The sequence below is a fragment of the Nicotiana tabacum genome, chromosome 21 (genome assembly GCF_000715075.1).
Source record: "Nicotiana tabacum cultivar K326 chromosome 21, ASM71507v2, whole genome shotgun sequence".
Classification (NCBI taxonomy): Eukaryota; Viridiplantae; Streptophyta; class Magnoliopsida; order Solanales; family Solanaceae; genus Nicotiana; species Nicotiana tabacum.
Genome location: NC_134100.1, coordinates 99,136,654 through 99,208,742, shown reverse-complemented (window position 1 = coordinate 99,208,742; position 72,089 = coordinate 99,136,654). Strand labels below are relative to the sequence as shown.

The window sequence follows — 72,089 nt, the reverse complement described above, 5'->3', positions numbered from 1 at the left end:
CGTTCATTCTTCTGTGTCTTATTCTAGTGTTCCGCTGTTACTTGCTGTTTTTCCTTCCTTATTGCAGTTGTTATGTCGTTAGCCATATCACGGGGTCCTTGGATAGATGTCATGTTCTGTCATCCCTATACTTATACTTGTTCAGTTTATTAGACCAGTGGGTGTCTTGACTAGTCCTCGTCACTACTTCACCGAGGTTAGTCTTGATACTTACTGGGCACTACTGTGCTGTGCTCATGCTACTCTTCTGTACATTTTGTTTTGTGCAGATCCAGGTATTTATTCGTTAGCTATCTGTGTGGACTGTTGCTGTGCTGTGCTCATGCTACTCTTCTGTATATTTTATTTTGTGCAGATTCAGGTATATATTCGTTAGCTATCTGTGTGGACTGTTGCTGTGGAGACTCAAGGTAAACTTGCTGCTATGTTCTCAGGCTTCAGAGTCACCTTCAACTTTTCATTTTGCACTGTTTATTCTTATTTCTAGATAGTTGTATTTAGAAGTTTTCTAGCAAACACTCTATAGAGATTATGACTTGTACTACCGGTTTTAAAAATTTTAAGAGATTCTATTTAAATAATGTTGTTTAAATTATTATTAGGCTTACCTAGTCCCTAAAACTAGGTGCCATCACGATACCCAGACGGAGAAAAAAATTAGATCGTGACAGGTTTTTTTTGATGGGCCGGTCAAATTTTAAGAGATTCGGGTCTGGTCGCCCGACCCATGTAGATGGCATGGCTATATCACAAGAAAATTTGGGGATCAGGTAGAATTAGAGTTGTATAACCCTAATATACCATAAAATAAGTAACGGTCATGGCGAAGCGATGACTATTGTTCCTTAGGTCATTTTTGATGGGCCGACAAAATTTTAGGCGATTCGGGTCCGGTCGCTCGGGTGCATGTAGATGGCGTGGACTATAGCACAACAAAATCTGGGAATCAGACAAAATTCTAGTTTTATGGCCCTAAAACACCAAAAAACTAGGATCAGTCGTGGAGAAGCAATGATTATTGATCATTAGATAATTTGTTATGAGCCGTAAACATTTTAGGTGTTTCGGGTCCGATCTGTCAGATGCATCCATGTGGAAATTCCAGTTTTATGGCCCTAAAATAACAAAAAATAAGGAACGGTAATGTTGAAGCGATGACTATTGTTCCTTAGGTCGTTTCTTAAGGGTCAGAAATATTTTAGGCGATTTGGGTCCGGTCGTCCGGATGCATGCAAATGGCGTGGGTTATAGCACATGAAAATATGAGAATCAGGCAGAATTATAGGTTTATGACCCTAAAACGCCAAAAAATGAGCAACGATCAAGGCAAATCGATGACTATTGTTCCTTAGGTCGTTTTTATGGGCTCGCAAAATTTTAGGCAATTCGTCTAGTCTCCTGGATGCATGCCGATGGGGTGGGCTATATAGCAAACGAAAATATGAGAGTCAGGTTGAATTCCAGTTTTATGGCCCCAATACACCAAAACACGAGGAGCGATCATGGAGAGACGAAGACTATTGTTCCTTAGGTCGTTTTATTGGCCGACAAAATTTTAGGCGATTCGGGTCCGATTGTCCAGACCCATGTAGATGGCGTATAACACACGACAATCTTGGAATCAGACGAAATTTCTAGTTTTATAACCCTAAAGTGCCAAAAATATGAGAACCGATCATGGTGAGGCGATGACTATTTTTCCTTAGGTTGTTTTGATAGGCGAGCAAAATTTTAGTTAATCAGGGTACGATCACCAAAGCCATGCAGATGGATTGGGCTATAACACATGAAAATCTCGGAATTCATGTGTTGTGGCCCTAAAGCGGTGAATAACAAGGAATGGTCATGGCGAATCGATGACTATTGTTCCTTAGGTCATTTTTAACTGGCCGACAGAATTTTAGGAGGTTCGGGTCCGGTTGCCTGGATGCATGTATATGACGTGAGCTATAGAATACGAAAATGTGAGAATAGGTCGGAATTCCAGCTTTATGGCCCTAAAATACCAAAAAATTAGGAACGATCATGGCGATGCAATGAGTATTGTTCCATATGTCATTTTTATGGGTCAGCTAAATTTTAGGCGATTCAGGTCCGGTCACCCGGATGCATGCCAAAAATGAGGAACGGTCATGGCGAAGCGATGACTATTGTTCCTTGGGTCATTTTTAATGGGCCAGAATAATTTTAGGTGATTCGGGTTCGCCCTCCCAGTGCATGCCGATGGCGTGGGATATAGCACATAAAACAATTATGAATCGGGCAGAATTCCACTTTTATGACCATAAAACGTCAAAAATGAGGAGTTGTCGTGGTGAAGCGATGGCTATTATTCCTTAGGTCATTTTGGATGGGTTGGTAAAATTTTAGGCAATTCATGTTTGGTCACTGTGATGCATACAAATGACGTGGGTTATAGCACACGAAAATCTAAGAATCGAGTGGAATTTCAGTTTTATGGCCATAAAATACAAAATACCGAGGAATAGTCATGGCGAAGCGATGACTATTGTTCCTTAGGTCATTCATGGGCCGAAATAATTGTAGTCGATTCGGGTCCGGTCGCCCAGATGCATGCAAATGGTGTTGGTTATAGCATACGAAAATCTGTGAATCAGGCGAAATTCCAGTTTTATGACCCTAAAACGTCAAAAATGAGGAACGATCATGGAGAAGAGATGACTATTTTTTCTTTGGTTATTTTTTATTGTCTGACAAAATTTTAGGCGATTCGGGATTGATCGCCCGTATGCATGTACATTATTGCGTGGCCGTTTTATGGCCCTAAAATGATAAAAAATACCATCTGCATGCATTAGTTTTATGGCATTTTAGGGCCATAGAACTGGAAGATTATTACGAAAATTTGAGAACCGGGAAGAATTCCAGTTTTATGGCCCTAAAATGCCAAAAAATGAGGAACGGTCAAGGCAATGCGATTGATTATTGTTTATTAGATTATTTTTTATGAGCCCATAAAAGTTTAGGAGATTCGAAGTCGGTTGTCCAAATTCATGCAGATGGCCTGGGCTATAGCACATGAATATTTGAGAATCGTCCTGAATTCCTGTACTAATGAGTATTTATCATTAGGTCATTTACCTATAAAAGTTTAGGCCAATAGGAGTTCACCAAAAAATATTACAAAAACAGTATGTAGTAATATACACGAAAAAAAATGATATAGTCATAAATGTATGTTGCGTGACCGTGAAGCGCCAAAAAATAAGCTCAAAAGTCATGGTGAAAACGATGAGTGTTATTTACTAGTTAGTTTCCTATAGACCTACGAAGTTTCAGGCAATCAGAGCCCGTTAGAAAATTGGTATAAAATTAGCATCTACTAATACACATGAAATTTAACAAATTCGTATTGCATGACCTTGCAAATGCCATAAATTGAACCCGAAAGCCATGGCAAAGCAATGAGTATTGGTCACTATTTGTTTTCTATGGACTTAAAAATAATTACAAAATTAGCATGTACTAATACACACGAAAAAGTGGATACAATCATAAATTTGTATTGCATGGCATCGAAACATCAAATAATATACCCGAACGTCATGGCGAAGCGATGAGTATTGGTCACTAGGACGTTTTTTATGGACCTACGAAATTTCAAGTTAATCGGAGTACATATAAAATATTCTACAAAATCGGCATGTACGAATACATAGAAAAAAACAAATATAATCACAAATTCGTGTTTCATGATGCCAAAATGTCATAAAAAGAACCCAAAGTCATCAGAAGCAATGTGTATTGGTCACTATGCAGTTGCCTACGGATTTCAGGCCAATCGGAGTCCGTCAATTTTTTTACAAAATCAACATGTACTAATATATACAAAAAGTGGTTATAATCATAAAATTATGTTGCATGACCTCGAAACACCAAATAAATAAACCTGAAAGTCATGGTTAAGCGATAAGTATTGGTTACTATGTCGTTTCCTATAGACCTACGAAACTTCAAGCCAATCAGAGCCCGTAAAAAAATAAAAAATTAGCATGTACTAATACAGACGAAAAAATGGATATAATTATAAATTTGTATTGAATGATCCCGAAATACCATAAAATGAACCTGAATATCATGGCCAGTGGTGGATCCACCTGTGGGGTGGGGGTGGTATGGCACCCGCTACGTTGGTAAAATTATCATATATTTATATAGAAATTTTTTTAAACGAGGTTAAATATTTGATCCCGTCACCCCAGTTGCAAATTAGCCGGTAGACCTTTTTAAAAGCTTTTCTCCTGTGTGAAATTCAAGTTCGAATTTATCTTGAACCTTATATGACTTTCCCTATTCGTTGTGCTTTTTATTTTCTTTGTCCCAATCATTTTCCTTTTCGGCTACCTCCTAATTTTTTATTTATTGTTTATTTAAATTTTTTTTTTCCTATATTCTATTATTTTATCTGCGATCCTTAACAAGATCACTCAAAAAAGAGCCTCCAAAATTTAAAATTTCATAAAATAAGCATATCTCTTAATCTCAAATCTTTTAAATTTTTTTCTTTCAAAATCAAAAAATTTTGGTCTGGATAGGAATTTTGGATTGAGATCAAATTTAATTTTTATAATTTTTTTTATTATAACATAAAAATTTGTGATATTCTATAATTGTTAAATACAACTTAAATCTCTTTACTATTGAATTATGATGAATATTTTGCAAGCATTGCCTAGAAAAATATGAGATTTATTATTTTACTCTTTGGGATCTTGTAGTTTATCTAATTTATTTACTCATAGGGTATAATTTATCTATTGAAGATATTTTTATTATTCTTATTCTGATTGGTGAAATTCCCTTATTGAAGATGTTATTTTACTTGTGCAAATTTATTTTAGCATACAAAAATGTTGTAGTTCCCAATTGAAAATATTGATTTTACTTGTATTATTAATAATGAAGGTGTGATTCCTTCTTTAAAATGCTAATTACATTTGTTTCTTGATGTCTAAGATTTAATTTTCATTTAACAACAACAACAACATATCGAGTGAAATCTCACAAGTAGGGTATGCGATAAAGATATAATTTTTATATTTGCAAATAAAAAATGCCAATTAAATTGCCCGAATAAACTAAAAAAAATGAACTGAACAAGCGTTCCTCTAATACTATAATACATCACTTTACACAAATAATTACTATCTAACAAGTAATATTTAAATTCTGGTGGTACTGTATCTCCACATTGATTAAGCAAATACATATTGTGTTCCTCTAATGTATATTATATGCGTGCACCTATTTCCGTAGATTCTAAAAAGAAGTCCAAACTTTTTAACTTAAAATTTCGAGAAAATTATTCTACGGCATTCAGCATTTTATACGCCATTAGCGTCGAGCTTATCCAACAGAGAATACTATTTATATGAATGTGTGAACTCCTTAATGCTGTCTGAAGACAAACCTGGTCATGGCCATCAGGTTACATGTATACAATGGCCATAATTTCCTTTTGTAACATTTATTTTTTGGGAAATATTATTCAAGAGATTGTTTACCCGAAAAACGGATAAAGATGAATTTATACATAGTTCTAAGGATATGTGGTGTAACTTGGTACAAATTGGAAAAGTAAGTAGAGATATATCGAATATTGATTGTAAAAGGGAACTAAAACAAATCGCAATTGAGTGAGGATTAATATTTCTGTGAACAAGATGAACCAATATACAAAGCTCAAAAAGGATAATCTTTACTCTCTATCTGTAAATCTCAATAATTTCTGAATATGAGAGTGTATCAATGTATGCTTTTCTTTTTCTCCTTTTCTCTACAGATATGATACCTACTCTTAATATAGTGAAAAAAATCCTACTTTGGATATAATAAAAAAATACATAGTGGGATCCCATGATAGATTAGCTATTCCTTAATTCTCTCCCTTAGTGCGTCTATAACGACTCCTTGTCTCATAGCTCGATTTTGGTCGGACTTGGTATTGGCCGTTCTCCGGATTTCGAGCTCGATGTTCACTCGAGCTCGATATTATCTCGGGATCGGTATTGATCGGTCCTTGAATCTTGAGCTTGATAACACTACTTTATATCAGAGCTCGGTATTGACCCGAGCTCGATACTGATCGACCCCTGAATCTTGAGCTCGATAACCCGACTTTACTTCTTATCTTGATGTTACAATGCTGACCCTCGGTTCATCACGCTCCAATCTTGACAAATTACACGAAGGCCAAACTCGATTTTGACCGTACACAAATAGTCCCCTCGATTTTTGGAAAGAATGTAGCGAGAAACGATATGATTTTCCAACGTTATGACTAGATATACACTGACGTTTGCATCGAGCCCGACCATGCCGTACGTGATACATGTCCCGTTGGTTCAGTTACCAAGGTATTAAATGTGCGTCAGACGATGGTTGGCCACTACTGATATTGAACCGTCATCGCCAAATCTATAAATAGCTCATCTCTTTACCATTTTTTACTTTTAAATTTCTAGTCTCCAAATCTACTAAGTTCTTTTTTGCATCTTCTAAGTTATTCATCTGCAAATCTGCGATTTTTACTGCTTACTTCTTCTTAGAACACCAAATCTTATCATATCCCTCTATTTTTAACTTCAAATCCAAATAGAAAAAACGTCAAAAACTGTTTCTCTAAAAGAAAATGCTTCTTCATCGCGACCGGCCGGTGACAAAACATCGGTGGAGCCACGACCTGAGGAGTGTGTTCCCGGGGGGTGTGTTCTCACTTCTGATTTTAAGATCAATAAAGCCTCGTCGATTCCTGGTCGATGCGAGCCAGTATCGAGGTATATGTGCTCGATAACTGAGGGACACCTTAAGCAGGTAAGGAAAGATTGCAACTGAGAGAGCAAATAAGTGGTGATCCCGGCTCCCGAAGAAGATATCACCACCCATATGGAAGGGTTTTTAAGTGTTTACACTTACCCTTTCACGCTGGGCCCCTTCGACCCTGTTGGCGTTGATTTTTGCCGCCAGCACCAAATAACCCTAGGCCAAATCCATCCTTCCTTTTGGCGAATTGTTATTCTGCTCTGATTCTTCGTGAGCAAAATCGAAGGGATGCCTTTTACCCCCGACCACCTCATCAGGTTGTGCAGCCCCTGCCTCTATCGAGGCGGGTTAATAAAACTCCAACGCCGGGCTACCAAAGTATTTTTCTCGAGCATAGATGAGGATAAGGACCTAGGTTGGATGAGCCGGTTCGTTCTAGTGAGGACTTCCGATCTAATCCCGACTGAGAAGATGCCATTTCCCGAGAAATGGAATATGAAGCGTAAGTACATTCCCACTATTACCTCCTATTTACTGTTTTGCTTCTTTGTTTCTTTCTCACCGATATACTTTTCTGTGATGTAGCGGTTGCGTGGATGCCCAGTACAATTCCTAACCTCAAGAGCTGGGTTCGGGATCTGGCCACACCCTCTACATATGCCGAGCGCTCGTGGCGCGATTTATCGAAGGGCCGATAGGAGGCCAAAACACATGGTAAGTCTCTTTACCACGTCTTTGTTGATTATGTTAAAGCGTTACTTATTTTCTTTTCGTACAGGCATTGGAAAAGATGCTGTTGTGAGGCCCCTATCTGATGAGGAGGAGACTTCGATCCCGGCACCGAAATTGGCGAAGGACAAAAAGAGGAAAAGGATCTCAACCTCCGAGGATCCAGACCCTAAGAAGAAGAAGGCCAGTAAGCTGAGGAAAAGAGTTATTCCCCTGACCGAAGACTCAGTTCGGCGTCTAAGGGATGAAGACGAAGAAGAGGAAAATGATGATTCCGGGCTGGTGGCCCGAGTGAAAATGAGCGTCGAGGCCCCAAAGGCTACTAAATCGGTGAAGGCTGCAGAGATTCCATCTCGAGATGAGGGAGTCTTGGAAAGAGAATCGGGCAAAGTCCCCGAACCGTCGAGGATCGAGGATGCCTCCCACCCTAATGAGCCAACGGTGGGTTCGGTTGCAAGGGATTATCTCGAGGCCCCCCGAGATGGAGAGAACGGCTCAAGAGATTCACTTTGGGGTAATAGAAATTGGAGGCGCCCGATTTCTCCCCTCGTTTTCCGAGGAGATGATTCGAGAGGCTTGGGACTTGAAGACCTTCTCCATCAAAGGAGGACACAGAAGGGAAGATCCCTTTCGCAATTATTTTATTGGGGTCAAAGATGCTACCGGCCTGAGCGACTTGGAGGTCTCGAGGATAGAATTGGGCGAGGCATCGAGCCATTTCAACGAAGCACAACAAGCTCTGAATTGGGTAAGCAATAACTCCCCTTGATATTATCCTTGTGTTCATTTTTCTCTTCTTGTCTAACTTCTCTTCTTATTTCTGCGTAGGCCTCATCGCTTCATCGGGAAGCATTTTCTCGATCTCGAGCTGAGCTGAGTCGGTATGAGGCCGACCTCTGAGGTCTTACGGAGGAGATAAATACCCTTAGACTTATTTGTGGGCAAAGAGAAGAGGAGACCAAGGTCCTCCGAGCTGAGTTGAATCGGTATGAGGCCGACCTCCAAGGGCTTATGGAGGAGAGAAATGCCCTTAGACTTTTCTGTGGGCAAAGATAAGAGGAGACCAAGATCATCCGAGCTGAATTGGCCTAGGCTCACCAAGATTAGACCGACGTGACCGAGCAGGTAATGAAAATCTTAAAAGCTCACGGGTTCGATTCGGGAATGGTGACTAACATTTCAATCTCAGAGTTGCAGCAGAAGATCGAGATGATTAGGGAGCTCCGTGAGGAGGTCGACATGATGAAGGCGGAGACCTTGGGGTGGAAAGAAGGTATGGACCGCTTTGCTGCAGAAAAAAAAACTGCTTTATCCCAATTGTCATCGGCCGAGATTCATCTTCGAGGCTATCATATCCCTCTATTTTTAACTTCAAATCCAAATGGAAAAATCGTCAAAAACTATTTCTCTAAAAGAAAATGCTTCTTCATCACGACCGGCCGGTGACAAAACATCGGTGAAGCCACGACCTGAGGAGTGTGTTCCCGGGGTGTGTGTTCTCACTTTTAATTTTAAGATCAATAAAGCCTCGTCGATTCCTGGTTGATGCGAGCCAGTATCGAGGTATATGTGCACGATAACTGAGGGACACCTTAAGCTGGTAAGGAAAGATTGCAACTGAGAGAGCAAATAAGTGGTGATCCCGGCTCCCGAAGAAGATATCACCACCCATATGGAAGGGTTTTTAAGTGTTTACACTTACCCTTTCACGCTGGGCCCCTTCGACCCTGTTGGCGTTGATTTTTGCCGCCAGCACCAAATAACCCTAGGCCAAATCCATCCTTCCTTTTGGCGAATTGTTATTCTGCTCTGATTCTTTCGTGAGCAAAATCGAAGGGATGCCTTTTACCCCCGACCACCTCATCAGGTTGTGCAGCCCCTGCCTCTATCGAGGCGGGTTAATAAAACTCCAACGCCGGGCTACCAAAGTATTTTTCTCGAGCATAGATGAGGATAAGGACCTAGGTTGGATGAGGCGGTTCGTTCTAGTGAGGACTTCCGATCTAATCCCGATTGAGAAGATGCCATTTCCCGAGAAATGGAATATGAAGCGTAAGTACATTCCCACTATTACCTCCTATTTACTGTTTTGCTTCTTTGTTTCTTTCTCACTGATATACTTTTCTATGATGTAGCAGTTGCGTGGATGCCCAGTACAATTCCTAACCTCAAGAGCTGGGTTCGGGATCTGGCCATGCCCTCTACGTATGCCGAGCGCTCGTGGCGCGATTTATCGAAGGGCCGATAGGAGGCCAAAACACATGGTAAGTCTCTTTGCCATGTCTTTGTTGATTATGTTAAAGCGTTACTTATTTTCTTTTCGTACAGGCCTTGGAAAAGATGCTGTTGTGAGGCCCCTATCTGATGAGGAGGAGACTTCGATCCCGGCACCGAAATCGGCGAAGGACAAAAAGAGGAAAAGTATCTCAACCTCCGAGGATTCAGACCCTAAGAAGAAGAAGGCCAGTAAGCTGATGAAAAGCGTTATTCCCCTGACCGAAGACTCTGTTCGGCGTCTAAGGGATGGAGACGAAGAAGAGGAAAATGATGATTCCGGGCTTGTGGCCCGAGTGAAAATGAGCTTCGAGGCCCTAAAGGCTACTAAATTGGTGAAGGCTGCAGGGATTCCATCTCGAGATGAGGGAGTCTCGAAAAGAGAATCGGGCGAAGTCCCCGAACCGTCGAGGATCGAGGATGCCTCCCACCATAATGAGCCAACGGTGGGTTCGGCTGCAGGGGCTGATCTCGAGCCCCCCCGAGATGGAGAGAACGCCTCAAGAGATTCACTTGGGGCAATAGAAATTGGAGGCTCCCAGTCTCCCCTCGTTTTCCGAGGAGATGATTCAAGAGGCTTGGGACTTGAAGACCCTCTCCATCAAAGGAGGACACAGAAGGGAAGATCCCTTCCGCGATTATTTTACTGGGGTCAAAGATGCTACCGACCTGAGCGACTTGGAGGTCTCGAGGATAGAATCGGGCGAGGCATCGAGCCATTTCAATGAAGCGCAGCAAGCTCTGAATTGGGTAAGCCATAACTCCCCTTGATATTATCCTCTTGTTCATTTTTCTCTTCCTGTCTAACTTCTCTTCTTATTTCTGCGTATGCCTCATCGCTTCATCGGGAAGCATTTTCTCGATTTCGAGCTGAGCTGAGTCGGTATGAGGCCGACTTCTCAGGGCTTACAGAGGAGATAAATGCCCTTAGACTTATTTGTGGGCAAAGAGAAGAGGAGACCAAGGTCCTCCGAGCTGAGTTGAATCGGTATGAGGTCGACCTCCAAGGGGTTATGGAGGAGAGAAATGCCCTTAGACTTCTCTGTGGGCAAAGATAAGAGGAGACCAAGATCATCCGAGATGAGTTGGCCTAGGCTCACCAAGATTAGACCGACCTAACCGAGTAGGTAATGAAAATCTTAAAAGCTCACGGGTTCGATTCGGGAATGGTGACTAACATTTCAATCTCAGAGTTGCAGCAGAAGATCGAGATAATTGGGGAGCTCCGTGAGGAGGTAGACATGATGAAGGCGGAGACCTTGGGGTGGAAAGAAGGTATGGACCGCTTTGCTGCAGAAAAAGAGACTGCTTTATCCCAATTGTCATTGGCCGAGATTCATCTTCGAGGCATGAAAGAGAAAACCTCTATTCAGGCGAAGAAAATAGAAGAGCTCAAGGCCCAACTGGCTTCCAAACTTGCAAAGGCCAAGTCTGAAGCCGAAAAGGCAAAGGCCGAGGCGGAAGCGATCGTGGTCGTCTATCGGGATGATGCTGAAGTCACTCAAGTCCAAGCGAGAGAGGCAGCCGAGACCGCTCAAACCCGAGCATATTGGACTGCTGAGCTCGGCAAATGCCAATCTCGGAGGGAAGCCCTCGAAGAGATCCATGCTCGAGGTTTCTATCTTACTGATGAGATAAATAAGGCTAGAGAGCATGAAGTTGATGATGGAGTGATGGCCTCTTCCTCCGATGATGATGATGCCGAGAGCAAGAGCGGGCCCGAGAGCTGGGAGAATATCAATGGAGAAGAAGCTACCCCGGAGAAAATCAGGAACCTTAGGATTCTTCATTTTTGATCTTTTTGTATAGGGTCCTGATTGGACCTTGTAAATATTCTCATATATATATATATATATATATATATATATATATATATAAAGATATCTTTCTTTTCCGACTTCTCTTTATTTCATTTTCTGCTTTGCGAAAATATTATTTCATTTATTCCTTATGAAACATTTGTTTATAAGTTCGAGGCTTTAGGAAATTCAATCGAAATCAGACTAGTGTAGTTTTTATAATCGATTGAGTGTCCGAACTCGCATTTAGAGTAGCCCTTAAGCTTAATAGTCGAGTGAGCATCTTCTCAAACTTGGATTAAGAGTAGCCCTTAAGCATAATAGTCGAGTGTGCATCAGCTCGAACTTGAATTGTGAGTAGCCTAGCAATAGTCGAGTGAGTGTTTGCTTGAACTCGAATTAAGAGTGGCCCTTGTGATTTATGGTCGAGCGAGTGTTTGCTCGAACTCGAATTAAGAGTAGCCCTTAGGCTTAATAATGGAGTGAGTGTTTTCTCGAAATCGAATTAAGAGTAGCCCTTGGGATTAATAGTCGAGTGAGCGTCTGCTCGAACTTGAATTAAGAGTAGCCCTTAGGCTTAATAGTCGAGTGAGTGTTTGCTCAAACTCGAATTAAGAGTAGCCCTTGGGCTTAATAGTCGAGTGAGTGTTTGCTCGAACTCGGATTAAGAGTATAACTTAGGCTTAATAGTCGAGTGAGTGTTTGCTCGAACTCAAATTAAGAGTAGACCTTGGGATTTATAGTCGAGTGAGTGTTTGCTCGAACTCGAATTAAGAGTATCACTTAGGCTTAATAGTCGAGTGAGTGTTTGCTCGAACTCATATTAAGAGTAGCCATTGGGCTTAATAGTCGAGTGAGCGTCTGCTCGAACTTGAATTAAGAGTAGCCCTTAGGCTTAATAGTCGAGTGAGTGTTTGCTCGAACTCGAATTAAGAGTAGCCCTTGGGCTTAATAGTCGAGTGAGTGTTTGCTCGAACTCGGATTAAGAGTATAACTTAGGCTTAATAGTCGAGTGAGTGTTTGCTCGAACTCAAAAGAAATGTATCCCGTAGGCTTTATGGTCGAGAGAGTGTTTGTTTAAACTTGAAGTAAGAGTAGCCCTTACGCTTAATAGTTGAGTGAGTGTTTGCTCGAACTCGAATTAAGAGTAGCCCTTAGGCTTAATAGTCGAGTGAGTGTTTGCTCGAACTCAAATTAAGAGTAGCCCTTGGGATTTATAGTCGAGTGAGTGTTTGGTCGAACTCGAATTAAGAGTAGCCCTTAGGCTTTAATAGTCGAGTGGGTGTTTGCTCGAACTCAAATTAAGAGTAGCCCTTGGGATTTATGGTTGAGTGAGTGTTTGCTTGAACTTGAATTTAAGAGTAGACCTTAGGCTTAATGGAGCTTGTTCTCGTTGATTTTTTAGTTGGTGGTCCATGATTTATGGAATAATATTTTCAAACTCCGGTCATGGTCGGCCCTTAAGCCTTTTTGAACATGAAGTGGAAAGATCTTTCTGAGATATGAGATATTGGTAAAGAAGAAATTTCTCTTGATAAGTCATTATATATGTGTTCATGTTTTGTGCTAGGGCTCGAGCAAGCTATGTGGGCATGGTTCGTTTGATCATTTGGCCCTTACAGTTTGATTTTTCCTATCGGGACCCTGTTTGACATGAAGTAACTTTCTTGCACTGAACTTGACTTATTCGAGGGAAATTTTCCCCCATTAACAAATACTGTTGAACTGTTCTAAGTTAGCACGATCAATGTTTTCCTCATTAAAAAACCTTGCCGAAAAACCCATTCGGGACAAAACTGGTCTAAGGGAAAAAGAGAGCAACGCGTACTTTCAGGCCTAAAGGCTTCGAGTTGAAAAATCCATCCCTGTTTCTAGTTGAACACCTGCAAGGGTTAGTTTCAAAATATAAATGAACATGGGAGGGTCGTACCTTAGAAGTAATATCGGTTTGGGTGCGACACCTTCCAATTGCTTGGAAGTTGTTTACCATTTATCACACCGAGCTTGTAGGATCCTTTTCCAACGATTTCGAGAACCTGATACGGTCCTTCACAGTTCAGACCTAGCTTCCCTTAATTCGGATTTCAGGTGTTGAGGGTGACTTTCCTTAGCACCAAGTCCCCGATTTTAAAATGTCAAAGATTGGTTCTTCGATTATAGTACCTTTCGATCCGTTATTTTTGGGCAGCCAATCGGACGAGAGCGGCTTCTCATTTTTCATCCAATAATTCTAGGCTCATGTTCATGGTCTCGTTATTTGACTCATTTGTCGCATATCGAAACCTGATGCTAGGTTTTGCGACCTCAACCGGGATAAGAGCCTCGGCGCCATAAACTAATGAGAATGGTGTTGCTCCGGTACTTGATTTTGATGTTGTGCGATATGCCCACAGGACTTCGGGTGGTATTTCTCTCCATTTTCCTTTAGCATCGGTTAATCTTTTCTTAAGATTTTGGATGATGGTTTTGTTGGTCGATTCGGCTTGTCCGTTCCCATTGGGATGATAAGGTGTTGATAGGATCCTTTTGATTTTGTGGTCTTCGAGAAATTTAGTTACTTTGCTGCCGATGAATTATTTTTCATTATCACATACAACCTCGGATGACATCCCGAATCGACATATGATGTGGTCCCAAACGAAGTCTATCACTTCCTTTTCTCTAACTTTCTCGAAAGCCTATGCTTTAACCCATTTAGAGAAATAATCAGTCATAAAAAAAATAAATTGTGCCTTACCGGCCGGTGGGAGGGGGCTGACAATGTCCATCCCCCATTTCATGAAAGTCCATGGAGATAGGACCGAGTGGAGAAGTTCATCGGGTTGATGAATCATGGGCGCATGCCTTTGTCACTTCTCGCACTTTTGAATGAACTCCCTCGCATCCTTGTCCATATCGATCCAATAATACCATGCTCTGATTATTTTGCGGACCAACGAATCAGCACCAGAATGATTTCCACGAGTGCCCTCGTGAATCTCACGTAGGATGTAGTAGGTATCTCCCGGTCCCAAACATATTGCCAGTGGTCCATCGAATGTCCTCCTAAATAGCCTTCCGTCTTTGGACAAGGTGAACTGTGCTGCTTTTGTGCGTAGAGCCCTCGGTTCTTTTGGATCTGATGGAAGCTTCCCGTTCTTGAAGTATTCTATATATTTGTTTCTCCAATCCCAGGTTAAACTTGTGGAGTTTATTTCGGCGTGTCCTTCTTCGATCACCGATCTTATGAGTTGTATGACAGTCCCCGAGTTGAGTTCGTCATCTTCGACCGACAAACCTAAGTCTGCAAGAGTGCCGGCCTCGTTGTTCTGTTCTCGAGGTACATGTTGCAAAGTCCATTCCTTAAATCGATGTGGAGTCACCTGTAGTTTATCCCAGTACCTCTGCATTCGATCTTCTCATACTTCAAAAGTAGCATTAGCTTGGTTTACCACTAGGAGGGAATCACACTTGGCCTCTACGACCTCAGCTCCCAAGCTTCTAGCTAGTTTGAGACATGCAATCACTGTCTCATACTCGGCCTCATTGTTAGTCAATTCTGTAGTTCTGATTAGACTGTCTAACTACATTACCTGTGGGTGATTTTAGTATGATGCCAAGTACAGATCCCTTCGCATTCAAGGCACCATCCGTAAAGAGGTTCCAGACTCCCAAAGAGGTACCCGATTTCATCAGTAGTTCCTTCTCAATCTCGAGTACGAAGGCCGGTGTAAAGTCAGTTGCGAAGTGCGCTAAGATTTTAGATTTGATAGCGGTTAGGGGTCGATACTCGATGTCGTACCCGCAAATTTCTATGGCCTATTTTGGCCAATCGACCTGAAAGCTCGGGTTTGTGCAAAATATTTCGAAGAGGATAAGTTGTTACAACATGTATCAGATGGCACTGAAAATATGGTTTTAGTTTGCTAGAGGCACTTATTAAAGCAAGCGCTAATTTTTCTAAGTGTGGATATCTAGTTTCGGTCTCGCCTAAAGTTTGACTGACATAATAAATAGGGAATTGCGTACCTCGTTCTTCTCGAATCAGGAATCCACTTACCGCTATCTCCGAAACAACTAAATACAGATAAAGTTATTCGTCTATTGTAATGACTCAACCGTTCGTTTTGAGAGTAATAGCCCCGATCCCCTATTTACTGCTTCCCCCATATCTATTTCTGCTATTGTGACTTACCGGGAGGTTTCGTCTTTGTGTTTGGAGTGTGTTGGGACACTTAGTCCCTAAATGGAGGTTTAAGCCTTTGGATTTGGACAGTAGTCAGAACTGTGTGAAGACGACTCCAGAATGGAATTCCGTCGATTCCGTTAGCTCCGTTAGCTCCGTTAGGTGATTTTAGACTTAGGGGAATGTCCGGATTGTGTTTTGGAGGTCCGTGACTTATTTAGGCTTGAAATGGCGAAAGTCGAATTTTTAGAGATTTGGACCGATAGTGGAAATTATGATATCGGGGTCGAATTTTGATTCCAGAAGTTGGAGTAGGTCCGTAATATTGATAATGACTTGTGTGCAAAATTGAGGTCAATCGAACGTCATTTAATAGGTTTCGGCGTCGTTTGTAGAATTTGGAAATTTTAAAGTTCTTTAGGCTTGAATCCAGGTATAATCGATGTTTTTGATGTTATTTGAGGTAGTTTAAGGATTCGACTAAGTTCCTATCGGGTTATAGGACTTGTTGGTATGTTCGGTAAAGGTCTCGAGGGCCTCGGGGTGATTTCGGGTGGTTAGCGGCTTGATTGGAGTTAGGAATTTGCAGCTGAGGTGTTGCTGCTACTGGTGTAACCGCACTTGAGGAGTGGGAACTGCAGGTGCGAGCCCGTAGAAGCGAAGGAGGAGAAGCAGATGCAGCCAAGAAGGAGCTAGGTAGGAACCGCAGGTGCGAAGATTTCCCCGCACCTGCGAGAGTCGCAGATGCGGGCAGCTGGGCGCATGTGCGAGGGGGAGCCGTAGGTGCGATGCATTTCTACACTGGTGATATTCGCAGATGCGGTCGCATAGCCGCAGGAGTGGAGCCTCAGATTCTAAGTGGAATCCTCTCCTGCGATGGTATTTTCGTAGGTGCGGCATCGCAGGTGCGACACATAGTCCGCATGTGCGAGATTTCTGGACATAACACTTAAATGCAAAGGTTCGCGATTTTTGCTCATTTTTAACATTTAAAGCTCGGGTTTGGTGATTTCTTGAGAGCATTTTTGAGGGGTTTCTTGAGGTAAGTCCCTTGTGCTTATGTTTGATCAATAATCTTGCTTCCCCATGTATGTTTTCACCTAGTTAGTGTGTATTTAAGGTGGAATTTGGGAGTTTGAGAATAGGGATTTGGAAAGTTTGATTTGTGGATTTGAAGGATCATTTAGTGTCGGATTTTAGTAAATTTGATATGGTTGGACTCGTGAGTGAATGAGTGTTTATATTTTGTGACTTTTACCTTATTTTGAGACATGGGTCAGAGTCAACGTTTTAGGGTGAATTTTGGAATTTTTGTTAAAATATTGATTTCATTAATTAGATGAGTCTATTGTGGTTATATTCATGATATGCAATTGTGTTTGGCTAGATTTGGGCCATTTCGGAGTCGGATAATCGATGAAGGGGCATTCTTACAGATTGATTGAGTTTAACTCGAGGTAAGTGGCTTGCCTAATCTTGTGTGGGGGAAATCCCCATAGGATTTGGTACTGTTTGATATGTGAGCACCGTGTACGTGAAGTGACGAGTACGTACACAGGCTAATGTTTGTAAAAAGAAACCCAATTTCTACTAAGTAATAACCTATTTTTCTTTCTTAATTGTGTCTTATCAACATGTGTAGTATTCCGTGCAACATGTTAGTGGATTTTTCCGTTTTTCCTTGACTTGTACTTAGTCTAATTTGTAAGATTTTGTGTTGTAGTTGTCGAGTTCTATTGTTTGATCTGCATATTTACTTTGAGACAATGGAACGATATTTCAGGAGATCCCCATCTCTTGCATATTTACTTTGGGACTATGGAACGGTATTCTAGGAGATCGCTTTGTCTTGCATATTTACTTTGGGACTACGGAACGGTATTCTGGGAGATTCCTCTATCTTGCATATTTACTTTGGGACTACGGAACGGTATTCTATGAGACCCCCCTGCACATTTACGTTTGGGATTACGAGACGGTATTTCGGGAGATCCCCTGTTGTATTTCTATGTACTAAGCTGTTACCTTCTATGAATTCTTTCTTGTTAAATTTAAGTCTTTATTTTACTGCGATATTTCATTCTTGCCTTGCTTTATTATTATTTATACCAGTAGGGTCCTGACCTGACCTCGTCACTAATCGACTAAGGTTAGGCTTGACACTTACTGGGTACCTATTGTGGTGTACTCATGCTACTCTTCTGCACATGTTTTCGTGTACAAATCCAGGTGTTCCTTATCAGCCGCACTATAAGTGAGCCGGGACAGTTTTGGAGACTTCAAGGTATATCTGTCATGCCCGTAGACCTAGGAGTCTCCTTCTACTCTTTCCCATGTCTATTATCTTTTGTATTTTTCTTTTGTTAGACTCTGATGTATAAAAACACTAGATTTTCCTTCCGGATTTTGTGATTCACGATGTTCTGGGTTTTGGGATTTTCTGTGTATTTTTGAATAGTTGGTTATTGTACATGCCAAGCGGCATGGTACCCAGTTATGTTGCTATTGCTACAATTAGTTGTTAAATTTATTTTTTCATTTCATTATTCCGCAAAATGTTAGGCTTACATATTCGTAGAGATTAGGTACCGTCACGATGTCATACAAAGGGGAAATTAGGTCGTGACAAGTTAATATCAGAGTTCTAGGTTCATAGGTGTCATGAGTCACAAGCAGGGTTATTAGAGTCTCGCGGATCAGTACGGAGATGTCTGTACTTATCTTTGGAAGGCTATGGAATTGTTAAGAAAACTTTCACTTCTTTGATTCCTTGTCGTACGAAATTGTTGACTTCAAAATTCTATACTTCGGTATTCTATTCTCTCACAGATGGTGAGGATACGTACAGGCGGATCTAATGACCAGGCACCCACGCCCCCTGATAGAGATACGAGAGGCCGGGGTCGGGGTAGAGGTTGAGGACGTCCACGTGGTGCAGCCAGAGCACCCGCACGAGCTTCTACAGAGGAACCCCCAGTAGCTCCAGCTGGAGGGCAGACACCTGAGGCACCTGTTTCTGCACCAGCCATCTAGGAGACTCTAGCCTAGTTTATGAGCATGTTCAACACCTTAGCTCAAGCGGGATTGATTCCACTTTCTCCTGCCACATCTCAGGCCAGGAGAGGAGCACAGACTCCCATCGCCGGTACCCTAGAGCAGCGAGCTAGACCAGGATCAAGAGATCATACCAGTGCAACCGATAGCTCCATTTTAGCCCAAGGTTAGGGCATCAACTTCTCACTAAATACCTACTACATTCTAGCTTAGAGGAGCAGCCTATCAGTGGTGACCTGCTTATGAGTTGAGTAGTCCAGATGAGGCAGTTTTGCTTACATGGACTCAGTTCTTGGACATGTTTTTGAGAGAGTATGTCTCTCAAAGCCTTAGGGACTCATGGTGCATGGAGTTTGAGTAGCTGCGTCAGGAATTTATGACTGTGTTAGAGTATGCAGTCCGTTTTAGTGATTTGGCCCGACATGCACCAACCTTGGTTGCCATAGTTTGAGAGAGGGTTCGACTGTTTATTAAGGGACTCTACCCCAACATCCAGAATAGTATGGCCAGGGAGTTGGAGATGAATATTTCTTATCAACAGGTTGTGGGTATTGCTAAGAAGTTGGAGGGCATGCTTGCCCGGGATAGAGAGGAGAGAGTGGTCAAGAGGTCTCAAGTGACTGGTTATTATTCTGGAGCTCGTGACCCAGCAACTCGCCATGGTAGGGGTTTTGTGAGCCGCCCCATTCATTCAGCTCTTCCAGCCACCAGCGGTGTTCCAGCTCCTTTTGAACCCCAGGATCCTTATTATGCACCGCCAATATCTAGTGTGCCTCCTGTATGGGATGTTCCTAGTGGTCGGTCCAACAGATCTGGCCTAAGTCAGCCATAGAAGCCACGCCTTCCGAGAGCTTATTTTGAGTGTGGCGATACTCGCCATATGGTGAGGGATTGCCCAAGGATTAGGAGGAGTGCACCTCCACAAACTTCTTAGCCACAACGTGCTCCACTGGGTCCTCAGGCTATGATTACAGCACCTGCCGCCACCACACCTGCTCAGCCAGCTCGAGGTGTAGGCCGAGGAGGTAGAGGTTGCCCTAAAGGGGGAGGCCAGGCTAGATATTATGCCCATCCTGCTCGTACAGAGGCAATTGCTTCTGATTATGTCATTACAAGTATTATTCCGGTCTGTCATAAAGATGTGTCAGTATTATTTGACCCAGACTCTACATATTATTATGTGTCCTCTTATTTTGCCTCGTATTTGGGCGTATCTTGGGATTCTTTGAGTTCCCCTATTTATGTGTCTACTCCTTTGGGAGATTCTCTTGTTGTGGACCACGTGTATCGGTCGTGTTTGATTGCTCTTACTGGTTTTGAGACCAAAGCTGATTTATTATTGCTAATCATGGTGGACTTTGATATTATTTTGGGCATGGACTGATTGTCTCCCCATAATTTATGCTATTAGAGTGGAGAGGTACCTTAGAGTATACTCCCAGCAAAGTTATTTCATTTCTTGAAGCTCAACAAAGGGTTGGGAAGAGGTGTGATGTGTATATAGCTTATGTGAGAGATGTCAGCATTGATACCCCTACAGAGTCAGTTTCAGTAGTGAGGGACTTTCCAGATGCGTTTCCAGCTGATCTTCAGGGCATACCGCCCCAAAGAGATATTGATTTTGGCATTGATCTGTTGTCGGGCACTCAACCCATCTCTATTCCTCCGTACCGTATGGCCCCTCCTGAGTTGAAAGAGTTAAAGGAGCAGTTACAAGAGTTGCTTGATAAGGGCTTCATTCGTCCCAGTGTATCACCTTAGGGTGCTCCTGTCATATTTGTGAATAAGAAGAATGGTTCTATGCGGATGTGTATTGATTACCGCCAGTTGAACAAAGTCACAGTGAAGAACATGTATCCATTGCCTCGTATTGATGACTTATTTGATCAGTTACAAGGTGCGAGAGTGTTTTCCAAGATTGACTTACGTTCAGGTGTACTCCCAGACTCGGGAGGATCATGAGCAACACTTGAGAACTACGCTTCAGACCTTGAGAGAAAAGGAGTTATATGCGAAATTTTCAAAGTGTGAGTTTTGGCTAGATTCAGTGGCATTCTTGGGTCATATAATATCAAGTGATGGAACCAGGTGGATCCGAAGAAGATTGAAGTAGTGCAGAGATGCCTCAGACCGTCTTCAGCTACGGAGATTTGGAGTTTTCTTGGTTTGACAGGGTATTGCCGTCGATTTGTAGAGGGTTACTCATCTTTTGCAGCACCTATGACCTGGATGACCCAGAAGGGTGCTCCGTTCAGGTGGATAGCGGAATGGGAGGAGAGCTTTCAGAAGCTCAAGAAAACTTTGACTACAGCCCGAGTATTGGTATTGCCTACAGGCTCAGGGTCTTATACTATATATTGTGATGCGTCGCGGATTGGTCTCAGTGAGGTGTTGATGCAGGACGGTAGGTTGATTGCCTACGCGTCTAGACAACTGAAGGTGCATGAAAAGAACTTTCATGTCCACGACCTTGAGTTAGCAGTTATTGTTCATGCCTTAAAGATTTGGCGACATTATTTGTTCGGTGTTCCTTGTGAGATTTACACCGATCATCGGAGTTTGCAGCCTCTGTTTAAGCAAAAAGATCTTAACTTACATCAGCGGAGGTAGTTGGAGCTACTTAAAGATTATGATATCACTATTCTGTACCACGCTGGGAAGGACAATGTGGTGGACAATGCTTTGAGTCGCCGGACAGAGAGTTTGGGGAGCTTAGCATATCTACCAGCAGCAGAGAGGCCCATAGCGTTGGATGTTCAGGCCTTAACCAGCCAGTTTGTGAGATTGGATATTTCTGAGCCGAGTCGGGTATTGGCTTGTGTGGTATCTCGGTCTTCTCTTTATGATCGTATCAAGGAGCGTCAGTATGATGACCCTAATCTGCTTATCCTTAAGGACACAGTCCAGCATGGTGATGCTAAGGAGATCACTATTGGAGATGATGATGCATTGAGGATGTAAGGCAGGCTATGTGTGCTCAATGTAGATGGTTTGTGTGAGTTGATTCTCCAGGAGGCTCACACCTCGTGGTATTCCATTCATCCGGGTGCCGCAAAGATGTACCGGGACCTGAGGCAGCATTACTGGTGGAGGAGGATGAAGAAGGACATAATAGAGTATGTGGCCCCATGTCTAAATTGCCAGCAGGTGAAGTATGGGCATCAACGACCAGATGGGTTACTTCAGAAGTTAGAGATTCCGGAGTGGAAATGGGAGCGAATCACTTTGGATTTCTTTGTTGGACTCCCACGGACTCAGCAGAAGTTTGATGTAGTTTGGGTAATTGTGGATAGGCTGACCAAGTCATCTCATTTCATTCCTGTGATGACTACCTATTCTTCAGAGCAGCTAGCTCAAATTTACATCCGCAAGATCTTCAGGCTTCATGGCATACCGATATCTATCATCTCTGACCGGGGTACGCAGTTTACATCACGATTCTGGAGAGATGTACAACATGAGTTGGGTACTCGGGTTGAGTTGAGCACAACATTTCACCCTCAGATGGATGGACAGTCCGAGCGCACTATTCAGATACTGGAGGATATGCTCCGTGCATGTGTGATAGATTTTGGGGGTGCTTGGGATAAGTTCTTTCCACTTGCAGAGTTTGCTTACAACAACAGTTATCAGTCCAGCATTTAGATGGCACCATATGAGGCTTTGTATGGTAGGCGGTGTCGGTCCCCAGTAGGTTGGTTCGAGCCGGGCGAGGCTAGATTATTGGGTACAGACTTAGTTCAGGATGCCCTGGATAAGGTGAAGGTGATTCAGGATCGACTTCGCACAGCCCAGTCCAGACAGAAGAGCTATGCAGATCGGAAGGTTTGCGATGTTGCATTCATGGTTGGAGAGTGGGTCTTGCTCCAGATTTCGCCTATGAAGGGCATCATGAGGTTTGGAAAGAATGGCAAACTGAGCCCACAGTTTATTGGTCCCTTTGAGGTGTTGCGACGAGTTGGGGAAGTTTCTTACGAGTTTGCCTTACCTCCCAGCCTAGCAGGAGTTCATACAGTATTTCATGTTTCGATGCTCCGGAAGTATCATGACGATCCGTTTCTTGTGTTGTATTTCAACTCAGTCCAATTGGATAAGGATTTATCTTATGTTGAGGAGCCAGTGGATATTTTAGGCAAGCAAGTCAGAAATCTAAGGTCAAAGAACATTGCTTCTGTGAAGGTTCAGTGGAGGGGACGGTCGGTCGAGGAGGCGACTTGGAAGACCGAGCAAGATATGCGCAACCGTTATCCTCATCTTTTCACCACTTCAGGTATGTCTATATATTCGTTCGAGAACGAACGATTGTTTTAAAAGGGGGAAGATGTAACGACCCGGTCGATCGTTTTGAGACTATTATCCCCGATCCCCTATTTACTCTTCTCCCATATCTATTTCTGCTATTATGACTTTCATGGAGGTTTCGTTTTGGTTTTTGGAGTGTTTTGGGACACTTAGTCCCTAAATGGAAGTTTAAGCCTTAGTATTTCGATCGTAGTCAAAATTGTGTGAAGACGACTCCAGAATGGAATTTTGTCGGTTCCGCTAGCTCCGTTAGGTGATTTTGGATTTAGGGGCGTGTCCGGATTATGTTTTGGAGGTCCGTAGCTTATTTAGGCTTGAAATGGCGAAAGTTGAATTTTTAGAGATTTGGACCGGTAGTGGAAATTTTGATATCGGGGTCGGATTCCAATTCCGGAAGTTGGAGTAGGTCCGTAATGTTGATTATGACTTGTGTGTAAAATTTGAGGTCAATCGAACGTTATTTGATAGGTTTCAGCGTCATTTGTAAATTTTAGAAATTTCAAAGTTCTTTAGGCTTGAATCCGGGTATAATTGATGTTTTTGATGGTATTTGAGGTAGTTTGAGGATTCGAATAAGTTCGTATCGGGTTATAGGACTTGTTGGTATATTCGGTAAAGGTCCCGAGGGCCTCGGGGTGATTTTGGGTGGTTAGCGGCTTGATTGGAGTTAGGAATTTGCAGTTGAGGTGTTGCTGCTACTGGTGTAACTGCACCTGCGGAGTGGGAATCACAGGTGCGAGCCCGCATAAGCAAAGGAGGAGACGCAGATGCGGCCAAGAAAGGGCTGGGCAGGAACCGCATGTGCGATGATTTCCCGCACCTGCGAGAGTCGCAGATGCGGGTAGCTGGGCGCAGGTGCGAGGGGGAGATGCATCACACCTGCGATAGTCACAGATGCAGTCGCATAGCCACAGGAGTGGAGCCTAGGATTCTAAGTGGAATCCGCACCTGCGATGGTATTTCCGCAGGTGCGAGATTTCTGGATAGAACACTTAAATGCAAAGGTTCACGCTTTTTGCTCATTTTCAACATTTTGAGCTCGGGTTTGGCGATTTCTTGAGAGAATTTTTGAGGGGTTTCTTGAGGTAAGTCCCTTGTGCTTATCTTTGATCAATAATCTTGCTTCCCCATTTAGTTTTTCACCTAGTTAGTGTGTATTTAAGGTGTAATTTGGGAGTTTGAGACTAGGGATTTGGAAAGTTTGATTTGTGGATTTGTAGGACCATTTGGTGTCGGATTTTAGTAAATTTGATATAGTTAGACTCGTGAGTGAATAAATGTTCATATTTTATAACTTTTACCCGATTCCGAGACATGGGCTCGGGTCGACCTTTTAGGGCGAATTTTGAAATTTTTGTTAAAATATTGATTTCATTAATTAGATGAGTCTATTATGGTTGTATTCATGATATGCAATTATGTTTGGCTAGATTTGGGTCATTTGGAGTCGGATAATCGAGGAAAGGGCATTCTTACGGATTGATTGAGCTTGACTCGAGGTAAGTGGCTTGCCTAACCTTGTGTGGGGGAAAACTCCTTAGGATTTGGTACTGTTTGATATGTGAGCGCTGTGTACGTGAGGTGACGAGTACGTACACAGACTAATATTTGTGAAAAAACCCGATTTCTACCAAGTAATAACCTATTTTTCCTTCTGAATTGAGTCTTATCAACATGTGTAGTATCCTGCTAGACTAAAATAGCATGCCTACTTACCTTAATTGTTTATCTGAATTCTGTGCAGCGTGTTTAGTGGATTTTCCTATTTTTCCTTGACTTGCACTTAGTCTAATTTGTAAGATTTCGTGTTATAGTTGTCGAGTTCTATTGTTTGAGCTGCATATTTACTTTGGGACTAAGGAACGGTATTCCGAGAGATCCCCCTATCTTGCATATTTACTTTGGGACTACGGAATGGTATTCTGGGAGATCCCCCTGTCTTGCATATTTACTTTGGGACTACAGAACGGTATTCTAGGAGATCCCCATGTCTTGTATATTTACTTTGGGACTACGGAAAGGTATTCAGGGAGATTCCCCTGCACATTTACGTTTGGGACTACAAGACTGTATTTCGGGAGATCCCCTGTTGTATTTCTGCGTACTGAGCTATTACCTTCTATTAATTCTTTCTTATTAAATTTTAGTCTTTATTTTACTGCGATATTTCATTCTTGCGATGCTTTATTATTATTATTATTATTATTGAAGTTAGGCTTGGAACTTACTGGGTACCGACTGTGGTGTACTTATGCTACTCTTTTACACATGTTTTTGTGTGCAAATTCAGGTGTTCTTTATCATCCCTACTATCAGTGAGCCGGGACATCTTTGGAGACTTTAAAGTATAACTGTCATGTCCGCAGATCTCAGAGTCCCCTTCTACTCTCCCCCATGTCCATTATCTTATGTATTTTTCTTTTGTTAGACTCTGCTGTATAGAGATACTAGATTTTTCTTCCAGAGTTTGTGATTCATGATGTTTCGGGTTTTGGGATTTTCTATGTATTTTTGAATAGCTGGTTATTGTACATGCCAAGCGGCATGGTACCTAGTTATGTTGCTATTTCTACAGTTACTTGTTAAATTTATATTTTTATTTTATTATTCCGCAAAATGTTAGGTTTACCTAGTCGTTGAGACTAGGTGCCGTCGCGATGTCATACGGAGGGGAAATTGGGTCGTGACATCTACCTTCAGGGTATGAAGAAATGGCAGGTTCGATAAATACCGTTTTAGTTCTTCCAAAGCCTGCTGACATTCCGGAGTCCATGCAAGATTGCTTTTCTTCTTAAGCAGAGAGAAAAATCAATGACTCCTATCTCAGGATCTCGAAATGAATCGTCCCAGGGCAGCTATCCATCCCGTTAGCCTCTGTACGACCTTTACATTATCTACCACTGTGATATTCTCGATAGCTTTGATTTTATTGGGGTTAATCTCGATTCCTCGATTGGAAACCACAAAATCAAGAAACTTGCCCGAGCCAACCCCGAATGTACATTTTTCGGGGTTGAGTTTCATGTTGTACTCCCTCAGTATGTCGAAAGTTTCCTGCAAATGCTTTAAGTGTTCCTCTGCTCGCAGGGATTCAACTAACATGTCATTAATATACACTTCTTTTGATTTTCCTATTTGCTTTTCGAACATTCGGTTTACTAGGCGTTGATAAGTTGCACTAGCATTTTTAGGCCGAATGACATCACATTGTAATAGTAGGTACCGTATTTAGTGATAAACGAGGTCTTTTCCTGATCCTCCGGGTTCATCTGTATTTGGTTGTACCCGGAATAGGCATCGAGAAAATTGAGAGTCTCATGGCCGGCCGTGGGATCGATCATACGATCGATATTAGGCAAAGAAAAAGAATCCTTAGGCATGATTTATTCAAGTCTTTATAATCTATACACATTCTAAGTTTGTTCCCCTTTTTAGGGACTACCACCACATTTGCTAGCCATTCGGGGTATTTTACTTCCCTAATGGATCCTATTTTAAGAAGTTTGGTTACCTCGTCTTTGATGAAGGCATATTATACCACAGATTGGGGCCTTCTTTTTTGTTTAACCGGACGGAATTTTGGGTCCAAGCTTAGTCTATGAGTGGTGATTCCCGGTGGGATCCCTGTCATATCAAGATAAGACCAAGAAAAACAGTTCATGTTAGCTATACAAAATTGAATAAGTCTTTTCCCGAGCTCGGGATCAAACCCCGTGGCCAGGTATACCTTTCGTTCGGGAAGATGTTTGATTATCGTGATTTGCTCCAGTTCTTCGACCGTTGATTGGGTAGCGTTGGAATCATCGGGGACCACGAAGAATTGAGGGACCCCGTGTTCATCATCTTCGTCAGTCTTCTGATCCTCTAGTAGGGTCGATGCTGACATTTGTGATTACTATTTTGTATCCCGTTCCCCCATCGAATCCGATCCTTTTGTCAATGATAGCGAATATATTAGAATTACTTCATCGACGACATACATTTTCTTTGCCGGTTGCTCTCCGTAGACCATTTTGACTGCCTCCGATATAGGTAATTTCAGAACATGGCAGAGGTTCGAGGGTACAACTCTCATATTGTGGATCCACGGTCTTCCAAAAATGGCGTTATACCTCATGTCGCCTTCGATTACATGAAACTTCATTTCTTGGATGGTTCCGACCACGTTTATTAGCAGAATTATCTTTCACTTAGTAGTTTCACATGCCATATTGAATCCGTTTATAACCAGGGTTGCGGGCACGACCTGGTCCTGTAGACCGAGCTACTCTACGAGCTTCGATCTAATAATGTTGGTCAAACTTCCTGGATCAATTAACACACGCTTAACTTGAGTTTTATTCATAAGTATAGATATTACCAGTGCATCGTTGTGGGGTTGCATGACTCCTTCTGCGTCTTCATCATTAAAGGACAAGGTTCATATGGGTGCGTAATCCTGAGTCCGAGATCGCTTCTTTCTTACAATCGACATGTTAGCGTTTAAGCACCGGCCCCTAGGGGATATCGATTCTACCGATGATCATGTGGATGATGTGTTGTGGCTCCCCTTGTTCGTTCTGTCTATTGAAATCCTTGTTTTTGAAATGGTTTTTGGCCCGGTCACTTAAAAATTCTCGAAGGTGCCTTTTATTGAATAGTCGGGCTACCTCCTCTCTCAGTTGCTTGCAATCTTCCATTCTGTGGCCATGAGTGCCATGATATTCGCACATTTGATTGGTATTCTTCTGTGCTGGGTTGGTCTATAGAGGTAGAGGCCATTTATTATCTCTGATGCACCCGATAGCCGACACGATGACGGGTGCATCGATGTTGAAGTTATATTCTGATAACTGTGGTGCTTCCTTAGGTCTAGTATGCCTGTCGAACCCATTCCTGTTCATCAGGCCCCGAGACCCTTGGCCTCAATCACTTCTTTTATCGCCTTGTATGGGATTATGTCTTGGTACGTTACCCCTATGATCTCCACTACACGGCCAGTATCGGTCCCTGATCGACCTTGGTTCTCAGTTGACGTCCTTTTATTAAAAAACCCAGAACCCAACTGGTCGTTTTCAACTCGAATTTATGATTGATACCAATTGTGTACATCGACCCAGGTAATATATGGGTACTCGATCATGTTCTGTTTCAACCGTCGTGAAGCCATCGAGCTTCGTTCGTTTAGACCTTGAGTGAAAGCTTGAACAACCCAATCGTCTGTGACTGGTGGTAGATCCATTCGTTCCATTGGGAAACGAGATAAGAATTCTCTTAGCATCTCGTTATCTTTTTGTCTTACCTTGAAAAGGTCCAACTTCCTGGTCTTGACCTTTATGGCTCCGGCATGTGCTTTTACGAAAGAATCTACAAGCATAGCAAAAGAATCGATAGAGTTAGGCGGTAAATTATGATACCATATCCTTGCTCCTTTTGACAGGGTTTCACCGAATTTTTCAATAATATAGATTCGATCTCATCGTCTTCCAGATCATTCCCTTTAATGGCACATGTGTAAGAGGTGACGTGTTCGTTGGGGTCGGTCATTCCATTATATTTAGGAATTTCGGGCATGCAAAACTTCTTGGGGATCGGTTTAGGAGCTGCGCTTAGGGAGAAAGGCTTTTGTATGAATTTTTGGAATCCAAGCCCTTCAATACCAGTGGTTCCCCCGGGATCTGATCAACCCTGGAGTTATACGTTTCTACTTTTTTGTCATTTGCTGCATTCCTCTTTTCTCCTGACTCAATTCATTTTGTCAGTTCCTCTAACATCTTTATAATTTCGAGATTAATCCCCGATTTTTGTTCATTTGATCTTAATATGGCCGGCCTCGTTTCGTGGGTGATTTCTCGGGATGGACCGGGCTTGGCCCTGCTCGGTGCCTGGGTTTGGCTCTGCAGCTGAACTATTGCTATCTGTTGAGCTTGTAACATTTCGAGGATCATACGCAGGCTGAATCTGTTTTCCTCAACGTTTTGGGTATTTCGAACTGCGGATCGAGTTCCACCATGGATGCTGTTTTCGGGGTCGGAACGTTGGTTCGCCTCGATGGACACATGAGAATTGACGTCGATTGGATCTGCGGTCCGAGTTCCAACGGGATCGACGAGTGGAATTTCATCACCGGTCATCAGGTTGTTGTTCTCATCTTGAAGGCCAACTTCGTTGTCAATAGGTAGGACCATTGATTGATAATTCATTATTTTTAACCTGAAATCAAAAAACACTTCCGAGAGCAAGCGTAAAATTGTGTGTTTCGCAGAGATTCGTACCAAATAACCAATATTATCCTTAGACCCATGGTGGACACTAAACTGTTTACCCGAAAAACGGATAAAGTTGAATTTATACGTAATTCTAAGGATAAGTAGTGTAACTTGGTACAAATTGAAAAAGTAAGTAGAGATATATCGAATATTGATTGTAAAAGGGAATTAAAACAAACCACAATTGAGTGGGGATTAAAATTTCTTTGAACAAGATGAACCAATGTACAAAGCTCAAAAAGGATAATCTTTACTCTCTATCTGTAAATCTCAATAATTTCTGAATATGAGAGTAGATCAATATATGTTTTTCTTTTTCTCCTTTTCTCTAGAGAAATGATACCTACTCTTAATATAGTAGAAAAAATCCTACTTTGGATATAATAAAAAATATATAGTGGGGATCCCATGATAGATTAGCTATTCCTTAATTTCCGCCGAGATTCTCTCCCTTAGTTCGGCTATAACGGCTCTTTGTCTCATAGCTCGATTTTGGTCGGACTTGGTATTGACCGATCTCCGGATTTCGAGCTCGATGTTCACTCGAGCTCGATATTGTCTCGAGCTCGGTATTGATCGGTCCTTGAATCTTGAGCTCGATAACACTACTTCATATCAGAGCTCGGTATTGACCCAAGCTCGATATTGATCGGCCCCTGAATCTTGAGCTCGATAACCCGACTTTACTTCTCATCTTGATGTTACAATGCCAACCCTCGGTTCATCACGCTGCAATCTTGACTAATTACACGAAGAGCAAACTCGGTTTTGACCGTATACAAATATATTGAGAATACAAAACATTTAAGGAATACTTTTGAAATTGGACATTTGAAAGAGAAACCCCTAAAACATGGAAAAGAACTTGCGGCCGATATTTGCATCAAACGAAAGACATGTCTTGTATTTATTAATCTGTTGCAATATAAGACGTGGGTAAGTTTTTTTTTTTTTTTTTCCAGAAACATTATGATCCTGGCAAGGCAGTTTGGACTATGTAATATGAGTCGGTAGTGTGGAATCCTGACCTTCTAAAGTATACATTCATGTTATAACTCTTATGTGATTTTAAAATTTAGGTTGTGGCTGAGAGTCATAAAATAAAGTGTCACCGTGTGAAATTTTATTTAGATTAATTATGTTAAACTATATTTGAATGTGATAATTATTATGGTAATAATTTCATTAGTAACGTGAGTACAAAATATATACTATAATTCACTCACAACTCTTAAGAGGTAGTAAAAACGATAAGTCCTTTCTTTTACAGCATCTCTTACCGTAGGAGGGAATCTATGCTATACAGAGAGGGGTCACCGACACATATAAAGTTCGGCAAAAATTTAATATATACATGTATATGTCTTTAGAAAATAGTGATGTATTAGTAGTGAGTACCCTATATACGAAATAAATTTTGGTTGAATCCAAAAGTGCACCCGCGACCTTTAGATACTGGGTCCGCCTCTGGTCATGGCGAAGCGATGAGTATTAATCATTAGGCCTTTCCTATGGACCTACGAAATTTCACGTCAATTAGAGCCGGTCAAATTTTTTTTATAAATCTAAGAAATTTCAAGTCATTCCAGGTACATTTTTGGTTCACCGCGGTAGCTTGCTATCGGGACTTTCTAGTGTCACCTTGGTGTTGCACTATTACCTTGGCCAGGCGCACCCCACCAAAGTTTTATTTGCCCAAATATAAGTGCATGCAATGAATGCTGTACTCATGCCTTTCTAAGAGCATGCAAAATTTCCTTTGTTCATTGTTTCTCTTAAATGGTTACCTTAGTTTAAGAAGCAGATGCTAAATTTAATTGATAAGCAAGAAATGTGCTCTGCTGAGAAACAGTATACAAAAATAAAAACTGAGTTGCACTATATATATGAAAGAGTATAAATTAATAGTGCATTTGGCAAATCAAAACGTTCTGATTAGCTGATAATTCTAGCATTAATTGAAAATTTTTGTGATGGATTCAAGAGACAAGTTCCATAATTGGAACCTTTGGTTTAGGCAAAAGAGTTTATTCTATTACTTTTGGTTTATGATAATTTTATTCCTCTAGGTACAATGCTTGCAGTTTCCATCGTGTAGCGTCCCACACTGGAAGTAGAAGAAAGCAGAACAAAAGGGAACTAGTAATAAAACAGATGGGCATTGCACTTTAAAAAGTATAGTATCAGGCGCGGAGGGAGAGTATAACTTACGGGTTCGGCCGAACCCAGTAGCTTTCGTTCAAATCATGTATTTGTCTTTAATATTTGATATGCGAGTCATTGACTCACACGATATTAACTCAATTTTTTAGGGGAAAGTTCACTACTCTGGCTTGCTATCGGGACTTTCAAATGTTGCCTTGGTGTTGCACTATAGCCGTGGCCTGGCATACCCCTCCAATTGTAGTCTAAAAGTGTTTTGGTCTAAATATAGCGATGATTTTCTTTTCTACAGCAGCTAATTGGATTTTCAAGAGCTATTGTTATGAGTATTTTTGGCTCTTTAATATTCTGATTGGACAGCTTTGACTTGAACAAGAATCCTAAATTAAAATGACGCATTTCTGCATTCCTTGCCTCATTTTTAAGGAAAAAAGTAAAAGAAACTAAGATGATTTCAAACAAAATATTTCCAGCAAGTTGGTGCTCAAAGATTTTAGCCTCGGAGCAATGGTAAAGGTATCTCCATGTGACATATAGGTTACGGGTTCGAGCCGTAGAAATAATCACTCTCCTTGGGGTGCAGCCTTCTGCCGGACTCTACGCACAATACTTTAATACTTTATAATAACTCAATTTTCTTAGGGAGAAAGTACAGGGAGAAAGTACAGGGAAAAAGTACACCACGATAGCTTGCTATGGGGGCTTTCAAGTGTAGCCTTGGTGTTGCAATACTGCCATGGCCTGGCACATCTCTCCAATTGTAGTCCAGAGTGTTTTAAATACATGCAATCGATGTTGTTCTCATGCATACGTTGGGAAACGTGCCAGATTAATAGTAGGGAAAAATATTTGAAAGAGAAAAGCAATAAATTGCACAAGAAAAGACAAGACAAGTTAAGATTTACGTGGTTCGGCAATTTTGTCTACTCCACGGTCACACAAAGAATAAATCTTTATTAATTGAATAGAGAAAGAAGAAGTTGATGGATGATTTGCAAATGAAAATGCATACCCCTTTTATAGGCATTTGAATGCCCTGCCGAGGTAAGCGCTTACATCATAGGAATGCCGATGTAAGCGCATACATCATAAGAATGCCGATGTAAGCGCTTACATCATAAGTTCATCTCTTTTTGATTTTTCTTTCTTTTGTTTTGTTCACTTTTCTTTTTTTTCACTTACAACAACAAGTTTGCTACTATCAGCCTAACCTTTCAAATAGATTTTTTTTTTAAAGGACACAGAAATCAGTCAGATGATTTGAAACAAAAATTTCCAGCATCTTGGTGCTCAAAATTTAGCTTCTCAGTAAAACTTTAAGAATTCACAATGAGTAGCTTTTCTCTCGTGTTACTTCACTGTGCCATCTTTTGATGATAAAAGCCAAAATGTTTACATGTCCGGCTTATAGTTCTAATTTGGTTAAAAATGAGAACGCCTATGAATTATTAGGATGGCCCAAGATTGATTTGGTCTTTGGACGACAAGAGAACTAGACATCGTGGACGAGAGGTTTGCGAGGAAGAGTCATTGGCTAATGATTCTACAACCACAATTACAGCACTCATTCCAGTTTAAGGTATTAGTCAATCAATTAATAGATAGTAAATGAACCGGTTTGATGAAAATTTTCTTTCCTTTAGGCACCGCTAATTAACCTAAGTTTAAGTAAGATAAATGCGAGCTTGATTATTTGCTTGCATTTTTGTATCATAGAGTGCAGATCTATTTCATTTCTTTTCTACTATTTTCTTTCCCATTTCCTGATTATAATATTTCTAGTATTCTACATGTCACAACATTTAGGAACTGAGAATGTATATCTTTAGATCAAAAAATAGTGTAGGCTTTCTTCTATTTTGCTTCTTGGGAATCATTCAAGTTGAATAAAAGAAGAAACATTGATTGAGTCAGAAAAGAGTTTAATTTTTCCCTTTTGTCCTTTTGAATTGTGATTTTTCGGTTTGGAAGAATTCTTGGCAGTTTCTATTGTGTATTGTCCCATACTGGAAGCAGAAGGACGCTAAGATAGCAGGGAACTAGCATAAAAAAAATGGACCTTGCACTTTTAAAAGCATACCTTTCTCGGCCTTTTGGCTATATCTGTTCTTATCATGATATTAACTTAATTTTTAGGGGAAAAATTCACTACGGTAGCTTGCTATCGGGACTTTCAAGTGCCGTCTTGGTGTTTGCACTATAGCCTTGGCCTGGCACACCCCACCAGATCTATTTAAAATCTAGGTAATTTGCCCGCACTTCGCGCAGTCATAAACTTTCTCATTAAGTTTACAAATGATCCTTTGCTAATATTCAAAAAACAAAATAGCGAAAAGATAGATTCTTCTAAAAACTAAACATATTAAGAGCATTTAACAAAAATGGAAAGATTTAGCATTATCACATATCTGAAGAACCTCTAACGAATGATAACAAAAGTCTTCCCTCTTATCATTTTATCTTCTACTTATTTTTCAATAGTAACATTTGTTCCTTGATACAATTGGCTTTTCAATATTGAATGATTTTTCACAAAATAATCAAGTATCCCTTTCTCTATTTTTATGTTCACAAAATGTATACAATGTTCAGTTTCACGACGTGCACTATACTTGTTGGCAAGAGATTCATGATATGAAGGTTTCCTAATGTCACGACCCGAAATTTCTCACCGACGGGATCATGATGGCGCCTAACATTTCACTTGCTAGGCAAGCCAACGTTAGAAAATCATTAAACCAATTCCTTATTTCCATTCAGTAAATAACAATAATTAACTAAGATGAAATATAAGAGGTGCGAAATTTTATAAAACTGTATTAATTACTACCACCCGGATCTGGAGTCACAATTCACGAGTATTCTAGAATTTACTACAAGTAATAGTCTGAAAGAAATACAACTGTCTGAATAAAAGAAAACAATAGAACAAAAAAGATAGAGGGGGACTTCAAGGTCTGTGAACGCCGACAGATCTACCTTGAGTCTCTGGACAGCGGACCAATAGCAAAATCTCGATCAACTCGAGCCGGTATCAAAATCTGCACAGAAAGTGCAGAGTGCAGTATCAGTACAACCGGCCCCATGTACTGGTAAGTATCAAGCCTAACCTCGACGAAGTAGTGACGAGGCTACGGCAAGACACCTACAAATCAACCTGTACAATTTAACAACGTATATGCAAATAACAGAAATGAAGAACTAAACAGGAAATGTCGGGAGGAAAAATATACTAAGGGGAATACAAGATAAAGAACTACAACAGAATGATCCTCGGAGCAGCCAATATACCATGAATCAACAAGAATAGTGAATACGGTAAGAAAACAAAATGCACGGCATCACCCTTCGTGCTTTTACTCTCAATCTCACCATAAAATTAATAGAAACGGCACGGCATCACCCTTCGTGTATTAACTCTTATATCATGGCACGGCATCACCCTTCGTGCATTAACACTCTCAATATGGCACGGCATCACCCTTCATGCATTAACACTCACAATATGGCACGACATCACCCTTCGTGCATTAACACTCACAATATGGCACGGCATCATCCTTCGTGCATTAACACTCATAATATGGCACGACATCACCCTTCGTGCATTAACACTCTCCCTTACCATAATGCATTGCATAAATAATAACAGGGAGATACAATAACAAGTACAAACCTTACTTCAACATTTGGTTCCATAATATCAATCTCAACTTTGAAATAAAAACTCAGTTATCACCAGAAAAATCTGTAAACATGATAAGAACGATAATTTGAACAACACTAGTATAACACGTAGCAATTTGGCATAGGAATGAGACAATATCAGAAAAACAGAGAAAAATGGAAAAACAGGTAAATTGGCGGCGCATAGGTACTCGTCACCTCACATATACGCCGCTCACGTGAATTTCACTTAGCAAATAATCTAAGGTTCCTAATTTCCTCAAGTCAGGGTTAGACACAATACCTACCTCGCTTTGAAGGCCGCTTAATTCTCAATCACAGCTTTTCCTTTGGAATTCACCTCCAAACCACTCGTATCTATTCAAAAATGACTCAATAATATTAAATATTGATAAAAGATTCAATTATATTGCATAAATTAAATTTTCCAAATTTTCCTCCAAAAAGTCGAAAAATCGACCCCGAGCCCGCTTGGTCAAAACTCGAGGTTCGGACCAAAATCCTTTTACCCATTCACCCACGAGCCCGAATATGTAATTAGTTTTGGAATCCGACCTCAAATTGAGGTCTAAATCCCCAAATTCTCGAAATTCCTAGTTTCTACCCTAACCCCTAATTCTACCATGAAAACTCTAGATTTTAGGTTAAAAATTCAAGAAATGTAATGGGTAATTGAAAGAAAATGGTTTAGAATCACTTACCAACAATTTGGTGAAGAAATAATTCTTGAAACATCGCCTCTCACCGTTTGGGTTTTGAGAAAAATGAGTTTTTGGCTAAAATCTCGTTTTTGGGTTCTGTTAAGTGCTGTGCGACAATGTTCATCGCGTTCGCGAGGCTACCCTTCCCTGGTCTTTGCATTCGCGAGATATTGTTTGCGTTCACGATAAAGAAAAGGCTGACTCCCCCTCCCCAGTGCCTAACGCTACGCGTTCGTGATGGGCTTGTCGCCTTCGCGAAGTGTAACGCCCCCATCGCTTCGCGTTCGCGACCAAGCCTTCGCGTTCGTGAAGAAGATATCCTCAGCTGCCTTGTTTAGTCTTCGCGTTCGCGAGAGTACCTTCGCAAACGCGAAGAAGGACATTCCAGAACACAGATTATGTAGAAAAACCAGATTTACAAAGTCCAAAACATCCCGTGGCCTATTCGAAACTCACCCGAGCCCTCGTGGCACCAAACCAAACATGCACACAAGTCTAAAAATATCATACGAACTTGCTCGCGCGATCAAATCGCCAAAATAATACCTAGAACTCTAAATTTAGCACCAATTCAAATGAAATTCTCAAGAACACTTTAAAACGTCTAATTTCTCAACTGGACGTCCGAATCACGTCAAATCTACTCCATTTCTCACCACATTTCACAGACATGTCTTAAATATCATAACGAACCTGTACCGGGCTCCGGAACCAAAATACGGACCCGATACTAACAATGCAAAATATCAATCAATTCTTAAAAACAAATAATTTCCAAACTTTTAATTTTCATCAAAAATCCATAACTCAAGCTAGGGACCTCCAAATTCGATTTCGGGTATACGCCCAAGTCCCATAATTCGATACGGACCTACTCGGACTGTCAAAGTATGGATCCGGTCCCGTTTATCAAAAATATTGACCGAAGTCAACTACAATCAACTTTTAAGGCAAAAATTCTTATTTTCATTAGTTTTCAACATAAAAGCTTTCCAGAAAACCTGCCCGGACTGTGCAAGCAAATCGAGGAGGGTAAAAATGAGATTTTTAAGGCTTAAGAGCATAGCTTCGAGTTCTAAAATATAAAATGACCTTTTGGGTCATCACAGTCTCCACCTCTAAAACAACCGTTCATTCTCGAACGGAAATAGAAAAATACCTGTGCTGGTGAAAAGATGGGGATATCTACTCCGCATATCAGACTCGGACTCCCAAGTAGCTGCCTCAATAGGCTGACCTCTCCATTGTACTCGAACTGGAGGGTAACTCTTGGATCTCAACTAGCGAACTTGTCGGGCTAGAATTGCCACCGGCTCCTCTTCGTAAGTCAAATCCTTGTCCAACTGGACAGAGCTGAAATCTAACATGTGGGACGGGTCACCATGATATTTTTGAAGCATAGACACATGGAATACAAGATGAACTGAGGATAACCTTGGAGGCAACGCAAGTCTATAAGCTACTTCCCCCACTCTCTCGAGGATCTTAAATGGTCCGATATACCTGGGGCTCAACTTGCCCTTCTTTCCGAACCTCATTACACCCTTCATGGGTGATATCCGAAGTAACACTCTCTCTCCAACCATGAATGCAATATCACAAACTTTACGGTCGGCATAACTCTTTTGCCTGGACTGAGCTGTACGAAGTCGATCCTATATAATCTTGACCTTGTCCAAGGCCTCCTGAACTAAATCTGTACCCAATAACCGAGCCTCCCCCAGCTCAAACCACCCAACTGCTAACCTACACCGTCTACCATATAATGCCTCATAGGGAGCCATCTAAATGCTCGACTGGTAGCTGTTATTGTAGGCAAACTCCGCTAACGGCAAAATCTGATCCCAAGAACCTCCAAAGTCAATAACACAGGCGCGTAGCATATCCTCCAAGATCTGAATAGTACGCTCGGACTGCCGGTCCATCTGAGGATGAAATGCTGTGCTTAACTCAACCCGCGTACCCAATTCACGCTGAATTACCCTCCAAAAGTACGAGGTAAACTGCGTACTTCGATCAGAAATGATAAACACGGGCACACCGTGAAGATGGAAGATCTCACGAATATAAATCTCTGCCAACCGCTCCGAGGAATAGGTAACTGCCGCAGGAAAGAAATGCGTTGACTTAGTCAGCCTGTCCACAATGACCCTGTCACGACCCAAAATCTGACCATGGACTTCCCAAAATATTTCTACTAAACCAATTATAAAAATTTAATAAAACATTTTAACATTTGAATTTCTCATAAACTAAATCAACTTTAAATATAATTTTAGAAATACGAAAACGAGCCACAAACATCGGGGTGTCACTAAGTCATGAGAGTCTAAATCTATGAACTAAGAAATGGAACTGTCTAACTGTCAATACAATCCAAAAGAAGAAATAATAATAGGAGTAACAAGGTCTTGCGGACGCTAGCAGCTACCTTGCAATCTCCACAGATCGCCGCGCTCTAACTCACCTGAATCTGCACATAAAGTGCAGGGTGTAACATGAGTACAACCACCTCAGCAAGTAATATAAATAACTAAGGAACTGAGCAATAGTGACGAGCTAAGTAAAACAGTTCAATTATTTATTTTTCACAATTTAAAAATAAACAGAAATAAACAGGTAAATTCCATAACTCAGTAAATGCCACAAAGAAGTTTAACAAATAAATGTAGCAACAACATAAATAAATACAACCTCACAGTAGTGTCACTCCATCACTCATCACTCGTACTCAGCACTCAATACTCAAAACACTCAACACTTTGCGCTCACTGGGGGTGTGTACAGACTCCGGAGGGGCTCCCAAAGCCCAAGCGCTAAGCACGGACAACTCACGTGCCATCATATCAATACCTGGATCCGCACGGTCAACTCACGTGCTACGCGGACAACTCACGCGCTATGGTATCAATACCTGGACCCGCACGGTCAACTCACGTGCTACACGGAAAACTCACGCGCTATGGTATTAATATCTTCACAAGCAGGCCCTCGGCCTCACTCAATCATGTATCTCACTAGCCTCATCATTACCAACAAATAAGGGAACAGAGCCCACATCAAGTATCATAACATATTAGCAAATAATAGAGACCGAGGTAAACATGTACAATGATTTCTATGACTGAGTACAATAATTTGAGCATGAATAAAGCCTAAGCATGATCTCTAACATAAAGGCAAACAAGTTCAACAACAATTAAACACATAACCACAGATAATAGCCATTAGGCCTCACAACCTCACGGGATGGACCAAGTCTCAATCCCTCGCAGTGAACACCCACACACCTATCCCCTAGCGTGGGTATCACTTCCAAATAATCACGTGATGTCAAATCTCCGGGTTTATACCCTCAAAGCCAGAGTTAAAACTGTTACTTACCTTAACAACGTAAACATCCTACTCCGGGATGCCCTCATCTCTGGACCCCGTCTCCAAATGTTCTGAATCTAATCACAATCAGTACAATACCATCAATATACGCTAATAGAATGAATTCCACAAGAAAAACTACAAAATATGCCAAAAATCTGAAACCGACCAAAACCCGACCCCCGAGCCCACATCTCGAAATCAGTCAAAAATGGCAGAATAATAAACCTTGTCCTCTCCCGAGTCTAACCATACCAAATTCATTAAAATCCGATATCGTTTGGTTCTTCAAATCCTTAAATTACTCCCAAAATATTCCAAGCCCTAACCCCTCATTTTCACTAATTACCATGATTAAATAACGGAGAATCACCATATATATAAGTATTCGGGCTCAAGTAACTTACCTCAACGAATTCCCTTGATTCCCTCTTCAAATCTCTTCCAAAAGCACCAAACATCGAATAGAAATGGTGAAGAATGCACAAAAATCGCCAAGGGTTCTATTTATGGTTTTTGCCCAGGTTTTTCGCACCTGCGAGCCCTTCATCGCACCTGCGCTTCCGCATCTACGGACACAGGCATGCACCTGCGCATTCCACTTCACCGACCAGACTTCGCACCTGCGGCAGCCTCCTCGCACCTGCAAGCCCGCAGGTGCGATCCACTCTTTGCATCTACGACCATCTCCGCATCTGCGAGCCTCCCACGCACCTGCGATCATCGAACTTACGGTTCCCAATCCGTAGGTGCGGACACACCAGAACAGCAGCTCCCGCTGCATTTTCCAACTTCCAAACTCCCCGATACCCATCCGAAATCATCCCGAGTCCCTCGGGACCTCAACCAAAAATACCAACAAGTCATATATCAACATACCAACTTAGTCGAACCTTCGAATCACTCAAAACAATAACAAATTATCAAATTACCCTCAGATTCAAGCCTAAGAACTTCTAAATTTTCAAATTCGGCATCCGATGCCGAAACCAACCAAACCACGTCCGAATTACCTCACATTTTGCGCACACATCACAAATGACACTATGAACCTACTCCAACTTCCGAAATTCCATTCCGACCACGATATCAAATTTTTCCACTTCCGACCGAAATCGCCAAATTTCCAATTTTGCCAATTCAAGCCTAATTCTACCACAGACATCCAAATCACATTTCAGACGCACTTCTAAGTTCAAAAATACCTAACAGAGCTAATAGAACCATCAGAATTCAAATCCGAGATCATTTACACATAGGTCCATTTCCGGTCCACTTTTCTAACTTAAAATTTGTAATTGTGAGACTAAGTGTCTCATTTCACTCCGAGTTTCTTCCGGACCTAAACCAACTAACATGATAATTCATAAATCAATTGCAGGACAAAAATTGAGTATTAAATGGGGGAACGAGGTTATAATATTTAAAACCACTGGCTGGGTCGTTACATTCTCCCCCTCTTAAACAAACGTTCGTCCTCAAACGCGTCTAGCAGAAGAACATACCTGAAATCATAGCATCTGAAGCAATATCGTCAGGCCTGTATGGGAGGGCATAGAAACGGTTCTGACCACCCCTTGATCTGCCTCCCCCTCTCGGGCGACCCATAGCTGACAGGGCTCCGCCCCTAGCTGGCTGAACTCCACCCCTAGCTGGCTGGGCGGGTGGTGAGGTAACTGGTGCTGTAGTCGGAGGTTGAGTACTCTGTTGCGGAGTCCCACCCAACATCCTAGGGAAATATCTCGCAATGGGACCAAAATCCCCGCACTTGAAACAACCCCCCCCCCTGACGAAACTGTTGCTCCTCATGCCTAAAAGAATTATCCGACGATACCTGAGCGGGCGGGGCATAATGAGAACTATGTGCTGGCAATGCACTGAATGATGACGGGCCCTGCTAAAAATGGTCCTGCTGAAACTGACCTCCCTGAGGAGCACCACTGAAACCACCCTGACCACGAGGCCTCTTAGCCTCCCTCTCAGTCCTCTCCTGACCTTGAACCATCTCAATCTGTCGAGTAATGTCTACAACCTCATCAAAGGTAACCCCAGATGCTCTCTCCCTGGTCATAAGCAATCGAAACTGAAAACCGAGGCCATCTATAAACCTCCTGATCCTCTCTCGATCTGTGGGAACCAACCAGACCGCATGACAAGCTAACTCAGAGAACCGCATCTCATACTGTGTAACAGACATCTCACCTTGGCGATGCTGCTCAAACTGCCTGCGTAGCTCCTCTCTGCGGGACTTAGGTACAAACTTCTCCAGAAAAGAACGGAGAACTGCTTCCAAGTAAGGGGTGCTGCGCCAACAGGTCTACGCCTCTCGTAAGTCTCCCACCATCTGAGTGCAGCCCCAGAAAACTAAAAGGTAGTGAATGAGACCCCACAAGTCTCCAAGATACCAGCAGTACGCAGTATCCTCTGACACCTGTCCAAGAAATCCTGAGCGTCCTCTCTCTCTGTGCCACTGAAAGGTGGCGGATGGAGTCTCCCAAACCTCTCCAACCTACGCTGATCATCCTCGGGCATAGCAAGAACCACATAGTCCTGTGCAGCTATAACCGGCTGGGCTGGTGGTGCCTCCGGTGTCTGAAGTCCCTGAACAACCTGCTCGAGTGTGCGAGCGATGGGAGTCTGAGTTCCTCCCCCAGCCTGAGAAGTGGCTGCGGCCGTCGAAATAGAGACCGCCTGAGCAAGGCTGGTACACGCTGTCAAAATCTGAGCTAGGGCCTCCTGAAGGCCAGGAATCACAATAGGCACAGGTGGTGCCTGAGCTGGTGCATCAACAAATGGAATCTGGTCCTGTTCTGGGACAACCGGTGGATCTGCAGATACTGCCCCAGCTGCTGTACGGGCTGCACCTCTGCCCCTACCACGGCCTCTACCGCGGCCTCGGCCTCTTGCGGCCCGAACCGGTGGCTGACCCTCTTGACCGGTAGCATGAGTCCTCACCATCTGTGAGAGAATGAAATACAGATGTTTAGTTACTAGAATACACAGAACGCTGCTCTCGATTGCAGCTTGTAGACATAGAATTACTGTTGCCTTTTAGAATGTGAACTAATTGGGGTTCTATCAGTATGCCTGATGAAGAATTCCCGAGACAAGATTGTGACAAATGTGAGCACATGTACATTCATACAAAACGACTAAAGAATTGGAAAAACAAGAAAAGTTGATAAAGGAATATATATCAAGTATTCCTCGTCCACAATTGTATTAACTGTGGCATGGAACTCGACATACTGCGTGTCTGTTAACGTTCAAATGACATCAATCCTTGCACTGTAAATCTCATAGCACAACAAAAACCTTGGATAAAAGGCCAACTCGATCATTCCCATGTAGTTGTAGAGCTGTCAAACCATTATAGTCTTTTGAACGTTAATGATGAATTGCCCCAAGTGACTATTTAACAATAGCCAAGAAATTTAGATTTATTCTAAACTCATTCAAGCACATTCGTAATGTATGTTAAACTGATATGATCATGCGTATCAAAAAATTGATATCAAGGCAAATAAAGAACCCAAAGTAACATAGTTTATATGTAATTATTGGAATCACATCTCTATAAAAACCTGTTCAATACAACTGATGATACTTCCGCCTGTAAACTTCTTTCCATCCAAGTCATGAGTAATGTGATAAAGTACATATAAAGGAGAATTCGAATGGCAACAATGTTACGTAAAATTCTTCTACACTAAAACGTTTAATGAATTGAGCACACAATAGATACAAGCTTTCTTAATTGCAATGATTAAAATATAATACGGAAGACATATTTCTTGGTAATACATTAATTCTAGTATTCAATTAACCATATTTAAAGTTATAAACATGAAAACAAAAAATTACAAAAATAAAGAAATACATTGCGACACTAATCGCTATTACTTACTTAATTCCTTCATAGCACTGCAATTCAAGTCTATCATTAATATAATACGTCAAAATTAGCAGTAAGAAGAGTGAAGGGTGCTGGCTACTTCTCTTTCTCTGAAGTTGTAATGCATGAAACTTCTTTTATATTTGCGTCCCAAAAGGATAAAATTCAAGCTCAAACCCTAAAATCACGAATTTTGTAGCATAATTGAGAAACAACCTTAGATTTTTGAGCCTATTTTTGCATATTTCAAAAAAAGAACCCAACAGAAAGAAGGAAAAATTTAACTCCATAGAAAGAAGGCAGGAACAACATACATATGAACTTGCTGGTTAAAAGGAAGAATATCACTTTCATGGTAGGGCTTGTAAACCTGACACACTCTATCTATGGCAAAAAAGTGATTGTGCAATACTTGGCAAAGGAGATCAGAGTACTCTCACCAGAGAGTAGGAATAGGATGAAAGCCATTACATGGATTGTACTGTGGTTTTGTTTGAAGGAGTAAGGGATCCTCAATAAAGATGTGATGGTTGTGGAATCGTGAGTTTGGTTTTAGCACCGATTAAAACTTTGCACTTCTTGGAATAAAGAGAAAAAAGAACAAATAGAGTAGAAGAGCCGTTTTTTTAATCGGTATCTTTTGTATGCGAAGGTTGTTTTTTCTTTATGATGTAAATCAGTGTAAAATGCAAAAAAGGTTGTGGGAAAAGATAAGTGTTATTCCTACTCAAATAGAATGCCACATATCTGGCTAATTCCCCTGAATTATATATATATATATAGATTTTGGAAAGCTTAAAACAATGATAATTAGTTGAGATAAACTATATACTGCAATTCATTTGTTTAACTTGGAACATTATAGTTGGATTTTAAATGTTTAGTTACTTCAAATTTGAACACAAGGTTCTTAATTTTGTACTTCCATTAGATAAATATGAGTATCTCCACTAGTACACAAACATTCATGGATATGCTAAAATGCCTGATATTGTCACTTGTTTGTCCTGATTTACTGAAAGTTGTAGAGAAGCCAACTGAAACAAATTTTAATACCATACTAAAAGTAGTTATAAACAGAATCATTAGAGACAGTTTATTGCTTCATAAAGCCAAATAAGAGTCTCAATCTATCATGAGCTAAGCAGTTTTTGGTGAGATATGTGTAGTAGTACTTCTAGTGTCAAGCTTCTAATCTCTCACAACATTATTGTCACTGATACATAAATCTCCAGACATGGTCGACTCGCCTCTTGAGGCGAATCGGGATCCAGAGTCAATGAGTTCAGTATGAGTGCAATCTTATTATATCTACAAACTTTAAACTTTTTCCGCATATAACTACATAGTTTGAAATGAAAGCAATCGGTTCAGTTGAACTTCCAGAACCGGCCCTTCAGAAGCAACAAGTAATTAGCATTTGAGTATTTTCTACGATCAATAACAATATTCAGCTTTCGAAAGGAACAGTGGAAAAGAAGGTAGGGGTGTAGTGGTAGTACTTGACGACATATTGTTAGACTCCTCAATGAGCAAATAAATCTTCATAAGACGATAGTTACAAAACCTCATAAACCTGACCCAAAAGAATAAGCATCAAATCCAAATTCTCCCCCTTCTAACATGGCTCCATCTTGTTGCTCATGCATCACGCAAATAAAATCCTTTAATAGGTTAATTTATGTCATGCAATATGAGATATCAATAAAGAGTGGATTCTTTCCTCCTGCTAAAGTACTAATGTTATAATGACTGATAATCTGATCTTTGCGGAGAAATAAGAAATATTAGGATCATATATTCCTATTAGGATACATTAATTTGCATCCATGACATAGAATTCCTGGAGTCAGGGGCAAGATGCAGCTAAGTAGTACCAGATTCATCTTAACCCAGTACTTCCGAAGCAGGGTATAAATTTATGTATAAAAATCCATTAAAATTGTAGTAAATAGTAAAAATGAACTCATAACTTAAAAATATAACGGGTCAAATGCTCAATATCTAAAAGGTTTAACCCATAGATCTATTTCATGAGTTGGATACATGGTTACCAATTTAAGAGTCATTTCCTCCAGAAAAGCTTGATCAGTCACACACTTGAGACACTGAGGATTGAGGTCAAGAAATGATATTCATCTTTATTTCAAAATCAATAGTACATGAAACTAACATATGTATGTGGTCCATACTATGGGGTAAAGAAGCCACGCCGCCATTGCTGGAAACTTGAGAGCTCATGTTGCCAAAAATATGGTTTGAGTTCTGGGAATAATGTTGGTTCTGATCTGGCCATCATTGGCAGTGCGCTTGGTTCATAATCTGAACACCACCCCCTAAACTTTCCAGGCATTGTGTTTCTCCTCTTGAAGGTTCAAAAGGTAGGGATACTATGGTCGAGGAAGAAAAATCAACGGTGCTGTTCTGCAAATGAGGGCCAGCTGAAGTGCTATTCTCTCTTACCCTATCTTGAGGTAAATGGCTGTTACTAAAAGGTTCAGTCGAAGGAAAAGAACTTGACTGGAACTTCACAGGCTGGATATAGTTTTGGCAATTCTCATTATATCTACTATGGTCCAAAAAATTGGAAGAATAACTTACTCCAGTATTAAAGGCGTCAGAGCTAAAAGAAGCAAATAAGGGCCGGCTGAAGTGCTATTCTCTCTTACCCTATCTTGAGGCAAACGGCTGATTGTTGGGAGTTCACTTGAAGCAATATAGGATTATTTAAGACATTGGACAACGAGCTGTTTGAGTTACCAACCACAGATCTAGAGTCCGTGAATGTACTACTGCCCGTTGTGAGCAGTTCGTGCTCATCCAATGGATTCAGTTCTCCCATGTGTATGGCACGCTTACTCTGCTGCAATTGATCAAGCTCAAAAGAAGTAGGAATTCCATGGAATAAACTAGCATTCTGGCTTACAGGTGGAGCATTTGGATTCAACTTCGTAAATGAATTCATGCAGTTGCTTAAACTTTGACCATGATTAGGTTGGAGCAGCTGCGATGATGCCAGACTGCGAAGGCTTACATGTGATGACCCAAAAGGTCATCTTATATTTTAGAATTCGAATGTGCACTTTTAAGCCATAAAATCTCATTTGTACCCTCCTCGATTAACGTGCGCAGTCCGCGCGTGTTTCCGAAAACTTTTATGTTGATAACTGATGAAAATAAAAATTTATGCCTTAAAAATTAATTTTAGTTGACTTCGGTCAAGATAAAATATTCGGAGGTCCCTAGCTCGAGTTATGAATTTTTGAGGAAAATTAAAAGTCTGAAAATTTATTTGTTTCTAATAATTGATTGATGTTTGGCATTGTGAGTATTGGGTCCGTATTTTAATTCCGGATCCCGGTACAAGTTCATTATAATATTTAAGACTTGTCTGTGAAATTTGATAACAAACGGAGTTGATTTGACGTGATTCATACGTCCAGTAGAGAAGATAGGAATTTTAAAGTGTTCTTGAGAATTACATTTGATTTGGTGCTAAATTCGTAGTTCTAGGTGTTATTTTGATAGTTTGATCGGGCGAGCAAGTTTGTATGATATTTTTAGACTTGTGTGCATATTTAGTTTAGATCCGCGAGGGCTCAGGTGAGTTTCGGAAGGGCAAATGGTGTTTTGGACTTGAAAAATATGGTATTTTGCTGCAGCATGTGTTCTGGTATGTAGTTCTTCGCGTTCGTGAAGGTACTCTCGCGAACGCAAAGAGTAAACTGGTTAGCTGAAAATCTCTTTTTCGCGAACGCGAATTGATGGGGGATTTACCCTTCGCTAACGCGACTGACTCATCGCGAACGCGAAACACTTGGGGACTTGGGGGAGGGTTTGTCGTTCCTTCATCGCGAACGCGAAGGCCAAGGGGGTAGCCTACGCGAATACTGTCTCGCAAACGCGACACTACTCTCGCGAATGCGAAGGCTTAGTAACCTATACTCTTCGCGAATGCAACACTGCTCTCGCGAACGCGATGAACACTGTCGCCCAACACTTAACATAATCTAAACACGGGATTTAGCCAAAAAAACTTATTTTTCTCAAAAACCAAACGGTGAGAGGCGATTTTCAAAAGTTAGTTTCTTCTCCAAAGTATTGGTAAGTGATTCTAAACGATTTTATTTCAATTACCCATTACATTTTATGAATTATCAACCTAAAATCTAGCATTTTCACGGTAGAATTAGGGGTTAGAGTAGAAACTAGGGATTTCGGAAATTTGAGGATTTAGACCTCAATATGAGGTCGGATTCCAAAACAAATTATATATTCGGGCTCGGGGGTGAATGGGTAAATAGATTTTGATCCGAACCTCGGGTTTTGACCAAGCGGGCCCGGGGTCGATTTTTTGACGTTTTTGGAGGAAAATTTCAGAAATTTAATTTATGCAATATAATTGATTCCTTTAGCAATATTTGATATTATTGAGTCATTTTTGAATAGATACGAGTAGTTTGGTGGTGAATTCTAAAGGAAAAACTGTGATTGAGAATTAAGTGGGCTTCGGAGCAAGGTAAGTGTTGTGTCTAACCCTGACTTGAGGGAATTAGGAATTTTAGACTATTTGTTATGTGAACTTCATGTGAGCGGCGTATATGTGAGGTAAGGAGTACTTATACGCCGCCAATTTACCTGTTTTCCATATTTTCTTCCGATTTCCTTATATTGTCTCTTTTCTATGCCTAATTGCTACGTGTTTAGACTAGTGTTGTTAAATTGATTGTTCTTACCATGTTCATGGACATTCTGGTGATAATTGAGTATTTATTTCGAAGATTGAGATTTATGTTATAGAACTAAATGTTGAGGTAAGGCTCGTACTTGTTATTTTATCTCCATATTGTTAATTGTTCATTGCATTATGGTAAGGGAGAGTGTTAATACACGAAGGGTGATATCGTGCCATATTGTGAGTGTTAATGCACGAAGGGTGATGTCGTGTCATGATATGAGAGTTAATGCACGAAGGGTGATGCCGTGTCATTTCTATTGATTTTATTGTGAGTTGCCTTAGCCTCGTCACTACTTCGTCGAGGTTGGGCTTGACATTTACCAGTACATGGGGTCTGTTGTATTGATAATGCACTCTTCACTATCCATGCAGATTTTGGTACTGGCCCGGGTTGATCGATATTTTAGTTGTTGGAGCCACTATCCGGAGAATCAAGGTAGATCTATCGGCATTCACAGACCCTGAAGTCCCCACCTATATTTTCAGTTTTACTGTTTCTTTCATCCAAACAGTTGTATTTCTTTCAGACTATTACTTGTAATGAATTCTAGAATGCTCGTGAATTGTGACTCCAGATCCGGGTGGTAGTAAATAATATAATTTTAATATTATTCCGTACTTAATATATTTCATCTTAGTTAATTATTATTATTTATGAGAGTGGAAATAAGGATTTAGTTTAAATGATTCTCTAACGTTGGCTTGCCTAGCAAGTGAAATGTTAGGCGCCATCACGATCCCGACGGTGAAAATTTTGGGTCGTGACAAGTTGGTATCAGAGCACTAGGTTGCCTTGGTATCGGTACAGAGATGTCTATCCTTATCTTCTAGAGGCTATAAAGTTTAGGAACGAATTTCACTTTTATTCTCCTCTGCCGTACGTTGTTGTTTTCTCAATACTGATTGAACTCTTCTGCTCTTATTCTCATGGCGAGAACACGTACCGCTTCCTCAGCTGAGCAGTAGCCAGAGCCTCCAGCGACAGCTCCTACGAGGGGCAGAGGTCGAGGCCGAGGCCGAGATAGGGGCCGAGCTCAGCAAGAGCTCGAGTAGCAGCCCCAGTAGTGAATCCTCAGATAGTTCTTTATGAGGAGATTCCAGCTCAGACTATTCCTGCCGGACCCGCCCAGGTTCCGTAGGGGTTCATTGCCACCCCAGTACTACAGGACGCTTTGGTCCGTCTGGTGAGCCCTATGGAGAGTGTGGCCCAAACTAGCACATTTCCCATGGCACCAGTAGTCTCTCAGGCTGGAGGAGGAGCCGAAACTCCCACTACTCCCACTCCGGAGAAGATAACTCCCCAATATCAGGCTCCGACAGCTCAGCCAGTCAGAGTAGTTCATCCGGTTGTTGCGGCACAGGCCGAAGATGTGCCAACTATGTCTTCTGAGGCTTTATGGAAATTGGAAAGGTTTATCAAACTCTTCCCAGTTCACTTGAGTGGTGCTCCTTCAGAGGATCCCTAGGAGTATCTCGACAGCTGCCACGAGGTTCTACGGAACGTGGGTATAGTGGAGACCAATGGGGTCGATTTTGCTGCATTTCAGATGACTGGTTCCTCCAAGAAATGGTGGAGAGATTATTTGCTGACCAGACCAGCTGGGTCACCTGCTCTTACTTGGGACCAGTTCGCTCAGCTCTTCATAGAGAATTTTCTGCCAATCACGTTGAGAGAGGAGCGTCGCCGTCAGTTTGAGCATCTCCAGTAAGGCTGTATGACTGTTAATCAGTATGAGACCTGTTTTGTAGATTTGGCCCGTCATGATACTCTTCTGATTCCCACCGAGAGATAGAGGGTGAGGAGGTTTATTGATGGACTTGCTCAGCCTATCAGATTGCATATGGCTAAGGAGACTGGGAGTGAGATTTCTTTTGAGACGGCTACTAATGTCGCCAGACAAGTCGAGATGGTTCTTACTCAAGGAGGTCAGGGGTCTGACAAGAAACCTCGTTATTCCGGTGAGTTCAGCAATGCCCTATCTAGAGGAAGGGGTAATTTTGGTAGAGGACATCCTCCCAGGCCGTTCCATTCAGCACTCCAAGCCTCCCACGGTGCCTCGGGTGGTCGTGGTCCTCATATGCCATATTCCGACCAACTAGCTTACAGTACACCACCAGCTCCTTTTAGTTCCCCTCCACTCCAGAGTTATCAGGGTGGTAATTCAAGTCGATAAGGTCAGTTTCAGGGTCAACAGTCAGAACATCCGAGGTTATGTTATACTTGTGGTGATTCAAAGCACATTGCTAGATTTTGCCCTCGAGCAACGGGCAGTTCACTGCTTCAGAGTTCTTGTGCCATGGTTCTGGCACCAGTTGCTGCACCACCTACTCAGCCAGCCAGAGGCAGGGGTCAGGCAACAAGAGGTAGGGGCCAGACTGTTAGAGGTGGAGACAAGCCAGCTAGAGGCCATCCTAGGGACGTAGTTCAGGGAGGTGGGGCCTAGTCCCGATGTTACAATTTCCCAACCAGGCCTGAGGTTGAGTCTTCTAACGCTGTTATCACAGGTACTATTTCAGTTTTCAGTAGAGATGTTTCAGTTCTATTTGATCCGGGGTCTAGTTACTCCTATATGTCATCCTATTTTGCTTCATATTTGGTTGTGCCCCGTGATTCTTTGAGTGATCCTATGTATGTGTCCACATCGGTGAGAGATGCTATTATTGTAGATTGTGTTTATCATTCATCTATGGTCACCAGTAGGAGTCTTGAGACTCGTGTATGTCTTCTACTTCTCGATATGGTTGATTTTGATGTCATATTGGGTATGGATTGGCTGTCACATTATCATGCTATATTAGATTGTCATGCTAAGACGGTGACCTTAGCCTTGGAGGGGTTGCCTCAATTAGAGTGGAAAGAGACTCTTGGCCATTCTACTAGCAGGGTTATCTCTTTTGTGAAGGCTCGACATATGGTCGAGAAGGGGTGTCTAGCTTATTTGGCTTATGTCCACGATTCTAGTGCGGAGGTTCCTTCCATGGATTAAGTGCCACTTGTTCGTGAGTTTCCAGAGGTGTATCCTGCAGATCTGCCGGGGATGCCACCCGATAGGTACATTGATTTTTGCATTGATTTGGCTTCAGGCACTTAGCCTATTTCCATTCTGCCATATCGCATGGCCCCGCCAGAGTTGGAAGAATTGAAGGAACAATTGCAAGATCTGCTTGATAAGGGCTTCATTAGACCTAGTGTCTCGCCCTGGTGTGCACCTGTGTTGTTTGTGAAGAAGAAAGATGGATCGACGAGGATGCGTATAGACTATCGGCAGTTGAACAAAGTCACCATCAAGAACAAGTATCCATTGCCAAGGATTGATGATTTATTTGATCAGCTTTAGGGTGCCAAGGTTTTTTCGAAGATTGATTTGAGATATGGCTACCATCAGTTGAGTATTAAGGCATCTGATGTCCCTAAGACAGCTTTTCGGACTCGGTATGGGCATTATGAGTTTCTAGTGATGTCATTTGGGCTGACCAATGTCCCAGCAGTATTCATGGATTTGATGAATCGAGTGTTCAAGACCTACTTGGATTCCTTTGTGAATGTGTTTATTGATGATATCTTGATCTACTCCCATAGCCGAGAGAAGCATGAGCAACACTTCAGATCGTTATTCAGACTCTGAGAGACAGCCATTTATATGCTAAGTTCTCAAAATACGATTTTTGGTCGAGTTCAGTTGCTTTCTTGGGTCAAGTTGTATCAGTAGAGGTTATTCAGGTGGATCCTAGGAATATTGAGGTAGTTTAGTACTGGCCTATACCCACATCAGCTAAAGAGATCTGTAGTTTCTTGGGATTGGCAGGTTATTACCGTCGATTCATGGAGGGGTTTTCATCCATAGCAGCCCCGTTGACCAGGTTGACCCAGAATGGTGCCCCGTTCAGGTGGTCAGACGAGTGTGAGGCGAGCTCCCAGAAGCTCAAGATACCTTTGACTACGGCACCGGTATTGGTGTTACCCACATGTTCAGGATCTTATACAGTATATTGTAACGCATCGCGTATTGGTCTAGTGCGGTATTGATGCATGGTGAAAAAGTTATTGCATATGCTTTGCGACAGCTGAAAGTTCACGAGAAAAATTACCATGATCATGATCTAAAGCTGGCAACCATTGTTCACGCGCTGAAGTTTAGAAGGAACTATATTTACGGCATGCCATGTGAGGTATTCACAGATCATCGGAGCTTGCAGTATTTGTTCAAGCAGAAGGGACTCAATTTGAGACAGAGAAGGTGGTTAGAGCTATTGAAAGATTATGATATCACCATATTGTATCATCCCGGGAAAGCCAATATGGTAGCCGATGCTTTGAGTAGAAAGTCAGCTAGCATGGGTAACCTTGCTTATATTCCAGTTGGTGAGAGCCTGCTTGCATTGGATGTTCTGGACCTGGCCAACCACTTCATGAGGTTGGTTGTTTCTGAGCCCAGTTGCATTCTAGCTTATGTAGTTTCTCGATCTTCTTTGTTTGAGCTCATCAGAGATTGACAGGATGACGACCCTCATTTACTTGTCCTTAGAGACACAGTGCGGCACGATGGTGCCAAGCAGGTTACTATCAGAGATGATGGAATTTTGAGGATGCAAGGTCGTATTTATGTGCCTAATGTGGATGGACATAGTGAATTGATTCTTGAGGAGGCCCAGAATTCTCGGTATTCTATTCATCCGGGCGCCGCCAAGATGTATCATGATGTGTGGTAGCATTATTGGTGGAGGAGGATGAAGAAAGACATAGTTGCATATGTAGCTCGGTGTCTAAATTGCCAGCAGGTAAAGTGTGAGCATCAGAGACCTGGTGGTTTACTTCACAGGTTAGAGATTCCTGAGTGGAAGTGGGAGCGTATCACTATGGATTTTGTTGTTGGACTCCCACGGACTCAGAGGAAATTCGATGCAGTTTGGGTCATTGTGGACAGGCTGACCAAGTCAGCGCACTTCATTCTCGTGGTAGTTACCTATTTTTCGGAGCGGTTGGCAGAGATTTTCATTCGTGATATCGTCAGTCCTCATAGTGTTCCCATATCTATCATTTCTAATCGAGGTACAGAGTTCACCTCGCACTTCTGTAGGAAAGTACATCATGAGTTAGGTATGGGGGTTGAGTTGAGCACATCATTTACTCCTCAGACAGACGGGCAGTCCGAGCGTACTATTCAGATCTTGGAGGATATGGTCTGTGCATGTGTTATAGACTTCGGAGTATCATGGGATCAGTTCTTTCCCCTTGCAGAGTTCGCCTACAATAACAGCTACCAGTTGAGCATTCGGATGGCTCCCTATGAGCCATTATATGGTAGGCGGTGCCGGTTGCCAGTTGGGTTGTTAAGCCGGGAGAGGCTCGTTTGTTTGGCACAGACTTAGTACAGGATGTCTTGGATAAGGTCAAGATTATTCAGGATCGACTTCACACAACTCAGTCCACGCTGAAGAGTTATGCCGACCGCAGAGTTTGTGATGTTGTATTCATGGTCGGAGAGAGTGGGAGAGATGGCTTACAGGCTTGCGTTGCCACCTAGTTTAACAGTTGTTCATCTAGTATTCTATGTTTCCATGCTTCGAAAGTATCACGGCGATCTGTCCCATTTGTTAGATTTCAGCTCTGTCCAGTTGGACAAGGATTTCACTTATGAGGAGGAGTCGGTGGCTATTCTAGCCAGGCAAGTTCGCCAGTTAAGATCAAAGATCTACCCTTCCGTTCGAATGTAGTGGAGAGGTCAGCCTGTCGAGATAGCTACTTGGAAGTCCGAGTCTGACATGCGGAGTAGATATCCCCACCTTTTTACCAGCCTAGGTACTTTTCTATGTTCGTTCGAGGACGAATGATTGTTTTAGAGGTGGTGAATGTGATGACCCAAAAGGTCATCTTATATTTTAGAACTCGAATATGCGCTCTTAAGCCTTAAAAATCTCATTGTTACCCTCCTCGATTTGCGTGTGTAGTTCGAGCGTGTTTCCGAAAAACTTTTATGTTGAAAACTGATGAAAATAAGAATTTATGCCTTAAAAGTTGATTTAGTTGACTTCGGTCAACGTTTTTGATAAACAAGCCTGAATCCGTATTTTGATTGTCCCGGTGGGTCCGTATCGAATTATGGGACCTGGGCGTATGCCCGGAATCGAATTCGGAGGTCCCTAGCTCGAGTTATGATTTTTTGAGGTAAATTCAAAGTCTAAAAATTTATTTGTTTCTAAGAATTGATTGATGTTTGTCATTGTGAGTACCGGGTCCATATTTTGGTTCCGGAGCTCGGTACAATTTCATTATAATATTTAAGACTTGTCTGTGAAATTTGGTGAGAAGCGGAGTTGATTCTACTTGATTCGGACGTCCAGTTGAGAAGATAGGAATTGTAAAGTGTTCTTAAGATTTTTATTTGATTTGGTGCTAAATTTATAATTCTAGGTGTTATTTTGGCTATTTGATCGCGCGAGCAAGTTCGTATTATGTTTTTAGACTTGTGTGCATGTTTGGATTAGTGCCCCGAGAGCTCGGGTGAGTTTCGGATAGGCCACGAGATGTTTTGGACTTGGAAAATCTAGTATTTTGCTACAGCAGGTGTTCTGGCATGTCCTTCTTCGCGTTCACGAAGGTACTCTCGCAAACGCGAAGAGTAAACTGGGCAGCTGGAAATATCTTCTTCGCGAATGCGAGCAATGTCTCGTGAACGCGAAGGCCAGGGAGGATAGTCTACGCGAACGCGAACACTGTCTCACGAACACGAAGGCTTAGCATCCTATTCTCTTCGCGAATGCGACACTTCTCTCGCGAACGCGATGAGCACTATCGCCCTGCACTTAACAGAATCCAAACACGGGATATAGCCAAAAAACTCATTTTTCTCAAAAACCAAATGGTGAGAGGCGATTTTCAAGAGTTATTTTCTTCCCCAAAGTGTTGGTAAGTGATTCTAAACCATTTTCTTTCATTTACCCATTATAGTTTATGAATTATCAACCTAAATTCTAGAGTTTTCATAGTAGAATTAGGGGTTAGGGTAGAAACTAGGGATTTCGAAAATTTGAGGATTTAGACCTCAATTTGAGGTCGGATTCCAAAACCAATTATATATTGGGGTTCGGGGCTGAATGGGTAAATGTATTTTGGTCCGAACCTCGGGTTTTGACCAAGCGGGCCCGGGGTCAATTTTTCGACTTTTTAGAGGAAAATTTCAGAAATTTAATTTATGCAATATAATAATTCCTTTATAAATATTTGATACTATTAAGTCATTTTTGAATAGATACGAGTGGTTGGAGGTGAATTCTAAAGGAAAAGCTGTGATTAGGAATTAAGTGGCTTTCGGAGCAAGGTAAGTGTTGTGTCTAACCCTGACGTGAGGGAAATAGGAACCTTAGGCTATTTCCTATGTGAAATTGATGTGAGCAGCGTATATGTGAGGTGACGAGTACTTGTGCGCCACCAATTTACCTGTTTTCCAGATTTTCTTCCGTTTTCCTTATTTTATCTCTTTCCTATGCCTAATTGCTACGTGTTTAGACTAATGTTGTTAAATTGATTGTTCTTACCATGTTCATGGACTTCTGGTGATAATTGAGTATTTATTTCGAAGATTGAGATTTATGTTGTGGAACTAAATGTTGAGGTAAGCCTCGTACTTGTTATTTTTTCTCCATGTTGTTATTTGTTCATTGCATTATGGTAAGGGAGAGTGTTAATACACGAAGGGTGATATCGTGCCATATTGTAAGTGTTAATGCACGAAGGGTGATGTCGTGCCATGATATGAGAGTTAATGCACGAAGGGTGATGTCGTGCCATTTTTATTGATTTTATGGTGAGATTGAGAGTAAAAGCACGAAGGCTGATGTCATGTCATTTTTATTGATTTTATGGTGAGGGTGAGAGTAAAAGCACGAAGGGTGATGCCGTGCATTTTCCTTTACTCTATTCGTGCTCCCGTTGATTCATATTATATTGGTTGTTTCAGTTTTCATTTTGTTGCAGCTCTTTACTTCGCATCTTCCCCCAGCATGTATCCCCTCCCGATAATTCTTGTCAAGTTCTTCATTACTGTTATTTGTATATACATTGTTAAATTGTACAAGTTGATTTGTAAGTGCCTTGCCTTAGCCTCGTCACTATTTCGTCGAGGTTAGGCTCGACACTTACCAGTACATGGGGTCGGTTGTACTGATAATACACTCTGCACTTTCCATGTAGGTTTTGGTACCAGCTCGAGTTGATCGAGATTTTAGTTGTTAGACCCGCTATCCGGAGACTCAAGGTAGATCTGTCGGCGTTCACAGACCCTGAAGTCACCGTCTATCTTTCAGTTTTACCGTTTCTTTCATCCAAACAGTTGTATTTCTTTCAAACTATTACTTGTAATAAATTCGGAGTGAAATGAGATACTTAGTCTCATAATTAAAAATATACGTTAAAATGATGACCGGATATGGACCTATGTATAAACGTCCTCGAATTTGAATTTTGATAATTCCAATAGCTCCGTATGGTGATTTTGGATTTAGGAGTGTGTCCAGAAAATTATTTGGAGGTCCGTGGTGGAATTAGGCTTGAAATTCCAAAATGTTTAATTTTTGGGAAGTTTAACTGGGGGTTGACTTTTTGATACCGCCGTTCTGTCATTTATGACTTGTGTGCAAAATTTGATGTCAATCGGACGTGATTTGATAGGTTCCGGAGTCATTTGTAGAAATTAGAAATTTTAAAGTTCATTAGGCTTGAATTGAGGTGTAATTCATGATTTTAGCGGTGTTTGAGGTGATTTGAGAATTCGACTAAGTTCGTATGATGTTTTAAGACTTGTTGGTATATTTGGTTTACGTCCCGAGGGGCTCAGATGAGTTTTGGATGGTTAACAGATAAAGAATTTGGACTTGAACAACTGCTGGAATTTACTGATTTTTGATGTTGTTTTTTCTTCTACGCGATTGTGTGAATGCATCTGCGATTACGTAGGCATAGTTGGTCAGTGGGGGTTTTGTTCTACAAGATCACGTGGGGATATATGCGATCGCGTAGGTTTAATTTGAGGTAGTGACATTTTGTGCTTCATGATCGCGTGAAGCGGGACGTGATTGTGTAGCTATGTGAGTTTGTTATTCGCGAATGTGTGAAGAAGGCCGCGTTCGCATAGAAGAAATGGGCAGAAATGAAAATCACGCGTTTGTGCTTCACGATCGCGTGGACTAATCTGCGGTTGTGTAGGTCTGTGATGTTGTGCATCGCGATCGCGTAGGAAAGTCCACGATCGCGTAGGGTCTTTTCTGGGCAGTGAAAAATTGTGCTTCGCAATCGCGTGTGTTTGTCCGCGATCGTGTAGAGCAAATATTTAGGCAGAGAGTTTAAGTTCTGAAAATGGGACTTCGTCCAATTTTTCATTTTTGACAGATTGGAGCTCGGGAAGAAGCGATATTTGGAAGATTTTCAAAGGAAACAATGGGGTAAGTGTTCTTAACTCAAAATTGGTTAAATTACCGGAATCCATGGTTGGAAAATTATGAAAACTCTCTTAGTTTAAATTAGATATTTGAGGGTCGGGTTGATGTCGGATTTGAGTAAAATTTGAATGGTTGAACTCATGGTTGAATGAGCGTTCATATTTTATAACTTTAGTCGGGTTCCGAGATGTGGGCCCCACGAGTGAATTTTAAGCTAAATTTTGGATTTTTATGGAAAATTAGTATTTTCTTTTGGAATTAATTCCAATAATCGTGGTGTGACTAGATTCGAGGCTTTTGGAGACCAATTATCGTGGCAAGGGTATAGCGGAATAAAGATATAAAGTTGGTCCTAAGGGTATGAAACCCCGGAATTTCGTGTCATGTGATTGTTTTGGAGGTGACGCACATGCTAGGTGACGGGCGTGTGGCCGTGCACCAAGGGGATTGTGACTTGGTCCGTCCCGTGGAAACTATATAGTTGAATAATTTATTGTTAGCTCTATGCTCTCTATGTGTTGAAGAAATTTGACTGTATATCATGCTTAGGATATGCTATAGTACTGTTGGGACCCACAGAGGTCACGTACTTGTTGAAGTTTTTGCTAATTGTTGTCTTGTACTCAGTCATAATTTTCCTTGCGTATTATACCTCAGTCTTTCTGGATATTTGTTGATACACTATGTTATCTTTGTTTGGGCCGATCTTTGTGATTTCTGAGAGCCCGAGAGACTAGAGAGGTTGAGGACCAAGTAAGGCCGAGGGCCTGCCGATGAGGTAAGGATATTATGGCACGTGAGTTATCCGTGCAGGATATTATAGCACATGAGTTGTCCATGCAGTACATGAGTTATCCATGCAGATTATGGCACTTGGGCTATAGAAGCCCCCCGGATCTATGCTTTGATGATCCCGGTAGGTCCGTATCGAATTATGGGACCTGGGCATATGCCCGAAATCGAATTCGGAGGTCCCTAGCTCGAGATATGATTTTTTGATGAAAATTAAATGTTTGGAAATTATTTGTTTGTAAGAATTGATTGATACTTGGCATTGTTAGTATCGGATACGTATATTGGTTCCGGAGCCTGGTACAGTTTCATTATGATACTTAAGACTTGTATGTGAAATTTGGTGAGAAAAGAAGTTGATTTGACGTGATTCGGACGTCCAGTTGAGGAGTTATGGATTTTAAAGTGTTCTTGAGAATTTCATTTGATTTGATGCTAAATTCATAGTTCTAGGTGTTATTTTGGCAATTTGATCGCGCGAGCAAGTTCGTATGATATTTTTAGACGTGTGTGCATGATTGGTTTGAAGCCCCGAGGGCTCGGGTGAGTTTCGGATAGGCCACGGGATGTTTTGGACTTGGGAAAAATCTGGTTTCTGCAGATTCTGGTACCTTACATATCCTTCTTCGCGTTCGCCAAGGTCCTCTCGCGAACGCGAAGAGTATTCTGATGAGGCTGAAACTTTTTCTTCGCGAACGCGAAGGCCTGGTCGCAAACGCAAAGTGATGGGGGATTTACCCTTCGCGAACGCGACCGGCTCAACGCGAACGCGACCAGCTCAACGCGAACGCGAAGCATGTGTGGACCTGGGGGAGGGTTGGTCGTTCCTTCATCGCGAATGCGAGCAACGTCTCACGAATGCGAAGGCCAGGGGTCGTTCCTTCATCGCGAATGCGAGGAACGTCTCGCGAATGCGCAGGCCAGGGGAGCATAACCATCGCGAACGCGAGTTGGGTCTCACGAACGCAAAGGCTTGGCACTCAGTACCCTTCGGGAATGCGACAGTGGCCTCGCGCGCGATGCACACTGTCACCTAGTGCATAAAACAGAATCAAACACGGGTTTAAGCCATTTCTTCAACATTTTTCAAGAACCAAACGGGTAGAGGCGATTTTCAAGAGCCATTTTCTTCCCCAAAGTGTTGATAAGTGATTCTAAACCATTTTCTTTTAATTACCCATTACATTTATTGAATGTTCAACCAAAAATCTAGAGTTTTCATGGTAAAATTAGGGGTTAGGGTAGAAAATAGGGATTTCGGGAATTTAGAAATTTAGACCTCAATTTGAGGTCAGATTCCAAAACTAATTACATATTCGGGTTCGGGGGTGAATGGGTAAAAGGATTTTGGTCCGAACCTCGGGTTTTGACCAAGCGGCCCGAGGTCGATTTTTCGACTCTTGGAGGAAAAAATGGAAAAATTTAAATCGTACAATATAATTGATTCCTTTAGCAATATTTGATATTATTGAGTCATTTTTGAATAGATACGAGTGGTTTGGAGGTGAATTCCAAAGGAAAAGCTGTGATTGAGAATTAAGTGGCCTTCGGAGCAAGGTAAGTGTTGTGTCTAACCCTGACTTGAGGGAATTAGGAACCTTAGATTATTTGCTAAGTGAAATTCATGTGAGCGGTGTATATGTGAGGTGACGAGTACCTATGCGCCTCCAATTTACCTATTTTTCCATGTTTCTCTGTTTTTCTGATATTGTCTCATTCCTATGCCAAATTTCTACGTGTTATACTGGTGTTGTTCAAATTATCGTTCTTATCATGTTTACGAAATGTTTGGTGACAATTGAGTTTTTATTTCAAGTTGAGATTGTTATTTTGGAACCAAATGTTGAAGTAAGGTTCGTACTTGTTATTCTATATCTCTGTTGTTATTTATGCAATGCATTATGATAAGGGAGAGTGTTAATGCACGAAGGGTGATGCCGTGCCATATTGTGAGTGTTAATGCACGAAGGGCGATGCCGTGCCATATTGTAAGTGTTAATGCACTTAGGGTGATGTCGTGCCATATTGTGAGTGTTAATGCACGAAGGGTGATGTCGTACCATATTGTGAGTGTTAATGCACGAAGGGTGATGCTGTGCCATGATATGAGAGTAAAAGCATGAAGGGTGATGCCGTGCCGTTTCTATAAATTTTATGGTGAGATTGAGAGTAAAAGCACGAAGGGTGATGCCGTGCATTTTTCTTTACTGTATTCACTATTCCTGTTGATTTATGGTACATTGACTGCTCCGGTGATCATTTTGTTGTAGTTCTTTATCTTGTATTCCCCTCAGTATGATTCCCCTCCCGACATTTCCTGTTTAGTTCTTCATTCCTATTATTTGCGTATACACTGTTAAATTGTACAGGTTGATTGTAGGTGCCTTGCCTTAGCCTCATCACTACTTCGTCGAGGTTAGGCTCGACACTTACCAGTACATGGGGTCGATTGTATTCCCCTCAGGTTGATCGGGATTTGCTATTGGTCCGCTGCCCGGAGACTCAAGGTAGATCTGTCGGCGTTCACAAACCTTGAAGTTCCCGTCTATCTTTTATGTTCTACTATTTTCTTTCATTCAGATAGTTGTATTTCTTTCAGACTATTCCTTGTAGTAAATTCTAGAATGCTCGTGAATTGTGACTCCAGATCCGGGTGATAGTAATTAATACAGTTTTATGATATTCCGCATTTATTATATTTTATTTTAGTTAATTATTATTAATTGCTGAATGGAAATAAGAAATTGGTAAATGATTCTCTAACGTTGGCTTGCCTAGCAAGTAAAATGTTATGCGCTATCACGGTCCGGTCGGTGGAAAATTTCAGGCCGTGACACCCTTTGACCAAATGCTACACTTCTTGGCATCTTAGGCCACACTTCTCAGGGTGGTTGTAGGCCTAAAATGCTGTAGAGTCTAAAGGAAGCCAAGGGGAAAATAACATCAAGAATAGATCTACAATGAAGATAAATAAAGCATTTATGCATTCAGACATTTCTATAACAATATCCTATATATCGCTCACACTATAAAAGCCATTTTTTTCATAACCAATTTTTTATATTATATTTTATATCTTTATAATAATCAAATAATATTTAAACGTCAAATGGTGTTATAGGTGTGCAACCTTTCACTATAAAAGCCAAGAAAACGTCAGGACAAACAAAGTTGTTATAGGGATATTTGATTGCACTTACTTATGACGGGAAGATCCATCTCAAGACCGACAAGCTCCATAAGTTTAAATCCATCTATATAAGGCATGTGGATATTACTGATTACCAGGTCAAATCTATCTCGATTTTCTCTCAACATCTTCAATGTTGTGTTTGCCTGACTTGTCGTAGTTACTGTGACACAACATATCATATTCAGAAAATTGTAATGTAATTAAAGAATTTCTTGGGGGGAAGAAGAACTCAAAATAAATGAACAACAAAATCAGTCCTAGGAAGATTCAAACGACAGAGAGTAAATAATATAAATCTCCTAATAAATTTATAGTGATATATGAGCTTAGTTGAACTCCAATGAACATGTGAGAGAAACCAAGGCTTCAAATCAGACTATCCATAGGACAAATTGAAAGATTAGATACCAATATGTTCTTAGGAACCATATTGATAACTTTAACTCAGAATGAGAGTACAAAATGGAGAATTTGGACTTTCTTATTAACAGTTACATAGTAAGAACTAAAAAGAAAGGCCTAAAATTAAATCAAAAGAAGTCCAATTACTTGAAAAAGGAACTATACCAAAAAAAAAAAAGGAATGATTAACAGCGATCGAAAAACATGAAAAAGTCTTGGAACTCTGCAATAATAATTGAAAACCTTTTTTTGGAAGTTGAGATCCAAACTGCTCCTTTTACAGCTCAAAAATAAAAATAAAAATAAAAGATCTAAATTGTTCCTTCTGAAAGTCTAAATCAGAACAATGGAACAGAAAACAACTTTTCAAACAGCAGAAATTGGAATTAGCCTCAAAGTACAAACCAATTCAGAAAACTTTACAACAACTCCAAATTAATACCCCAAAATGAAATTTGTAAGACACCAAAAGAATTTAGCAAAAACCATAGAAGCAACATACCCTGATATTGGCATTTCTTAAGCAATCCATCCAATAACTTCAAACAAATAGGGTCATCATCATCAACAACAATAACTCTCGTGCCAATAGGAAAATTATCAAAATTTTCCCTTTCCTCCACAGTCATCTTTAAAACCACAAATTCAAAAATACCCAAAATCTAAAAAAGATCACTTCAAATGAATCTTGAGAAAAAGAATAAAACTTTAGCATATAACCATAAAAAGATTAAAATTTTAGTATATTTCCTCTAATTTCCTCCACAGTTATCACTAAAAAGATCAATATATATAGTATAGTTTTGTTTATAGTCTTCGTGGATGAGTAGAATGGAGAATCTTGTTTCTTAACTGCTAATGATAGTTTTCCAATAACCGAAGAAACGATCAAATATTTAGGATATCAACTTTTATTTTCAACTTTTAAGAAAAATATTTTACATTAATTAGTGTATGAAATGACTAGTTATCCCATTCATGAGGCATTGTTTAGTACGACACTGTATTTCATTAGAAAATAGGGGTTTATAAAAGAAAATAATTAAGATCCGTTTGGTCATAGATTTTGCCAAATTCTTTTAGGAAAATACATGTTTGTTTATAACTTTTATCCATATGTTGGCGAATTCCCAAAATCCAAAACTAGCGAAAGAACTGATTTTGGCCCAAAATAGTACTATTACAGTTTTTAAAAATTGTCCCAAACTTTTGTATTTTATAAAAGAACCCACCATTTATTACTTTGTAACAATGCTGCTTCGTCTTCTCAGTCATCTCATAGTATATTATGTAGTTCATTATAAAAATAATAATTTTGTACCAAATTTATTTATGTTAAGAACTATGATTTGTGATAATGATAATGAATGTTATTGATGAATGTACTGTTGGGTATTTGTGATAATTTTTAAAATTTGTGGGTATAAGTCATGTTTCATATTTTTTTCAAAAATAAAAAGTGAAATATATCTTAAAAACTAATGTTCAAACACATTTTCATCTTCAAACCAAACTCCGCCCAAATTAAATTTTTCAAAATAAATTTGGGAATCTATAACCAAATGATAGTTTGGTTAGTTTTGTAGAAAATAGGGGTTGGGGGTGCTTTCATGTGATGACCCAAAATGTCATCTTTTAATTTAATAATTAATTTTATATTCTAAGACCTCAAAAAGTACTATTTATCATTCCTCGACTTACATGCGTAGTCCGTAAAAGTTTCCGGAAAGTTTTCAGGTGAAAAATGGATTAAAATGTGAATTAGAGGTTTAAAACTCAACTGAGTTGACTTTGGTCAATATTTTAAGCAAACGGACTCGGATCAGTATTTTGACAGTTCTGCTAGATCTGTATTGTGAATTGGGACTTGGGCGTATGCCCGCAAGCAAATTTCGAGGTCCCTAACCCGAGATATGGAATTTTGATGAAAAGTTAAAAGTTTAAATTCAAACAGTGATCGGGTGTTGAATTATGTAAAAACGATCACGGAATAGACTTTTGATGATTCCAACAGCTCTGTATGGTAATTTTGGACTTAGGAGCGTGATCAGAATTTTATTTGAAAGTCCATAGTAAAATCAGGCTTGAAATGGCTAAAATAGGAATTTAAAGTTTGGAAGTTTGACCGGGAGTTGACTTTTTGATATCGGGGTCGTAATTCAGTTTTAAAAATTTTCATATCTCCGTTATGTCATTTATGATTTGTGTGCAAATTTTGAGGTCAATCGGACATGATTTGATAGGTTTCGACATTGAATGTAGAAGTTGAAAATTTTAAGTTTCATTAAGCTTGAATTGGAGCATAATTCGTGATTTTAGAATCGTTTTATGTGATTTGAGGTTTCAAATAAGTTTGTATGATGTTATAGGAGTTGTTAGTATATTTGGTTGAGGTCTCGAGGGCCTCGGGTGAGTTTCAGATGGTTAAGGCATCAAAAGTTGGACTTAAAACAGTTGCTGCAATTTTTCTCTACTACTGGAAATTCTGGCCCAAGATCGAGGTAGCCCAAGATCGAGGTAGCCCAATATCGAGGCAGACCATGATCGAACTCCCATAATCGGACTCCCCATGATCGGACTCCATGATCGGACTCCCCATGATCGGACTCTCATGATCGGACTCTCCGTGATCGGGCTCCCTATGATCGGACTCCCCATAATCGGACTCCATGATCGGACTCCCCGTGATCGGACACCCATGATCGGACTCCCATAATTGGACTCCCCTATGCTCGGACTCCCCATGATCGGACTCACTATGATCAGACTCCCCATGATCGGACTCCCCATGATCGGGACTCCCCATGATCGGACTCCCCATGATCAGACTCCCCATGATCGGACTCCCCATGATCGAGGTCAGCCTGGACAGATCTGTAAGTTATAAAAACGGGGGGGGGGAGGGGGGGCTTCATCCCATTCGCCATTTTTAACAACTTGGAGCTTGAGCAGAGGCGATATTTGATATATCTTCAAGGAAAACTATTGGGGTAAATGATTCTAACTCGGATTTGGTCAATATACACAAATATATCATTGTTTTCACCATTTAATTAGTGTTTTGAGATAGAAATTTGGAAATATTTTAGAAATCTTATAGAAACGAATTTTTGAGATTTCAGTGTCGATCCAGAGTCGGATTTGAGTGAAACTGGTATGTTTGGACTCGTAATTGAATGGGTTGTCGAATTTTATAAGTTTCACTGGATTTCGAGACGTGGGCCCCACAGGCAATGTTTGAGATAATTACGGATTTTATTGAAAAATATAATATTCTCTTATGAAATTGATTCCTAAAATTTTTGTTGACTGTATCGAATTAATTATGACTAGATACGAGTCGATCGGAGTCGAAAAATCGAGGAAAAAGCATAATACTTGGTTAAATTGGAGCAAGTCAAGGTAAGTGACTTGTCTAACCTTGTGTGGGGGAAATTTCCCCTAGAATTAATATGAATGTGATTATTAAAATATGTTGAAAGTTGTGTACACGAGGTGACGAGTGTGTACACGGGCTAAATGTAAAATATTATATATTTAAATTGTGTAGATCATTGTTGTGCATTTATTAAATTATTTTATCTTGTTATATTCTTTATCATTTATCTGAGATATATACTTTAAATTTATTTGACATTTTCCTGATAATTGTTTTTCTTGTATAATTGAAACTTGATTTCTTTTATACTGTGTATTATTTGAAGGTTGATTTTATTTAAATTTAATATTATTAATATGAAGTATTTGACATTTTTAAATTTGATATTGAAGCAACATATTAAAGATTTTAAAATATTATTTTCTTGAATATTTTCGTAAGATTTTTGGTACTCATTGTGATAGAACCGTGAGCTCTTTATTGTGAAAAATATTATTATTGGATTATTTCGGCATGAGCCGTGAGCTCTTTATTATTGAAAAATATTGTTGTTGATTTATTTTTGGAAAATTGAAATATTGGGCACTTGAGGTGAAAATTGTGATATATTGTGATATTGATACGCATGCGGTCGTATAAGGTCTGGGTATTGAAACGCATGCGGTGAGATAAGGGTGGCTTGATATGCGTGGCTAGTAGGGGTGACTACTAGAAGTCATGCGGTGTGATAAGGGTGGCTAAAACGCGGGATGCTATTTCGGGAAAAAATATTTTCTTTAAATAAATTGTGAAGGCTCCCGCGGTGATATAAGGAAATGAGATATTGTGAATTTATTTATGATTTGGGACTACAAGGAGGTACCTCGGTAGTGCCCTTGTTGATATTGTTTTCTGGCCATAGTTGCCTTCAATTAATTATTGTGATTTTCATAAAGTTGAAAGGAATTCTGTTATGATTCCACGAGATATTATTTGAAATTATTTGGTGTCATTAAATGTGACATACTATTTGATTCATTTCTATAGTCATTTTATCTTATTAAATTGTTTAAACATTTTTCCATGTCATTATCTATTCTACAGTAGGGACTGACATGACCTCGTCACTACTCTACCGAGGTTAGGCTTGGCACTTACTAGGAACCGCTGTGGTGTACTCATACTACGCTTCTGCACATCTTTTGTGCAGATCCAGGTACATCTTACCAGTCTAGACGTCAGTGAGTTACCTGCGCATGGAGACTTCGAGGTATATCTGCCAGCATCCGCAAACTCCGGAGTCCCCTTCTATCATTTTATGTTGTTTCCTTATTTTTTTCTTTAGACCTTGATGCATAGAAACATTGAGAATAAATTCTTAGAAGCTTGTGACTTATTTCTACCGGATTTTGGGAGTTGAAATTATTTAATTGTAGTTTATTTATTTTAGATATTTAATATTATTCCGCATTGATAGGCTTACCTAGTCTTAGAGGCTAGGTGCCATCACGACATCCTACAGAGGGAATTTGGGGTCGTGACAAGTTGGTATTAGAGCACTAGGTTCATAGGTGTTATGAGTCACAAGCAGTTTTAGTAGAGTCTTGCGGATCGGTATGGAGACGTCTGTACTTATCTTCGAGAGGCTATGAAATTGTTAGGAAATATTCACTTCTTTGATTCCTTATCGTGCGGCATTGATTTAGCCTGAAACATATATCTTATATTCCTTTGTATCCACTCGTGTATGACATTGCGCACTCGGTATCAGTTGTGCGTCAATGGTTCGTGATGCCGTATGATGGACTATGAGGGAGCCAGAGATGCTCAAACATTGCCTCAACGTGTGGTTCCGACTGAAGATGCAGGCGTATTGAGAGATCACCTAGTGAATCATGTGGGGGTGCAACGGACGTTGGCGTCTGGTTGATTTATTCAAGTTGTGAAGGTTATTATTGTGGATCATCGGATGTTGTGACCTATGACTTCACTTCACGCATAGTGGGGGGGAGGGGGGTCCACTACCAATGAGTGGATTGGAGGGTCATGTGTTATATCAGTTTTGGCCTGAAATGTATATATATGGTGATGAAAGGTTCCCAAATATTTACACATGTTTAAGACCTGAGATTTTGTAGAGGATAAGGTTGAGACTTGCGGTATGTCCGCCTCCTTAATAATCCTATACTTCAGTAACAAAGGAGTTATAAAAACAAATCTAAATTTACAGAAGGTCTACTCAGCGTAGATGTCACGATTGCTGATTTTGGGGTGCTTTGGAGGAAGTAAACTTGTTGATGAGAGTCTGGAATATGTGGTTCGTGATAAGATTTGTCTGTATAGAGCTCTACTTTTGTGATCGTTGTGTATAAATAGGGGTAAGGGTTACCCCAAAGAAAAATCGAAGAGCATGTTAAGAACTGGGTTTGCTCAACAGTGTTGAGTCAGCATAACAAAAGAAGAAATTTGCCTTGGGAGAGATAATTCTCTACCGGTGTTCGTGGCAAGCCTATGAAGAGGGTAGACCAGCCAATGTAACACCGCCCACTTGTCTCAGTTCTCAGAAACGCTTTTGAAAGAGTTTGTTTCCCGGACTCTCCGTAATGCGTGGCACATATGATTTGAACGGTTGCGTCTGGTCACAATTGACGGTGTTAGAATATGCCATCAAGTTCAATAAGTTAGCCCGTCATACTCCTACTTTGCTTCCTATAGCCAGAGGGAGAGTCCATAGACTCATTAAAGGACTCAATTATGATCGTAAAATTTTGTACGACTCGGGAGCTACAAGTTGATACTTCATTTCTGCTAGTTGTACAAATTGCCAAGATATTAGAACATGTTCGGGGTGAGGAAAAAGGAAAACCTTAGGAGACCAAGAGGTCTAGAGGTTTTGGAGGATTCAGTGGATTCTACTCTGCAAGTATAAATCATTATGGCGAGGGCTCGGGTAGTCGGCTAGCCCAGTCCACACATCGGATTACTCGGGGTGCTCCAGTAAGTTCTTTTAATGCACCACCGACATGAGTTCCTACAATGGTTATTCCAGTTATCTGGCACAGACTCAATATGAGCAGCCAAACCCGCAAAGGGGTTGTTATGAATACGTTGATATTAGGCACATCATGAGAATATTGTCCCAAACTTGGGAGAGACATATTTAATCAAAGCACTCAGGCTACGTGCCCCATTGCAGTTACTACACCACCCACACGACTAATTAGGGGTAGAGGATAGGCAGGTAGAAGGCGTCCTAGAGGTGGAGACCCAGCCATTGATATATTTGTTTTACGGTATGGCGGAGGTCGCTACATCAGATGGTGTCGTTACAGGTACGAACTAGATTTAATATAAAGGAATAATTTCCTTAACTTGATTCGGTTCTTAGTATCGAAATGAGTCCTCCTATGGTACTCCACTTATGAGTGAGCTTCGTAATTCTGTAATCTACTTAGGTGTTTACTCTTGTTGGGAGATTCTATGGTGATAACTACGCATATCATTGCATGTTGGTCACTAATAAGAGTTGTGAGGCTAAATGTGGCTTTCTGTTACTCATATCGGTAAGTTTTGATGTAATTTACGGATAATTAATTACAAATTGTGAATTATATGCCCTACCGGTGTGGGGTTCATTATGTGTTGTGATCTTGTTTAACGAAAATTATTTAGAAGAAGCAAATGAAAAGTTTTGATTGGCACGATGTGCATATTACTTGTGATTCAGAACCGAGGACGAGATCCTCGTATTTTTATATAAACTGATATGTTTAAACCGGTCTACAAGCTGCGATGGAAGTTATATAAGGACGAGATCCTTGTGAGAAAAACAATTCTTGTGTTTAAGTTCTCCTTTATGAAATCTAATTTGTACTATAGTACTAATAGGGAGCCATGCCTGTTAGGCTTATTTGAAAATTTTTATATGAAATTCTCCGTGCATACTTGCCAAATTTGTGTTGTAATTATTGAGTTTTAACCTACGAGGTAGGTTCCCGCCCAGGTGACGTTAAATGTTACTCATTAATTCGGGTAAATAATTATGAGGTCTTCATGCCTTGTGTCTCGTTATCAGTATTATGAAGGTTTGAAATGAGATTTTTGTTAACATGAAGTTAATTGACGATTCTGCAATTAATTATGAACAAATATTAAGACCAGATTGACCTAGAAGGGTGCTCCATTCAGATGGACGAGGAATGTGAGGAGAGCTTCCAAAAGCTCAAGACAGCTTTGACTACAGCCCCAATGTTAGTATTACCTACAGGTTCAGGGCATTATACTGTGTATTGTGATGTGCTGCGTATTAGTCTCGGCGCAGTGTTGATGTTAGATGGTAGGGTGATTGTCTACGTGTCTCGACAGTTAAAGGTACATGAGAAGAATTATCCGGTCCATGACCTTGAGTTAGCAGCTATTGTTCATGCCTTGAAGATTTGGCGGCATTATTTGTACGGAGTCCATTGTGAGGTATACACTGATCACCGAAGTCTACAACATCTATTTAAACATAATGATCTTAATTTGCGGCAGCAGAGGTGGTTGGAGTTGCTTACGGATTATGATATCACCATTCTCTATCATCTTGGGAAGGCCAATATAGTGGCCGATGCCTTGAGTCGTAAGGCGGAGAGTTTGAGCAACTTAGCATATTTACCGGTAGCAGAGAGGCCTTTAGCCTTGGATGTTCAGGACTTTGCCAACCAGTTTGTTAGACTGGATGTTTCAGAGCCGAGCCGAGTTTTGGCTTGCGTGGTTTCTTAGTCTTCTCTTTATGATCGTATCAGGGAACGTCAGTATGATGACCCCTATCTGCTTATCCTTAAGGATACAGTACCGCACGGTGATGCCAAGGAAGTCACTATTGGATATGACGATGTATTACGAATGCAGGGCAGGCTATGTGTGCCTAACGTGGACGGTTTACGTGATTTGATTCTCCATGAGGCTCACAGTTTGCGGTACCCCATTCATCCGGGTGCTGCAAAGATGTACCAGGACTTGAGACAACACTATTGGTAGAGGCGGATGAAGAAAGACATAGTGGAATATGTAGCTCGGTGCCTTAATTGTCAGCAGGTTAAATATGAGCATCAACGACCGGGTGGATTACTTCAGAAGTTAGATATTTCCAGAATGTAAATGGGAGCGGATCACTATGGATTTCGTTGTTGGGCTTCCACGGACACAGCGAAAGTTTGATGCAGTTGGGTGATTGTGGATAGGCTGACCAAATTAGCTCATTTCATTCATGTGATTACTACTTACTCTTCAGAGCAGCTGGATTAGGTATATTTTCGCGAGGTTGTCAAACTTTACGGTTTACCGGTATCTATCATCTTTGACTGGGGTACACAGTTTACCTCACGATTTTGAAGGGCAGTACAACATGAGTTGGGTACTCGGGTAGAGTTGAGTACATCATTTCACCCTCATACGGATGGGCAGTACGAACGCACTATTCAAATACTGGAGGATATGCTTCGTGCATGTGTGATAGATTTTGGGGGTGCTTGGTATCAGTTCTTACCACTTGCGGAGTTTGCTTACAAAAACAGTTACCAGTCAAGCATTCAGATGGCTCCGTATGAAGCCTTGTATGGAAGGCGGTGCCAGTCTCTAGTGGGTTGATTAGAACCAGGAAAGGCTAGACTTTTGGGTACAGACTTGGTTTAGGATGCCTTGGAAAAGGTTAGTTGATTCAAGATCGACTTCGTACAGCCCAATCTTGACAGAAGAGTTATGCGAATTGAAAGGTTCGTGATGTTGCATTCATGGTTGGTAAGCGGGTATTGCTCCGGGTTTCGCCTATGAAGTGTGTGATGAGGTTCGGGAAGAAGGGCAAGTTGAGCCCTAGGTATATTGGGCCTTTTGAGATTCTTGAAAGAGTTGGAGATGTGGCTTACAGACTTGCACTACCACCTAGTCTCTGTGCAGTTCATCTGGTATTCCAAGTCTTCATATTTCGGATATATCACAGCGATCCGTCTCATGTGTTAGACTTCAGTTTGGTTCAGTTGGACAAGTATCTATCTTATGTTGAGGAACCAGTGGCTATTTTAGATAGGCAGGTTCGAAAGCTAAGGTCAAGGAACATTGCTTCCATGAAGGTTCAGTGGAGGGGTCATCTGGTCGAGGTGGCGACTTGGGAGACCGAGCTTGATATACGCAGCCGTTATCCACACTTATTCACCAGCTCAGGTACTTTTTCTAACTCCGTTCGAGCACGAACGTTTGTTTTAGAGGTGGAGAATGTGATGACCCAAAATGTCATCTTTAAATTTAATAATTAATTTTATGTTCAAAGACCTCGAAAAGTACTATTTATCATTCCTTGTCTTGCGTGCGTAGTCCGTAAAATTTTCAGAAAAGTTTTCAGGTAAAAAATGGATTAAATTGTGAATTAGAGCTTTAAAACTCAACTGAGTTGACTTTGGTCAACATTTTGAGCAAACTGACTCGGATTAGTATTTTGACAGTTCTGGTAGGTCCGTATCATGAATTGGGACTTGGGCGTATGTCCGGAATCAAATTCCAAGGTCCCTAGCCCGAGATATGAAAATTTGATAAAAAGTTAAAAGTTTAAGTTCAAATAGTGATCGGGTGTCAAAATATGTGCAAACGACCCTGGAATAGAATTTTGATGATTCCAACAGCTCTGTATGGTGATTTTAGACTTAGGAGCGTGATCAAAATTTTATTTGAAAGTCCATAGTGAAAATAGGCTTGAAATGACTAAAATAGGAATTTAAAGTTTGAAAGTTTGACCGGGGAGTTGACTTTTGATATCGAGATCTGAATTCAGTTCTGAAAATTTTCACAGCTCTGTTATGTCATTTATGACTTGTGTGCAAAATTTGAGGTCAATCGGACATGATTTGATAGGTTTCGACATTGAATGTAGAAGTTGAAAATTTTAAGTTTCATTAAGCTTGAATTGGAGCATAATTCATGATTTTAGAATCGTTTTATGTAATTTGAGGTTTCAAATAAGTT

General features: G+C 40.9%; 2 pseudogenes; both read left to right on the top strand.

Annotated features, from left to right (window-relative positions):
- Nucleotides 1-31,582: 31,582 nt before the first annotated feature.
- Nucleotides 31,583-31,752, top strand: LOC142175603 (U2 spliceosomal RNA; annotated as a pseudogene).
- Nucleotides 31,753-33,593: 1,841 nt separating this feature from the next.
- Nucleotides 33,594-33,741, top strand: LOC142175614 (U2 spliceosomal RNA; annotated as a pseudogene).
- The last annotated feature ends 38,348 nt before the right edge of the window (nt 33,742-72,089 follow it).